Genomic DNA, 72,089 nt, shown 5'->3' with positions numbered 1-72,089 from the left:
GTTACATTTTAGTTTACACACTTGTTCTCCTGTGCGCCATTATGATGTCTTGATAGGAGATGAAGGGCATTGAAAGAGATGGAAAGGAAAGAGAGAAGAGAGAGGAGGTGTACACAGGAGAGGCTGATTTCGCGGTGGTTTCATCCCCTTCTGGGCTGTTTTCGATGGTGTTTTTTACAGACATCAGTTTTTCAGTGGAAATGGTTGTTTAATTTAATTTAATTTAATTGTGGGTTTATATAGCGCTAGGAATCGACTCCCGGAGGAGTATCTCCACGCTTCGACCGCTGGGGAACCCGTCCTGGCTCACCCTGAGAGATGGTCCCAGATGGGTATCTCTAAGGTGCGACCAAGCATCCCCGGCGATCTGGGGGGGCCGTTGTGAAGATGAGGCAAGCTGATGCCCAGAGTTGCCGCGTGTGGTCTCTGACTAGAGTAGGCACAGAGGCGAGAATTATCGAGTCCGCTGACCTTGGTCCCCGACCCTGCCGCGTCGGGAATCGAACCCTGGTCCCGGGCCATTCTCTGCTTACGGGTCTGCCGCCTCTAACCAGTGAGCCACACTTCTCCACACTGCACTCCACAGTCTTAAATTCATTGTTGTCTGTAGATGCCCGGTTACTCACCGGTAATCTTCATAACTTTGAGTCGTGGTCTTCCCGTCCCATTCATTAACATTGAGCTGCTCTAAAGAAACCTATTACCTCGCAAAGTTGAACAGGTCCACTAATTTGGCTGCGCCCACCTAGCCCGGCATGCATAAAGGGGGAAGTGCGTCATCCACACATTTTGAGAATACCAAAAAACCTCAAGAAGTAAAATACAAACCAATCACCATGAACAGAAACAGAGAGAGAGGGACAGGCTCAGGAATGGAACGGGAAGGCCATGACTAATGAAGAATACAGGTGAGTAACCAGGCATTACCTCCTCGTCCGTCTTTCCGTTCCATTTCTTAATAATGAGCCCATACCCAACCGCAGGGTGATTGAAACACAAAGACCAGAAGGAGGCAGCAAAAACCAACAGGTCAGTGTAATGACGAAAGTAGTACAAATCACAAAATGTGTACATCAGACAAAACATGAGCTCCAAAAGCAGCAGAAGCCACCATCCCCAACCAAAGACGGTAAGGGGAAACAAAAGCGTGGGGAGAGGCCCATGTAGCAGTAGGACAAACAGGGAAGAGGCATCCTGAAACATGGCCCAGTATGAGGAGAACACCCAACGAGTCAGACAAGAAAGGTACAAGACCCCACCCAGAGAGACCACAGGCGACACAGAAGGAAGTCACCGCCCACATACACAGGAATGGCCGAGGCACATGCGAAAAGCCCACAACACATCCAGGAAACGAAGAACCCCCATCTCCCTACAAGACGAGGCAGAAAAAAACACCAGAAGGACAAAAATCCTCAAGACCAACGGAAACCAGGGGTGCAAAGTAGGACCAGGCAACGCCAAAAACACCAATGTAAGACCCTGGGCGGGGACCGCAGACCAGGGGACAGGATCCAGAAGCAAAAGGACACCACAAAAAGCGAGCCACCACGATAACAGGAGACAGACACATCCCCCTACTCCAAGAGCCAAAGCACCACCTAGGACGACTGCACGAGGCCAGGGTCGAAGGTCCATGAGAGAACCGGATGGAGAGAGGCACTGCAAGCGAATAACCCTGAGCTTACAGAGACAACCATCCCGGCAACAAACCCACAGCCTGAGGCGCAGGAGAGAGGACAGGTTGAAAAAAGGAGCAAGTAGCAGAGATGGGTGCACATGAACCCACAAATGCAGACAAGCAGTCAAACCGACAAGAAAGGGAAATCACGATCTCAAGACCAGGACGGAACGAACAGAAGAACTGCTGGCAGAACCAACCAAATCCCCCCGGGGGAACCTGGAAAGCAAAGACCATGAAACGAAGAAAGCAGCGAACGCCCAGACCGAACCATGCCGCAAACAGAGGGAGAAGGGCCAACACCACCAATGCAAACAGACCCAGCCAGGGAAAGGCAGAACCTGGAAAGAAATGGCAGAAAGAGAAGGGGCATACCCAGTTCAAAAGAAACAGCAGGTCCATCACCATCCCCAGAAGAGAAACTACCTAGAGGGAGAGGAGACTCCTCAAGCGCCACAAATTGGCCAATCCTCTGGTGAAATCGGAAAACAGAGACCGCTTCATCACCCCCTGCCAGTTGACTGAGGCATGAACGACCAAACATAGACAGCATGGGCCCGAAGGAGGGGAGCGAAACAAAGACAGTACCCACCACAACTCCATCAACACCTACTAGGACGAAGACTGGATAGCCCACAAACTCAATCAGTAGGCCAGGAATCCTGCATTAGCGCCACTACCCAAGACGCACACATCGGTCACCAAGACCACTAAGGGAGAAGGAATGAGCCCCCGAGGGAGCGAGAAGCGACAACCACCACCACAGAAACCCCCAACCTCGATGAGCTCAGGAATTAATCCACTGATCCAGGAGAATTCTGAAAACAGGGAACAAATGGAGATCGACCCCGGAGAGCACAGGTAGTGCGGAGGTCATCTCCCCCAGACCTGGCAGTCAGAGATGGGCAGACACCCAAGGAAGGAGACAGTGGGGCCAAGAGGGCCGTAAAAAACCCATCAGGACAAGGGATGCGAGGAAGCCATAAACAGGAGCTGCTAGGACTGGACCTTAATGACAGGCGAGCGAGTGTAACCCATGTCCCCAAAACCGGAGCCACAGGAAGCAAGGGAAAAAGGAACTGTCCACCACATGCCACACATGTGACAGAACCCGTACAACATAACATGTATAAGTATAAAACGCACATACACCCAGAAGGGCATTGTGGTGCGAAAAACAGAAGCGTATCGCAACCCAACTCAAGAAGACCCAAATCAACCACCACAGAAAAAGTCCAAGGGGAACTGCTGGAATGAAGCAACAAACAACAAAAATCAGCCGCAGCAGACTGAGAGTTGCGCCATCAGTGGGGAGAAGAAATCTAAAAGATGACATACCCCATGCACCTTCTCTGCAAAGAGAAGGAAGGAAGGACAAACAGCCAGGCAACAAGGCAAGCGGCCAAAGTGCAAGAAGAGTGGAGACCAACAGTCACCAAGACACCTCATTAGTCCTGCCCAAGCAGAACCCTGCATACAAGGACACCTCTGGCACACCGCCCCATGACCCCCAACAGGCCAATCACAACCCTCAGTGCGACCCAAAGAGGTGAAACCCAGGGCCAAAATGTCACCTCCTCCGCAGCCTCTCCATGGCCCAATTAGAGTGCACAATCACCCCTCAGCCAGCTGCGGCCCTTGCAGGTAAGAGCGGTGGGGCCGGGTTGGGGGGGATTCGAAAGACCACCACGAGGGAAAATTAAATGAATAATACATTTTCCCTCGCCTTCGTCTGTCGAAATCCCCCCCATCCAGCCCCACGCCCCACAGCTCTTACCTGCATTGGCTGCAGCTTTGCTCTCGGGGTAAGGGGCACAGACTGATAGACATAGGGACACAGCACAAAGGAACTCAACTATCAAACCCCAGAAGATGGAAACAGCAAGAGGGCTTACAGATAGCCGAAGCGGTGGCCAAGAGGAGAAATGCTGGTCCCTGGAGCGGAAGCAAAAGGCCACAGAACCACCAAATTCCAGCCTCCGATGGCACCATCGAAGAAATGACCACAAATCAACAACCCCACAACATCAAGTGACCCGTAGGCCAAAAACATCAGGTAGCAAAGGCAACCTCCTGCGCCATACCACATGAAGACATCTGGAGAGATCAAACCAGGGGCAGAGCCAACCCAATGCAGCCCCCATATGAAAAGCAGGGGAAACAAATCAGGCCACAGCAAACCCAGCCCTCTCTCTGCAAAACTGCTGTGCAAGTCCTGGTAGGACGGAAACAGCCAACACGCCCATGATAGCAGGGCAAACAGTACGTGGAGACCCCCAAGCCCTACCCACAAATGCCAAGTTCATCGGGCGAGAATCATGAAGTAGCCAAATCTGGAGATCCCAAGCCATGCCCGTAAAATGCAGAGCAACATGTGCCGGGGACATCGAAAACAGACAACAACCCCCTGCAAGAATGCGTGCACGCCAGCCCCCGCCCGCCGAGGCAGGTCGCCATGGGTGGAAGCGATCAAGCAGAAGCGGCACGCAAAAAACGCATGCCCACAGAGGACTCCACCCAGCACACCCAGCCCTCTATAGCAGGGCGAAGGGCATAACCGTGGCAATGACCCAGCAGTGAGAGGCAACCAGGAGCCGTGGCAGGAAAGGAAGGGAGCTAGAAATCTCCACAGCGGCCGCAATAAGATTGCTGCTGACTCATTAAGTGGGATTAGAACCGTTGCCCATTAAGAGTCAGCAAGACCGCAATAAAAGTAGAAGACCACCAGCACACAAATTAATGCAGGTGGTGGGACTCGAACCCTTGCAGTGGAGGGGCCTGCCACACTGGCACAAGACGCTGCCCCTATGAGAACGGGCATCAGGACGCTCAGTGCCGCCACCAACTGGCAAGATCAAACGCCCGCTGAGCAGTGTGCACATGCCAAGCACGGCTGCTAAAGTAAGTCGCGAAAAATAAACAGGAAAAAAACGTACTAAGGTCAGCTAGCCAACCGGTCTGCAGCATACAAAAGAAAAAAGAACAGGATGTGTGGGTGACGCACTTTCTCCTTTATGCAGGCCTGGCCAAGTTACCGCCATATTAGGAGAAGTATACGACTTTGCTAGGTAATAGGTTTCTGTAGAGCAAGCAAGCTGCTCATTGTTAAGGAATGGAAAGGGAAGACAAGGAGGTAATGAAAAGTCATATACTTTCTTAGGATCCTTCAGATGTAATAATCCTGAATTCTCCCATGGACCTAGGAGTCAATGATCCCTTTCTTCCTCAGGTCTCCACTGGCCCTGTTGGCCCAACTTACCTGCTAAAAGAGACGGGTGATTATATAGGATGCCATGTACCCCTTCCTCTGTCCCTGGACAATATCCTCTCTTTGGGTTCTCATACCCCAATTACCTGCCAATAGAGACAGTAGATGCATGGGCAACTAGGAGGTCTGAGTGTCCCTTCAATGTTCTTCAGAGCACGGAGGTGGATGTAGGTGGACCGGCATGACTCGCGGTGGGGGGGCGGGTGTGGGGGGGTTGGTGGGTAACGCGTGGGAGACGGAAGGTTTAAATTAAAATTTTAAAAAATACTGTTGTATTGCTTTTCTTTCTTCTTGCCCTTTATGTCACGCTTGTAGAATCTTTAGAGCGTGCATTGTATGCCTCCTGTTCAGTGTTGGACCTGCTGTTCAGTGTTCTGGAACCACTGAACAGCAGTTTGTTGGACTGTTTCTACCTATTTGGTCGTACTGTGCTGATCCTGAATGAAACTTTTAAAAACGACTTACTATCTAGATCTTCTCATCTCTATAAATGGCGATGAGTGGAGAAGACACCCTGTACATCGAATTTCGCAGCACAGGTGCGGTGTTATCTTCTGGACCCTGCATGACGAGATTATCCTGGTAACAGTGATCTTCTGATCTCTATTTCTCCTTATGGTACAATTTCTTAAAGATCCCGTTTGTCCCTGTGTTTTCTGCTTGGTGTGGCATAATTTTATGCATTTCTGGCTTCACGATCTAACTGTGACTTTGCGCGACTGCCGTGTGCCCTGCGATGTTGACCCGTCCAGAGTCTCAGTAATTGTGATGACTTACGTGCCCATACGTCATCGATGACGCGCCCAACACTAGTTGCTCAAAATGTGCCCAACTCTACTTTGGAAAACAGAGCGTAAACCTATGTGCGGCAGCCATTTTCAACTCTGCACTTTATTTCTCCTGTATTTGCTTTCCAAGGTGCCCATGGTGAGGCACAGCGCTACTTACACAGAGCTAGTTACCTCATTTCTACTCTGCATTCGGCGCATGTTACAACGGTGACACGCACAGCGCTATTTACCTAATTTCTACCCGCCATTCGGAGCGTGTTACAACGGTGACACGCACACGTCATGTATCTAATTTACACGTGCAGCGCTTGTTCAGCTCATTTCGAATTCCACAGAATTGGAGCGTGTTGCAACGGTGACACGCACACCGCAGGTATTTTATTCTTGTACATTCTTTTGAAAACATTTCATTGACACGTACATTTTGTGTTTATTATAATTTTGGATTATTCTGTATTACAACCAATGTTCTTTTGCTCCAATCTGCAAGCTGGTTGCTTATGGCGATGGCACACCTCTCTTCAACTCCTATTATATTATTTAGTTTTCACATGCAGGTCTAATAACGTTACTTAAACCTGTTAATTGCAGTGACAGGCACACCCTGACTGTTTGCATCACCTATCTTGTTATTTACTTACAGTGACAGGCACGACTGGATGTTATGCACCATTTGCCCTGTTATTTTACGGTGACAGGCACACCTTGACTATGATACATGTTTGATACTTGTCCACCACTTTGTGTTCTTATTGGTGTGTTGGCATTATATTAGTCAACCATCCTATCACAGTTTACACTACTAATTGGAGCATTTTCCTGTATCTATTGGCCTATTTAAGTAATTTGTTTTTGAATCACATTGTTGGGTACCATACTCTAACATTATGCAGCCTGACCCACCCAGCATGTCCTTGCAGAACAAAGGGTAACCACCTATTCCATGGACTAGATGGAAAGAGGAATTTATCACTTATCTGAAACATTTTTCTGCATTGTTTAGGTTCAGAAGGTCAGGTTGTATATAGGACTTTGCCTCCTGTTGGATCTGGGGGGAGGTCACAATGCTTATGATGAAGCTCAATTGCGCATTGAGAACCGTTTTAAGCCAACTTCTAAGTCGTTCTTGATAGATTTAAATTTTATACTAGAACTCAAGAGGAAGGAGAAAGTTTTGATGAGTTTCTTACAGCTTTGCACGCAATGTCCATACATTGCAATTTTGGTATGATTACAGATGAAATTATAAGAGACCAGATTACAGTTCATGTTAAAAGTAAGAAAGTACAACTATGGATAATGGGTGATCCTAATTTGGGGTCTGCTATTAGTACTGCGAAAGCCTTAGAGCAATCGGAAAAGGGGATGAAGTCTCTAAACAAAGAGTCTCAGGAGATGTGAATAGTGTTACCCCTGGAAGCTCTAAAACTGTTTCTTGTTATAAGAATAGTAACACCAAGGGTTTTAATTGCTTCAGGTGTGGTAATCCTGGCCATATTGCTTCGTTTCCATGTTGTCCTGCCATTGAGAAAGTGTGCAGTAAGTGTGGACGCTTGGGACACTTCTCTAAGATGTGTAAGTATATGAAGATGGGTTTTTCTGTAAATTCCTCCTAAGGAGAGGTTTCCTTTGTGTCTGGTGAGTCTCAAGTTGATGGCGATACGCAATGGAATCCGGAAACTAGTATAGTTGTTTCTATTTGCAATGTTCCTGATGACTCTCTGGCTCCTAATATAGGTACCCCTAAATGTCTGGTGCACATATTGGGTAGAGAACTTGAGTTGATGGTGGATTATGGTTCGCCTCGGACCATATCACTAAGGAATATTGCATTCAATGTTTCTGTGATTTAGTAGATTTAGATTCTATTATGGAATCTGATATTATTGCGGAGAGTTTTGATTGATCCAAAATTGACATAATTGCTTTTAAAGAACTAGTAATTGAGTTTAAAGAGAGAACGACCCTCATTAAGTTGTAAGTGGCTGTTAAAGGCGTGAATGTGTTGGGTTGGTGGGATCAAGCCAAACTAGGTATTATTTTGAATCCCAGGCATAAAGAGCCTGTGTCCATTGTTGCTGAGTGTTCCTTCAATTAGCTTTATCCCAATGTTTTTTCGGAGAAACTTTGAAAATTGGTTGGTTTTCGCCATAAGATTAAAGTCAAGGAAGGTTCTGTTTCTGTCAACCAAAAACTTAGAGGGCTGCCCTTTATTGTGAGAGAAGGATTGAAAAATATGTTAGACGAGATGATTCAGGTGGGCATTATCGAAGAAGTTGAGTCATCAGAGTGGGTTTATCCCATTGTTTTTGCCCATAAACCTGATAAAAGTCTGAGACTTTGTGTGGACCTAAGGGCACTTAATGCTAATTTAGTCATTGATTGCCATCCTCTTCCCAACATCAATGAGATGGTGTGTATGTTAGAAGGAGCTTGTGTTTCCTCCACGTTGGATCTCCGTTCGGCATATCATCTGATTGAATTTTCGGAAGATTCCAAGAAATTCACTGCTTTCATAACACCACATGGTTTGTTTAAATTTAAACGGATGCCCTTTGGTTTAGCCTCAGTGGCATCTGTGTTTCAAAGAGCAATGTACCATATTTTGTAAGACGTGAGTGATTTTGTTAAGTGTTTTCAAGATGATATACTCATTTTTTCAAAAAACAATGAACAACATTTAAGTCATATCAAAATTATGTGTGAAAGGCTGGAAAGATTTGGTTTGACTCTCAAGGTGGAGAAATGCAAATTTTTATGTGAATCTGTTGAGTATCTTGGACATACCCTGTCAGGTAATGGGGTCATGCCTAAAAATTCCTTAGTTGATGCTATTGTCAAAGCGCCGTCACTTTCTAATAAGGAAAAGCTTTTGTCTTTTGCAGGTTTATGCGAATACTACAGCAAGTTTATACCTAATTTTGCTACCAAAATGAAACCTCTTAGAGAATTGACTAGAATGAATACTGAATTTGTCTGGTCAGAGAGACAAGAGTAGCATTTCAGCATTTGACACCAGACCGTATCCAGTTAATAGCGAGTCTTCCTCAGCCCAAGACCCAGAAGGAGGTACGTGCTTTTATCGGCCTTACTTCTTACTGCAGACAATGGATTCCTCAGTATGCATTTCTAGCCAAACCACTGATACAGTTAACGACACAGGAGGCAGCCGTATCGACTGTCCTCCCTTGGACATCTGAACATACACTTAGTTTCAATGAGTTAAAGAAAGCCCTATGCCAAGCTCCAGTTCTAGCAACACCGAACTACAGTAAGCCTTTTACACTTTTCGTCACTGAACGTGAAGGTACAGCATTATCTGTTCTCACACAAGATCAAGCAGGACAATACAAACCCTGTGCTTATTTTTCGAGCACATTAGATCCTGTAGCCCAGGCTTTGCCTGCGTGCCTCAAGTCAGTTGCAGCCACAGCACTAGCTATCAGACAAAGTGATTCCATAGTCTTAGGACATACCTTGACAGTACAAGTTCCACACTCTGTGGAAGTTCTTTTAAACCGAACACAAACTCAGCACTTGACAATTGCACGTTTAACAGGTTATGAATTGACACTGTTCCAGCCACACATAGAAATCAGACGCTGCAACATCCTTAATCCTGCTACACTGTTACCATCAGTTACTTCGAATCATGACCCACATGACTGTGTGGAAGTAGTTAACATTACGACAAAGCCAAGACAAGATCTGACAGATACTCCGTTACCAGATCCCGACCTGACACTTTATGTGGATGGTTCATGTATGAGAACAAGTACAGGAGAACTAGTCGCCGCGTATGCAGTGACTACTGATACTGAAGTTATTGAGACACACCGCATTGACACCCTGTCCGCTCAAGCAGCAGAGCTAGTTGCTCTGACACAAGCCTGCATACACGCCAAGAACTTGAAAGTTAATGTTTACACAGATTCACGTTACGCATTTGGAGTTGTACACGACTTCGGAGTGCTCTGGCAGGAGAGAGGTTTCATGACTTCTCATGGAACCAAGATTCAGCATGGTCTCCTTATTCAAGCTCTGTTAGATGCCATACATTTACCGACATCTATCGCTATCATGAAGTGCAAAGCACATACGAAAGTTACTGACACCATTTCTCAAGGCAAAGATCTAGCAGATCGCACAGCCAAGCTCACAGCACAGACTCTAGACATTCCAGTTAACATGACACACACTCCAGATCCGATTACATGCATGACAGTTAAGGACCCTACACAAGATGTCATAGATATCCAGTTACATGCTACTCCCGAAGAAATCAAGAAATGGTCCGAACAAGGAGGGGTCCAGACAGATCAAGGATGGTTAACAAAGGGTAGAGCCACATGGTTTCTCCCCGACTCTATGGTTCAAGTCATTATTAATACCGCACATAGTCCAGCACATTTAGGAGAAAAAGCTATGTTAGACAGTATCCAGAACATTTGGTTCAACAAGCATTTACGAGCTGCAGCCAAGCAGAAAGTCCGTACCTGTATGATATGTTGTCAGTTTAATCCAGGTAAAAGTGTCCCGGTGGAACAAGGTGGATTCCAGCCCCCTGACCACCCTTTTGAAGTCCTCCAGATGGATTATATTCAGATGGAGCGATGTCGAGGTTTCAAGTATGTTCTTGTAGTTGTATGCGCTTTGTCCAGGTGGACGGAGGCATATCCAGTTCCAGATTACACAGCCGCGACCACTGCCAAGCAGTTGGTTCGTGAGTTCTTCCCCCGTTATGGACTCCCTAGAGTCGTATATTCTGACAACGGCCAGCCATTCTCATCCGAGTTGATGAAGCATGTTTCCCTTTTGTTAGGGTACCAGTGGAAGTTTCATTGTGTACGCCATCCTGAAGCAGCCGGTCTCGTAGAGAGACATAACCAGACTCTGAAAATCCGAATCGCCAAAGTATGTAAAGAGAAAGGTGTGGACTGGCTAGTAGCTCTGCCAGTTGCCTTGTTCTATATGCGCATGGTCGCACATTCCAGATCAGGTCTGTCCCCGTACGAGGTCGTTTTCGGCCGCCCCCCAAATATGTGGGGTACTCCTAGACCCCGAAGTATTACCGATGTTTCAAGTAATATGCTGACAGATTACCTAGCTTCCTTGATGTCTGCCCTCAACTCATGTCGTTCACAGGTTGCCGCCGCATTTCCAGACAATACCGAGGTGGCACCGCATGAAATCGTTCCAGGATCCATGGTATTGGTGAGGAATTTCGACAGATCAAGTCCGCTGGAGCCTCGCTGGAAAGAGCCCCGACAGGTCCTCCTCACCACCCGTACAGCCGTGAAGTTGGAAGGTCGCAAAGGCTGGGTGCACCTTTCTCATGTAAAACAGTTTAATGGACTGAAACCCGTCTTAAAGAACATTTCCCAGGATTTGAAGGATTGCCAAAGCATTGTTCTCAAGGACTGTCCCGCAAAAGACATTGCTACAAACCCTCCCCTGTTAGAGAAAACTCCGCAACAGGAGTATAAACTCAAGTTAAGGTCTAGTAAAATAAGTCAGTCAGTTTGATTGTCTAAGTCCTCCCCTAGGTGAAACGGTTAGACTGTTTCTGACATGTATAAAATAGACCCCCATAGTGAGAGAGTTAGTCAAAACTCAATTCGATGTATCGTTTTTCTATGTTTCATATTGTTTCTCAGCATTATGATTTCCTGCACCAGTTATGCATTTTATCTGTATTTCCCAGTTCTTCATGTAAATAAGTCTGCTAATGCTACAGTAGAGCACACGTTTAGTGATCTGCCTCCTCATGAACTCTCTTACCGCCTCGCTATGCGAAATAACTCATTCATCCGCATGTTACATTACTCACATCAGACCAGCAATGCCACTAATTGTTGGGTGTGTGGTCGACTCCCCCCTTTCCAGACACCGAAGGGAGTTCTGCCACTTTTTCCTTATCCATTCTCACATAATGGTTCGTGTGGAGCATGGTCCACGTTAACGTCATCCTCAACAGATATGTCTTTTCTTAACAGTACATGTTTTCCAGACAAGCAAGGTCTCCCCCACAGAACCGTGTTAGATCTAGAAAATGAAGTGTATAATTTAGGTAACTATTCTTCGAATTTCATGGTCCTGAATGTTCAGTCTGATACTACTCCAGACTTACCTGCTATTTCAGTACTGCCAGTCAAAGGTGAATTATGTGTCCGAAATAATGGTTCCGTACATGTAGGACATAGTGATTGTACTACTATTGTCAAGTATAGTGACAGTGGGAAATCTATTTTCAAAGCTTCACGTCATTCCTATTTTATTTGTGGTCAAACTGCATATGTTCGTCTGCCCCTCGGTTGGGAGGGAACCTGTTACATTGCCTTCCTACTGCCACCTGTTTTCCTAGCCCCACCTGTATCCTCGACCCTTCACTTACTTCCTGCCTCGCAGTGCCCGGCTCACCCTGGCTCAGCCTCTGAGTCTGCCAAGAATATGTTATGATTCCAGTTATCAGTTCAGTCCTCCTTTTCTGCATTCCTAAGCTACTGAATCGCATCAATAGTTTCCGTCATTGTCTAGCCTTCACGTCTCCACGTTAGAGAAATACTGCATTTAATGGTCATTTAATATTCTTCATCACGTACTACATGTAGAATAATGCATGGTCCAGTCTTAGAATCAAGTCAGCCTTTCCTCTCCTGACTTCTAGTTTATATCAACATGTTCTCTAAACATCAGATACTAGATACTGTTTAGGTACATGTCGCCCTGACTCTCCAGACTTCAGTCTCTGCTCCTAGCACAGAGTTCATAGCCCCCAGCTTCTCCTAGTGATACGTCATTGCTAGTTTGCGCGCACCATCAGGTTAGAGGTCCCGGCTCCTCAGGTAGCCCCCTCCATGGTTTCCGCCCCATTCATGACATATTCTGTTACGTTTGCATCACATGTCTATGTATACGCCCTGTTACACCTCTTTTCACCCTTATCTTTCGCGACTGCTACGCGTCACACCTTCTGCTCCACCCACTGCTACGCCTATTGCAATGTAATGATATGTGTTTGCGTTATGTATATATGCTCATGCACTGTTATTAAAAAAGTCATCCTTTTCCTTGTCCCGATCCTGACACCAGCAGCGCTGCTGGGCCCTGCCATCCTATTCCTATGCAGGTTGTCCTGTTCCTGTCCTTTATGCTGTAATAAACCTGCGAAACTCCTACTACCTCGAATTTTGACTCTTATTTATTGAGCTATCTGTTATTCATTTATACATTCAAAAATAGGGTATTATTTATTTATTTACCACATAATGGCGCCCGAATAGGGACTTGCCCTTTCCCCACGCGTCGGTGAAGCCACGCCGACCCCCTGACCCTCTGCAGTCGTGACGGAACTCTTCTGCGCACCGGCAGATATTTCTGCTTCAAGTATCCCTCAGGCCCACGGAGGAGACGGAGGAGGCGGTCCGGCATCCAAACGAGACGGTGGAGGAACGCGGCGAGTCCCGACCAGAGCCCAAGCCGAGAGTTCAAGGTCCGAGGTATCCGGAGGCCCACCCGTAACAGAAGTCCGAAGTTCGTCCGTCCGACGTCGAGGCAGTCCAGTCCAGTCTGAGGCCTTCCGTTCTTGCTGCCCGGTGAGTACCGTTACTGGGGTGGCATCTAGACAGGGTCAATCTAATTGACTCTGGTCCGTGGGTTGGTGGTACACAGACCCACAAACGAAGTGTCCACTTCGGTGGATGCGGGTCCTGACGTGTCTCTTTATGAGACCGGTAAGTTTCGTACTGTTTCAGCAGTGCATCTAGTTCCTGTTCTAGTCAGTTCTGTTCTCGAGAAAATTCATGTATTCTGTGTTCCGTATTCCAGGTAGTATTCTGTTCGAACTGTTATTTTTAAATGTTCTTCATGTATTTTAATGTCGTGGTATGAATGGGGAATAAGTATCGTGTTTATTGTGTATTGTATTGTGTCTAGATTATAGTTCAGTCATGCCGCTCTTTTCGAAATTACGTCAGTTAAAAACCAGAAAGGGTCTGCTGGAAGCAGCAGTTCCAGTTCCGCCTAGGGACAGTCCAGGTCATTTTATGTATCAGAAGCATGGCATAAGCGCCGTACTGTATCTAGATTTATGGGTAGAGTATACCAAACAGTTAGAAGAAAAGTATAGATGGCCCGTATCGGGTACATGGGATGCCGAATGCATCATGCGAGTAGAAGAAGCATTATGGAAAAAGAAAGCCAGACAGTCACAGAAAGATGCCATCGAGTTATGGCGCAAAGAAGCTCATAAAAGAACTGAAAAGGAAATCAGAAAGTCAGAATTAAGTAGAGAATCCTTAGAACGAGCACAAGAAAAAGAACTAATCGAGATAGGTGAACAAGTCAGAGCCGAACAGTCAGACAGACAGAGGCATGCCCTTATTAGGGGTATGTATCCTCTCCTTGCCGAGGGCTTGCCAAAAGCGACCCCAGAGGCATCCAGTAATTTCCCGCCACCATTAGTTCCGACCAAACTACGTCACAAACAGACCGCAGCTGATATTTTTATTTCGTCCTATTTGGACGACACAGTCCCAGAATATGCAAATCCTGTTCGCGCTCCGCCAGTCCCTGTAAATCAGGCACTTCCCGCTCCTCCAGACACCGGAGTACCTGTTACGGTACCCCCGGTCCAGTCCGCCATACAAGTCCAGCCTACATTTCCATTTCCCACTCTGCCAGGACGAAGAGCCTCAGTAGACGACTCTAGTTTAGGGGCCGCAGGGGGAGGTACTCCTCAAACCCCGCCGCCACACAAGCGTTTAACGACAGCCGAATTACATGCACAAGCGTCACAGCGTACGCCCAGACATCAGACTGTAGCAGAAATAAGAAAATCCCTTGCCGAATGCGGCTATGATCCAGTCCCAGGCGAGGATAATATGGTTTTATATTCATTCCGCGTAAGAAAGGTGGCCGAGTATCTAGTCACCTTACCGAATATGAAAGAAGATCTAGACAGAATATATCGTTTCATCCGTACAGGGGATGATCCAGAAAGCATTAGCGAGGCCATGTCTCAAAGGAAAGCCGAGATCCAGCTCATGATATTAAAGTTTCTGATCAATTGTCTAATAAGAGAACAAGATTACCCGTCTAAAGATCCGGCTGAAATGAGAACCCTGACAAGGTGGAGTGATAATATAGCCGAGGGTAAGCACAAGACCGTCGGTGCTATGGAGAGTATGTACAAGAAAATCCGTAAAGAAATAATAAAATTACACGAACAGCGTAAAGCAGCACAAGTAAGCGAGAAAGAAAGTAACTCTGATACTGAAGAGGTAGAGGACGAGAATCCCGCCAGAATAGCGTATGTAGGAAAATCTAGATTTCCAGATCGCCATTTACGCCTAGAACACAAGTCTATTTTTCATTCTCCAGCACCAGAACAAGGTTCTCTAGAACAAGTATTCCAAGCTACCGATCACATTCTGAAATCACGAATCGGTTACAGTGAGTTAAGTACCATGCATGAACAAGAACTAGCCCGTTGAGCAGTCCGATGGATTACTGATTCTACCACTTTTCCAGACGAAATAGTGGCACAGATGTTTCTGAAAATGCCCCCAGCCGAACAACGACTGGCGGGTATGTATATGATTCAGCACCTCATTACATTGTATGAGGGTCAGCACTCTGATCCAGGCCCGTTACATGATGTCCTGAACGAGTTACTCCAGTATAGATGGAAAGGTCTAGGTACCGATTTAATTAGTGTCATTCTAGAACAGCGTCACAAATATAGAACGTTTTTGAATCCGCATTTTGTTCCTGCCTCACCCCCAGAAGGTAAACCATTTTACATGGAGAGACAGAATCCGTTACGAGAAGTCCACCCAGTCAGAGGAACGGGTGGCGAACTAGAACGAGTGTTTGTTTACACTCCGATTACAAAGATGGAACTCCTCGAGATGAAGAAATTAATTCCCTGTCATGACAAAGATCCAGCAGGGTTCCATAGAGAATTAAAAGACATGCTCCGTATGGGAGAATACACGTATCCAGATATAATTAAAATGTTAAAGGTTCTGCTGCCCGCAGGGGTGTATGAAAAGCTCAAGGAAAAAGAATGGGAGGTGGGGGAGAAAAAGATCGATTGGGCAGTTCTAGAAGCTGAAGATAAGGCACGAGTACCAGGTACCGGTCTCGGAGATAAATGTAAAGAATTACCGGAATTATTAATACAAGTTTTACCCAGATTATTGACAACTAGAAAAGAAGACTGGGATGCAATCTCAGCCTGTAAACAGAAACAAGACGAAGATATTAGTGATTTTTATTCTAGATTTGAAAAATGTTTTAGCATCAACAGTGGCCTCAAGACAAGTAGTGAGTCATACCCTCACCTTTTTGTTACTAAATTAGTCGAGAATTCAAGCCCACAAATTAAAAATCGAGTTTTGAAAGTCGAAAGTACCTGGCAAGCTAATACCCCGTCCCAGATGTTGCAGATGCTTCAATACCACCAGAATAGAATCAGGGAAGAACAAGAACACGAGAGAAAACGTATGAAAGACACGAAAATGAAAGTACTAGTTGCACAATCTGTTCCTCAAGACAGTCAGAAGAGGGGTCCGAATCAAGCCAGTCATCCTGCAGCTCCCGTTAAAGGGAATTGCAATTATTGTAAACAGCCAGGTCATTTTATAAATGAGTGTGCAGTTCTGAAACACAACATAGCTACTGGTAAGACTAAAGAAAGACCACGTCCGCCTAGACAAGAACAAGTTTCACAGATTCCTCAGCCACAGAATGCACCACAGACAGTTACCGCACCGCAGCCTATTGCTGCAACACAGCATGTTACACAGCAGATGTACCAGTATGCACAGTCTGAGTATCCAGAGTACCAGCAGTATTCATGAAACAGCCTAGAGAGGGAGGTAGGCTTGCCTCTCATCGAGATACCTGTAGATCAAGAAGGTCCCTATGTTCACAGTCAAGTATTAGGGAAAGACAGAAAGTTTTTGATTGATACAGGGGCAAGTAGGACCACAATTAGTCACGCCGAAGTTCCAGGGGCTCCGCTCTCAGGCTCAAGAAATGTTTCCCTTGGATTTTCAGGAAAACCCATTGTAAATGAAATATCAAAGCCAGTTACTCTAGAAGTAGGTCCATTGTCCCGCACTACTGATCTGTTACTTACTAAGTCATGTCCAGAAAACCTACTAGGCATTAAAACACTGAAAGAGTTAGGTGCAGTTATATGCTGTTCCCCAGAGGGAATACGATTGTTCCTACGTGACTTTAAGGGTCACTATGTATTACGAGATTTTGATTCAAGACTGTCTAATGTTCCACAGCATCTATGGGCGCAAGGTCCAACTGATGTAGGTTACATGCAAATCACACCCTATCGTGTGACTCTCAAGCCAGGTGTAGTGTTACCACGAATCAGACAGTACAGATTGCCACCTGAGGCTGTAGCAGCCTTATCCAAAATTATTGACGAGCTCATGGCTCAAGGAGTGGTTGTAGAAACTGACTCCAATGTATGTAATTCTCCGATCATTCCAGTCATGAAACGTACTGATCCAAATGCACCCCCAGTATATCGATTAGTGATTGACCTACGAGAGCTTAATAAATGTATTATTCCGCAGTACCCAGTTGTCCCAGACATCTCTTCCCTATTAACGGCCATTGATTCCGAAGCCACGTTCTTCACTGTCATAGACCTCAAGAACGCATTTTTCAGTGTTCCTATTCATCCAGACAGCCAGTTCCTTTTCGGATTTTGTTTAAATGGAAGGAGCTATATGTTCACACGCGCTCCTCAAGGTTTCACAGAAAGTCCTAGTATTTACAGTCAAGCACTCAAGAGACAACTAGACAACATTCACATGCCAACTGACACCGCCCTGCTCCAGTATGTCGATGATCTACTGATCACAGCCCGTTCTGAACGTGCTTGCGAGCAAGCATCCCTTACAGTCTTGTATTTCCTAGCCGATATGGGGCACAAGGTGTCCCCTTCTAAGCTTCAATTCTGTGTCCAGCAAGTGGTCTACTTAGGACACTTGCTGTCCAAGAGGGGTAGGCAGTTGACACCAGACCGTATCCAGTTAATAGTGAGTCTTCCTCAGCCCAAGACCCAGAAGGAGGTACGTGCTTTTATCGGCCTTACTTCTTACTGCAGACAATGGATTCCTCAGTATGCATTTCTAGCCAAACCACTGATACAGTTAACGACACAGGAGGCAGCCGTATCGACTGTCCTCCCTTGGACATCTGAACATACACTTAGTTTCAATGAGTTAAAGAAAGCCCTATGCCAAGCTCCAGTTCTAGCAACACCGAACTACAGTAAGCCTTTTACACTTTTCGTCACTGAACGTGAAGGTACAGCATTATCTGTTCTCACACAAGATCAAGCAGGACAATACAAACCCTGTGCTTATTTTTCGAGCACATTAGATCCTGTAGCCCAGGCTTTGCCTGCGTGCCTCAAGTCAGTTGCAGCCACAGCACTAGCTATCAGACAAAGTGATTCCATAGTCTTAGGACATACCTTGACAGTACAAGTTCCACACTCTGTGGAAGTTCTTTTAAACCGAACACAAACTCAGCACTTGACAATTGCACGTTTAACAGGTTATGAATTGACACTGTTCCAGCCACACATAGAAATCAGACGCTGCAACATCCTTAATCCTGCTACACTGTTACCATCAGTTACTTCGAATCCTGACCCACATGACTGTGTGGAAGTAGTTAACATTACGACAAAGCCAAGACAAGATCTGACAGATACTCCGTTACCAGATCCCGACCTGACACTTTATGTGGATGGTTCATGTATGAGAACAAGTACAGGAGAACTAGTCGCCGCGTATGCAGTGACTACTGATACTGAAGTTATTGAGACACACCGCATTGACACCCTGTCCGCTCAAGCAGCAGAGCTAGTTGCTCTGACACAAGCCTGCATACACGCCAAGAACTTGAAAGTTAATGTTTACACAGATTCACGTTACGCATTTGGAGTTGTACACGACTTCGGAGTGCTCTGGCAGGAGAGAGGTTTCATGACTTCTCATGGAACCAAGATTCAGCATGGTCTCCTTATTCAAGCTCTGTTAGATGCCATACATTTACCGACATCTATCGCTATCATGAAGTGCAAAGCACATACGAAAGTTACTGACACCATTTCTCAAGGCAACGATCTAGCAGATCGCACAGCCAAGCTCACAGCACAGACTCTAGACATTCCAGTTAACATGACACACACTCCAGATCCGATTACATGCATGACAGTTAAGGACCCTACACAAGATGTCATAGATATCCAGTTACATGCTACTCCCGAAGAAATCAAGAAATGGTCCGAACAAGGAGGGGTCCAGACAGATCAAGGATGGTTAACAAAGGGTAGAGCCACATGGTTTCTCCCCGACTCTATGGTTCAAGTCATTATTAATACCGCACATAGTCCAGCACATTTAGGAGAAAAAGCTATGTTAGACAGTATCCAGAACATTTGGTTCAACAAGCATTTACGAGCTGCAGCCAAGCAGAAAGTCCGTACCTGTATGATATGTTGTCAGTTTAATCCAGGTAAAAGTGTCCCGGTGGAACAAGGTGGATTCCAGCCCCCTGACCACCCTTTTGAAGTCCTCCAGATGGATTATATTCAGATGGAGCGATGTCGAGGTTTCAAGTATGTTCTTGTAGTTGTATGCGCTTTGTCCAGGTGGACGGAGGCATATCCAGTTCCAGATTACACAGCCGCGACCACTGCCAAGCAGTTGGTTCGTGAGTTCTTCCCCCGTTATGGACTCCCTAGAGTCGTATATTCTGACAACGGCCAGCCATTCTCATCCGAGTTGATGAAGCATGTTTCCCTTTTGTTAGGGTACCAGTGGAAGTTTCATTGTGTACGCCATCCTGAAGCAGCCGGTCTCGTAGAGAGACATAACCAGACTCTGAAAATCCGAATCGCCAAAGTATGTAAAGAGAAAGGTGTGGACTGGCTAGTAGCTCTGCCAGTTGCCTTGTTCTATATGCGCATGGTCGCACATTCCAGATCAGGTCTGTCCCCGTACGAGGTCGTTTTCGGCCGCCCCCCAAATATGTGGGGTACTCCTAGACCCCGAAGTATTACCGATGTTTCAAGTAATATGCTGACAGATTACCTAGCTTCCTTGATGTCTGCCCTCAACTCATGTCGTTCACAGGTTGCCGCCGCATTTCCAGACAATACCGAGGTGGCACCGCATGAAATCGTTCCAGGATCCATGGTATTGGTGAGGAATTTCGACAGATCAAGTCCGCTGGAGCCTCGCTGGAAAGAGCCCCGACAGGTCCTCCTCACCACCCGTACAGCCGTGAAGTTGGAAGGTCGCAAAGGCTGGGTGCACCTTTCTCATGTAAAACAGTTTAATGGACTGAAACCCGTCTTAAAGAACATTTCCCAGGATTTGAAGGATTGCCAAAGCATTGTTCTCAAGGACTGTCCCGCAAAAGACATTGCTACAAACCCTCCCCTGTTAGAGAAAACTCCGCAACAGGAGTATAAACTCAAGTTAAGGTCTAGTAAAATAAGTCAGTCAGTTTGATTGTCTAAGTCCTCCCCTAGGTGAAACGGTTAGACTGTTTCTGACATGTATAAAATAGACCCCCATAGTGAGAGAGTTAGTCAAAACTCAATTCGATGTATCGTTTTTCTATGTTTCATATTGTTTCTCAGCATTATGATTTCCTGCACCAGTTATGCATTTTATCTGTATTTCCCAGTTCTTCATGTAAATAAGTCTGCTAATGCTACAGTAGAGCACACGTTTAGTGATCTGCCTCCTCATGAACTCTCTTACCGCCTCGCTATGCGAAATAACTCATTCATCCGCATGTTACATTACTCACATCAGACCAGCAATGCCACTAATTGTTGGGTGTGTGGTCGACTCCCCCCTTTCCAGACACCGAAGGGAGTTCTGCCACTTTTTCCTTATCCATTCTCACATAATGGTTCGTGTGGAGCATGGTCCATGTTAACGTCATCCTCAACAGATATGTCTTTTCTTAACAGTACATGTTTTCCAGACAAGCAAGGTCTCCCCCACAGAACCGGGTTGGATCTAGAAAATGAAGTGTATAATTTAGGTAACTATTCTTCGAATTTCATGGTCCTGAATGTTCAGTCTGATACTACTCCAGACTTACCTGCTATTTCAGTACTGCCAGTCAAAGGTGAATTATGTGTCCGAAATAATGGTTCCGTACATGTAGGACATAGTGATTGTACTACTATTGTCAAGTATAGTGACAGTGGGAAATCTATTTTCAAAGCTTCACGTCATTCCTATTTTATTTGTGGTCAAACTGCATATGTTCGTCTGCCCCTCGGTTGGGAGGGAACCTGTTACATTGCCTTCCTACTGCCACCTGTTTTCCTAGCCCCACCTGTATCCTCGACCCTTCACTTACTTCCTGCCTCGCAGTGCCCGGCTCACCCTGGCTCAGCCTCTGAGTCTGCCAAGAATATGTTATGATTCCAGTTATCAGTTCAGTCCTCCTTTTCTGCATTCCTAAGCTACTGAATCGCATCAATAGTTTCCGTCATTGTCTAGCCTTCACGTCTCCACGTTAGAGAAATACTGCATTTAATGGTCATTTAATATTCTTCATCACGTACTACATGTAGAATAATGCATGGTCCAGTCTTAGAATCAAGTCAGCCTTTCCTCTCCTGACTTCTAGTTTATATCAACATGTTCTCTAAACATCAGATACTAGATACTGTTTAGGTACATGTCGCCCTGACTCTCCAGACTTCAGTCTCTGCTCCTAGCACAGAGTTCATAGCCCCCAGCTTCTCCTAGTGATACGTCATTGCTAGTTTGCGCGCACCATCAGGTTAGAGGTCCCGGCTCCTCAGGTAGCCCCCTCCATGGTTTCCGCCCCATTCATGACATATTCTGTTACGTTTGCATCACATGTCTATGTATACGCCCTGTTACACCTCTTTTCACCCTTATCTTTCGCGACTGCTACGCGTCACACCTTCTGCTCCACCCACTGCTACGCCTATTGCAATGTAATGATATGTGTTTGCGTTATGTATATATGCTCATGCACTGTTATTAAAAAAGTCATCCTTTTCCTTGTCCCGATCCTGACACCAGCAGCGCTGCTGGGCCCTGCCATCCTATTCCTATGCAGGTTGTCCTGTTCCTGTCCTTTATGCTGTAATAAACCTGCAAAACTCCTACTACCTCGAATTTTGACTCTTATTTATTGAGCTATCTGTTATTCATTTATACATTCAAAAATAGGGTGTTATTTATTTATTTACCACAGTTTGAACAAAATGTGTGTGATTACTATTGATGCACGTTTGTACGGCTTGGGCAGTGTTTTAAGTCAAAGGAGTGGTAAAGAAGAATGGTGTGTGGAATTCGCTTCCTGGACCCTCTCAGAAACTGAGAGAAGGTATGCTGTTATTGAAAAAGAACTTTTGGCATGCATCTGGGCCATTGAACACTTTAGAACTATGTCTGGGGTAGCAGGTTCCTTCTTAGGACTGAACACAAGCCTCTTGTAGGGATTTTATCCCGGTTGGGGGGGGGGGAATTACACTGCACGTATTGCCAGACTAACATTCAGGTTACAGGAATACAATGTTGAGGTTTAGTTTGTTCCGGGTAAGAGCAATGTCACAACAGATTGTCTGTCAAGGTTGCCTTGATCTGATAGCCGTGATTTTCAGATTTTCACAACAAGCATGATATGAACATGATAGCGAGTGTGAAGGATTTTGTCTCCACAGAATTTTTGGGGGTGTCTGAAATTGAATGGAGGAAAGAAATGAGTAGTGATCCTGTATGTCAGTTGATCATGAAGTATTTGAGATTGTGTTGGCCCAAGGAGAAATGTGCTACTTCAGAGATCTGTCCATTTTGTTAAGTTGCAAATGAGATTGAGGAGGAGGGAGATTTACTGCTTCAGGGTGGTAAGATCATTCCTCCAGTGGCCATACAAAATAATATTTTACAACTTGCTCACGTGGGACATTTGGGAATGTCTTCCATGAAACGTCTTATTAGGGCAAATATTTGGTGGTCTGGCCTTGATAGAATGGTGGATAGAACTGTTAGGCAGTGTTCTGAGTGTATTAACAGTGACAAAATGCTTAGGATTTTTTCTGCCCCTCTTAAACAGGTGATTTGCCCTGAGTCTCCATGGCAAAAAGTGGCTTTTGATATTTCTTGCCCCTAAAAGTGTTTACCATCTGATGCCTGTTTTGCTCTTGTTTTGGTAGACTACCACTCTAAATGGCCAGAGGTTACGTTTGTGGCCAACATTACTTCTCAAGTAGTTATTTCATTTTTCAAGGAAGTTTTTGCTAGGGAAGGATGCCCAGAAGTGTTAGTAATGGGCAATGGTGTGCAACTCATTTCTCAGTAGATGGAGGAATTTTTCACTAGATGCGGTATCAGACATGTCACCACTTCTCTTTATGAAACTAGAGAAAATGGTCAAGTTGAAAGTTTTAACCGTGTGCTTAAGGAGGGTACTGAGTTGGTTAACAAGTCCAGAGAACCATGGAGAGATGTTTGAGGAAAAAGTTGTGGATGTATCGTATTACTCCTCACTCTGTTACGGGGTGAGTCCATTTAGACTTTTGAAAGGAAGGGATCTTGTGTCTGACAGTTTTCCATGGTGGATAACGAAATTCATCAAGAATGTTGATGATGTTGAGTTGAATGTCATTGCTAGTAGGATGAGAGAGAAGCAAAATAAAATGAAGGATGATTTGGATGAAAAATGGAAGGTGAGAGTTCCTGATTTCGCCATTGGTGATTTTGTTAGAATGAAGAAACCTGGTCTCTTGATGAAAGGAAGTTCCAGATTTGGACATCCCATTAAAGTGAAGGTTTGCAAAAATAGTGTTGTTACTCAGGATGGCAAAGTGTCCTTTGTTTGAATTTAAGAACATTGTTTGACATCCTGTTCTTGTGTAATTTGGGCTGGGGATGTTTTCAACCATTTATCTCCCTGGCTGCATGTCTTCTTTGCAGGCGAGATGGACCAGGAAGGGGTAATCTTTGTAAATGTAAGTGTGAATTAGAAAGTGCCACACATCTGTTTACAAATGTTGACATTTTGAGTGATTACGAAATTTGGTGTACATAAAGTGTAATGCAACTCAGGAGTGTTCTGCGTGCTGTTCTTTGAGATCATATTTTTGTTTATGTAAAGTGTACACGGTGTCACGAGGCCGCACAAGAGCGCTGATAAAGTGTAAATTTAATTTATAAGTATTTTAGTAAAACTAAAATAAACCATCTGCTGGCAATTCACTGTGATTTAATTATTGTTGTGTTTGCAAAGCGCATAAGCAGTTAAGAGGCTTCACAGCGCTGATAAAGTGTAAATGCCATTTGTGAAAAGTAAAACTGAAATCCCAAAAATGTTCTTACATTTCTCTGTGATTTAATGGTTGTAATCTATTTAAAGTCCATAGGTAATTAGGAAGGCACTTCACATATATACATGTCATTTTTAAAAAGTAAAATTGAAATCCACAATTTGCAGTTGCCATTTGTCTGTGATTTCATTTTTTTGCTTTTCTGAAGCTTATAATCCGTCATGCAGCCACTTCAAAGCTGTGATTAATTCTACACTTGGCCACACACCTCATTCACCTAGTGACTTTTTAATGTATGATACAGCCTTGCATTTTACTTAATATGCCATTAAGTGTAAAATTTCTGTTGTAATTTGTCTTTTCTGTATAAAAAAGTCTCATGTTTGAGATGCTCGTCTACTGGGCTTGTACCAGATTGATGGGCCAACGCAGGGCATTCCTTCTTGGTGCTTTCAGTTTCTAAACATTGCTACATTAATCGAGGTGCCAAGATAATCGGCTTGATGTACAGCAGCAAAGTACATCCTTTGGTATTTGAGGGGCGGCCGGTGGCAGAGGTGTCATGAGGAAGACTGCCAGGTGTGGCGCTCCTTTTTTCATTTAATTTAGGTTTTGAAATAGAGAAATAAAGCCATCCATCAACACCAAAATTCACAGTAGGGCCTCTCAATACCTGCTCCTGTCTTGTATGCCCACACGCTCGCAATGCACCTTTTGTATGGAGATGGTGTGGTCACCCTTTTACATGCTAAGAAGGTAGCCAGGGAACTCACTCCCAAGATACATTCATCTCTCTACCTTTTGAAAAGATCGTACTGAGACAAAAACAGTATTCTTGCTACCCTATCCCCATTGATCATGCCGGACTCAGCTATTCCACATGAAACTCTATTACATATGGTCATGGTTTCATAGTTTATGGATTTATATGCGTCAATCTTAATGCATAATGCATGCAAATGTAAACATTGCTGTGTCCTTCACTAATCTAAGGGACAAACTGGGGCTTCCAGGTACTTGTCCTAGTTTGCCAGTTTCATAACAGGATAATGGTTCGGACCTTTGCACCCATGAGAGGACAGCCTGGCATGACTTGGATCATGTGGCCATTCCAATGTCTCGTTTATTTCCCTGGAAGGTACGTAGTCAGAGTGACCCCAAACTTTGGAAGTGGATCCCATGTTAGCTAGCCTGGTGATCAGGTTCCCTTTCACTCCAGAAAGCGCTTCTCCTGCTGATCTGGTGGCTTGCAGGATGGACACAGCATTAAGACACACGTGTGCTGCTTAAATCTATCTATCCGAGCTGGCATCCATCCGACATACATTTTCTCCGGTACTGGTAGAAGACTTTCAAGGACACTCAGTTTCCATCAAGGATGTCAATCGTTATATAAAAATGGAAATTCATGGTACATTTTTATCAGGTACTTCTTCTGATGGGCTTCATTGATCTTCCTTAGCTTTGGTGCCTATGTGGCTGTCAGGCACCAGGTTTGACACAGAGATTGGAAAATGGAGGGAGTCCACCATTAAACTCCTTTCCTCGGCTCGAAACCTTTTGGTTAGACAGTTGACAATTTTGCACTATCCTTTATAATTTACAGACATCTCTTTCTCTGGTTTCCTGCGATTTATTTTTGGAAGGCAACTATTTTATTTGTCTATTCATGAACAAGGCTGCATTTGGGGATAGTATTTCATCACATCCTTAAGCACTGAAATCCTGAAAGTCATCTAATTTATGTTTCAATTCTATTACTGTCCCAGGCCTGAACGTACTGTCCCAGGCCTGAACGTATCCTCAGAATCGAACCGATGCTCTATGGGGTCCACCTCTCAACAGCCCCAAGTCTGGATACATATACACACAGACTAAAGGGTGGTTAAGCGGGGGAAGGAAAGGATGAGGACCGCAGGGAGGGAGACCTGTAACAAGACACAAAAAAGAGAATTGTAATTACTACTTGATCCTATAGCTTGTCTCTATCTCATTTACTGTGGTCACCCATACTTTCACTAACCTGTAAAGAAAAATACGCAGTCCAGCAATACAGGGGGTGTTGAGCTTGTACCTCTTAATATCATACACTACTCTGTAATCATGAGGTACCAACTTTGGCTTAATCAGACACACGGCCTAGACACCCCTGTGGATGAATATAAGAAAAGCAACAGAGCCATGAATGTGCAGCAGTAATGAATGTCCATATACATCTGGGATATGCATACAAGGAATCAACTCCGATTATCAGCAATTTCCAAATGCAGAATGTACAATTAATATCCAGAAAAAGAGAAGAGTTATGTCACTCTCCCCACTTTATAAAGTTCACCAAAACAGCAATAAATAGGATCCCCTATTTCAGTACTTAAATAACTTAGGTAAAGATTTTACCCCGCAAGAACTTGAATGAAGCAAGTTCGCCAACACAAGGAAATCTATACCCTTAGGTTCTGCCAAAAATGAGTACAAAGATTGTCAGGCCAAGGATATGATCCGCAACTTCTTTTGCATACACTCTGTGACAGAAATGATGATTTTCAGCCCAAAACGAAAGAGAAACAATGCTCCGGTACTTCAGGCCCCCCCCCAGGGAGCTTGCACCCACTCTAAGAACTCCAGACAGAATAACAGAACAATGGTGCACACGGCACCCTTACCCGACGAAGAGGAATTGGATCAGCGGCTCAAGGTAACACGGACCAAAGGAATAATCGGCAGCGTTTGTCTCCCACCTCCCCGTTAAGTCTGCACATCTGCATCACGTGTGACGCGCTGCGTCAGACGTGATGCGCCGCGACTAGACTGACGGGAATTGCAGTCCCCACGGAGATCAGCGCGTGCCTGTGCGCATGCGAGTATCGTGACCCTTAACAATTACCCGCACACTGCACTAGTAGTTGGAGAGGGAATTCTGTGACAAATTAACCCCTCTGGTGGTACCTGAGGCTCTCATACCGAACATAGAAGGCTTAAGTCTCGGATGGTGAGCAACATTGGGATCACTCTCAACACAGGGACTTTGGTCATACCAGAAGCCAGGCATGACCATAAATCTAAAGGAACTATCTATCAGCCCTTTTTCATTTCCTTCCCTATTTCACTTTCTCTAGAGGGTCAATCTTTGGTGGTCTGTATGTCCAACATGGTGTTCAAAGCATACGTAAATTGAAAGGAAGGGGCTAGGTCCTGTTCTCCAGTAGCAAATGCAGTACAGACATGTTCCTGGGCAGAACACCATCTTCTGTCCCTTTCATCAAGGATCTGGTAAATGGCTTAGAAGACTCTCATCAAAGTATTTGCTTCCTCCCAGGGTGTCTGTCTCACTCCAGAGATATTTTTGAAATTGTCATTGATTCTAGAAGTAGTTACTTCTTCCCCGGTCCTGTAGTCGCTATCTGGAACCAGGCACATGGAGGAGTGTGTGAGCGCCTGTGCCGTTCGCCATCACATCTCCTATAGGCCTTTTCTCAATTTTTCCCGTTCCTCGATCCCTCTCTCAGATTAGGAAACAGAAGGCTGTTGTCCTGCTGGTGGATCCAACTTGAAGAAGGAATAGGATGGGTGTTTCCTCTCCTTTAACAGTTGTCGGATCACGGGTAATGGATTCTCTCATTGTCTCCTCATCCCCTCCGGTTTCCAGTTCTTCCTCCGTAAGGGCATTAAGAGGCAAAGGTTACAGCAGAAAGCACTTTCCTGATGGGTAGCTGTAAGAAATTGGATTATTTGGGGTGTGTGTGACTACATAAAAAAGACTTCATCCTGAGAACTCAAGGTAAACCATGCATTTGAAAACGAAATGGAGAAGAAACACTTGAGTTTAAAGTGACCGCTAATGTGTATAAGAACCCGTTGTACAGAGCAATAAACATAAGTAAACGGTGAAGTACAACAAAAAAAATGATGATGTATGTTTAATGCACCTGGTTTCGGTTCATAGTTAAGGTCTAAACAATGTGGTGTTTCCTGAGCATATTCTCCCATACATTCGTATTGTGCTACACTGTTTGAGTGATAATTTACCATGGTGTCTGTGACAATTTATAATGACTTCTGCTTAAGCTATCATAGCTGAGGGAATACTGGTGTCTGTTGATTTTGGGTGATATGTAATTTATGCATATAATTGGTTGTATTTGACTTTATTAGGAGATAGCGTGGTCCACCATATTTCATCCCTCATTTAATGTTTGACATATAGGTCGTTGCAGCTCCTTTCTTCCTGAAGAAGGGCAAATCATCACCCGAAAGTCATTAGATTGGAGTATTGAGCATTTCAATGATCATGCCAGGAACAATGATGTTATCATTTCATGAAAACGTGCATTAATATTGTTTACTTCCTTCCACACATGTTTAATAGATTTAATCATGTTTGGATGAAGATTTTTGTTAAAATCAATCAATAAAAACTCAAATTCAAAGAAAAATACAGTGAATAAAGTAGAGTTTTGGGGATTTCTTCCTAGATGTGTGTGCAGTAAGTCTGCATACCAAGGTGGATACAGCATCATTTGCAATCCTAGTGTCCTCCCATAGAACTCACAACTCTTTCTCTTCCCCATGGACAAGACACCCAGTACCCGGATCAAGTTCAGTGCCTGCCTTAGTGAAATTGTCCACTTGATGAAGATCAGCTGTCTATTGCTGAACACCAACAAGACCGAAATTGTGAACATTGGGTAGAGCACATCACTGTGAGGTTCCGTGGTTTTCGGGACCGGACTCCATTTTGTTTTGCGTTGTTCGAGACGCCATTTTGTGTTGCCCTCACGTAGGCCGTGGAAGTAAACGAACGAACAAAGTTGCATGGGCTTCGTTGTTCATGTACATATTAACTTGGCCCTTTTCGACTTGTGAGTGAACTGCAAGATGCTGACCCCGTCACCTGAAACTGACCCTTCCACGAAGCCAATTTCTTTAGTAGATCGTTGTCTGGTTTTCCAATAATTGTTCAGGATATCGTTAGCGTTTAGTTTCTTGCACATATCTTATCCTACTCTACATCGGAATTACTCTTTTCCTTATGTCTTTTCATTACATGGGTAGTGCTTTCAATTATGGGTTTGTCCGGCTTTTGGTAATCGAATTTGGGACAGTCCTAATAATTAACTTGTGGGTTGGTACGATGTAAAGTGAGCTCCTTGGAATGTAATAATGTGTGTAAAATGTACTTGATTGGTCAGAATTTGCCACAATGGGAATGCATTTATAATGGGTTGAAACTGTGCATAAAAGAAGATGTCTTGCTCTACGAAAATTGAGCAGTTTCCTGAGTTGTACACCGTGTTGTATTGCTTGGTTTACTGTTACTAGCTGCAGCTAATAAATTTGATCTCTGACGCCACCTAGAAGTATTCTGTGTCTCTGTTTGCCAAGACAGGTGAATCCGAAGACATCGGGTGTGTCCCTGGCACCGCTGGGTTTTAAGAAAACCCGGTTCTTCAACTGAGGACCTCCACCTGGTGTCCAACAGACTTAGGACTGATACTCACCCTCACCACACACACCAAAAACATCTGTGATCATCATCAACAGCAAACTCGACATGACCACCCAAGTCAATGTCATTACCACCTCATGCTTCCATACCTGAAGACTCTGAGGAAGGTTTTCAAATGGCTCCCAATCAGCACCCAATGGCACAAGGAAGCTGGACTATGGGACCGCCCTCCTTGCCTGGATTTACAAAGAAATCACCAGAAGGCTGCAGACCATACAGAACTCGGCAGCCAGAATCACTCTCAAACTCCCATGCGGCACTCACATTACACCACATCTGAAGGAGCTCCACTGGCTCTCCATTCACAAAGGATTACAATTCAAACTACCCACCCACATGTTCAAGGCACTACATAACATTGGCTCAGCAGACCTCAACAGTCACATCTGCTTTCACAAACCTTCAAAGCAACTCTGCTCTTCTGGACTCCCACACATACAGAAAACCAGATCTGGAGGTCAAACCTTCTCCTACATTGCTCCTAAAGTGTGAAATAGCCTCCCTCTGCACTTCTTGAATTCCACAAGAAACGAATGACTTGGCATTTTGAGTAGTCCCACTAGACCTTGGGTGTGTCTAGACTCATACCTGCTGAGTGCCACGGCACCCTCACGGCTGATAGTCAGTTCTACAAATCTGATAACATAACTTCCTGTGATGTCACTCCAAGTGAGGACATTTAAAAGTGCAGTTGTTAAAGTGGAGTCTGCAGACCCACGGGGGGCTTGGCCCCTATCTAAGGGGTCCATGACTATTTAGAAAATAAATAACATTAGAAGATTATTTTAAAAACATTGAAATGGTCTGTAAATATGTACAAATTTCAAATTAGAGGCAAACAAATTAAGAAGTTGTCTTAGTTTGATTTGTATAGAATACAGAATCTAGTATGGACAATGGGTGGCCTCAATGAAGCACTTGTATTCACTGATCAAAATACAGAATGCATTAGGAGCAAAAAAGACAAAGTTATATGCTAGAATGTAGCATATTGCTTTGTATTTCAGAAATAAAATCACTTTATCATTTCCCATTAAAATTTCGATTTTTTAAATAAAATGTTTGTCAATCTGATAAAAAATTACGTAATTTGTTTTTTTATTCAATGTATACTTGTTTCTGTATTTATGTATATTGGTTTGAGATTCAGATCATAGACATTGCTTCAGTTGGGGTTCCGATCTTCCATTAGTGATTCAAAGGGGGGGTCTGCAGAAGCCAAAGAAGAATTGGTGTTCTAGGCTACTCAGTGGCCCCACTATTTATTTTAGCACGTGTCCTGCATACAGGTACAAGAAAGTACAGATATACATTAGTACATTTTATAATAATTTAAGTAACCCTTCTAGACTGATACTTCTCCTTATACAGCAGCTGCCCTAGTGTAAGGAGGGAGAATTAGTTGTAGCCAGGCCTAGTACTTAAAACATAGTACCAGTATACATTTGAATCCTACGCAGTAGGCTCTGTATTAATTTGTACAATCTCTCATTTCCCAAACCCAGTGGCTGAAACTACAAGCCCCAAAAATGTGGATCTTACAGACCATTTATGGCTTGATGGGCCGAGAACTCTGCCTGGGACCATGATTGGAGTGAAGTTCTGCTGGTTTCCCAGCTGGGTGAAGACACATCATCCGGGAAAATCAATACCACCTGCTCTGAAGCACCAGCACCTGCCTGTGTGCCAAGACCAGTGGGCACTGTGAGGAAGAGGAGAGCGTTGGAGAGAGCGAGTTCCAGAGGGGAATCCTGTTGAGTGGACTCCATTTGCGAGGTGTAAGGAGACTGGTGCTGCACTGATCAGGTCACTGCCCCTGTCCAGGAAAAGTCAGCGACCCCTGTATAGCAGAGGAGGGCTACAGTGAAGTGAGCTGTGATCATTGCTGTGCCAAACTGGCTACACAATTTTCGTTGTTTACTTTGGAATAATCCATGTATATGTAGCTTTCATCCGGCCAGGTCAGTCAAGGCCTTACCCTGAAATTAGCCCTTAAAACAGGATGGGCAGTTTTCTTGAGTATAGTGCATGGGCATTGTAAATGACTTCTCGTGCACAAGGCTGGACCTTTTCTATTGGACATGTGATAAGCCTCAGAAGCTTTGAGAACAAAGGGTTGCTTTTTTGGCCTGGATAGCCCTAAAAGTAGGCCAAACGGGCAGCACACAATTTTCTGATGGGTGCATAACGTTTTGAATGTGGGAGAGTATTATTTACTCCTGAAGCATTGGTGGAAGGAATTGGATTATTATTTTGGGTGGGTGACTACCCACCGCAGAGAATAATCACAGCCCTTGTCAGGGTGAACCCATGAATTTTACCTCAACCCACTCGTAACTATGGCAAAGAGCAGACCGGGTTAACTTAAGGCAATGTATAAAATATGCAGTACCAAAACAGTAATGAAGTTAAGATGCACAACAATAAAAATCCTAAACCAAATTATAAAACTTTAGTAAACAAAATGAAACCAAATGTCTAACAAGGGGATCCAGAAATATGAATGTTTAAAGTTTTAACTAGAAATACCACCAAGATATACTAAGTGCCAATGGGAGTTTATGGTCAGGTAGACTGGAACTTAGGCGCTTTTTCAAACTGACCATAATGGAGAACAGGTCAGATGCATCAACCAGTTTCGTTAAGCTCCAATCTACTACTGAAGTACACTTCTAAATCCGCCCCTGGACCTCAGGGGAGGCACTTGGAGACTCACAACATGTCAGACAGAGGCCAACAGCAGGGTAGGATCCGGGTTAAATTGACACTCGTCAGTTGGGTTCTTACAGGAAAAGTCCTCTTGCAGCTTGTGTTGTCCTTGTAACCACATAGAAGGTCAGCCAACTGAAGCTTGGAGTCCACTTCTTTGTTCTGCGTATAGGAGGGAGCAGGTCCAGTCTTTCTGGGCTCCTCTCAGGTCACAAACAGCAGGTCCAATCATCTTATGATCTTCCGCCGGTTCAGAAAGTGTTCTGATGTGGGTGTCTGAAGGTGCCATATGTAGGCCTGGCACTAGCTAGTAGATAGAGGTGTTCCCTGGGCACGCAATAACCAATGGGGCAAAAAGTTCCCAGGGCCAACCCTACCCACTTTTTCAGTAGGTCCTGTTTGCCTTACTTCAAACAGGCCAAAATTGTTGTGTATCAGAGCATTTTCAACATGCTAAACTCTTCAGACTCACTAAACCTGGGCTCTGTGGGCTGGGGGTGTATGTGTGGGGGGTGTGAAATTGCAAACCTCAATGCAAGGGAACAAACAGCACTCAAGAACTTAGAGATGAGAGAGGACATAGTTATAAAACCAGCCGATAAGGGGGCGGGGCAATAGTGATCCAGACTAAAGAGGATTACCTGTTGGCTTGTACGAGCCAATTGACCAACCAAAGAAATTTCAAGATTTTAACATCAGGCCCTTCTAAAAAATAACAGGTTAAATTCTGAAGAACTATCACCAGAGCAGAGGATTAGGAGTGGATCACCAAATAAGAGGCAGATTTCTTGAGTACAGAGACCCATAAGTACCCATATTTTCATATACTGCCCAACATTCACAAACAGCTGACCCCTGTCCCAGGTTACCCCATTGTGTCTGGAATATGTTTGATACTTGAACCTTTATCTAAATTTTGTTGACTGATTCCTGCGTCCCCTGGTAACTGAAATATCCTCAAATGTGAAGGATAGGAAGCATCTGTTTAACACCATTCAAGGGATTCAGTTCAATCCTGAAACAGTCTAGATATTAGGGTTTGAAGTGGAAGCTTTTTATACCAGTATTCCACAAGATGAAAGCTTGAAAACAGTGGAGGAACTATTGCAGCAAAGACCATGGCATTGGACAACTCCTATAGAATTGATTATGAAACTTGCGACACTGGCACTCCCAAAAACTATTTTGAGTTTAAGGACACAATTTTTATGAACTATAGCATGGGCCATCGACAGTCAGCTTCTTTGCCCCAAGCCTGGCATGTTTGTATATAACAAGTTCGAATTGGAACACATTTAGGTCTAATAATCCCTACCAGGAAGCTATAAAATGATGGCACTGCTATATTGATGATGTTTTAATCATATGGCAGGGCTCAGAAGCAGAGGCAGGTAACTTTCTGACCTGGCTCGATGTACAGAACGTTTACTTGAACTTTACAGTGAGGATGCATAACCATGACTTAGCATTTCATAATCTACTGATAACAATAGAGGAGGGAACTTTAACGACTGAAGTGTACTCAAAGTCCACAGACTAAACCGGCCTACTTCACTTTAATAGTGGACACACAAGCGCCCACAGGGAGAATTTACCAGTGGGACGATCCCTATGGATCCCTATGGATTAGACGCTACTGCTCCGGCCTTACCGACTACAGAGCAGAGGCGAGGACACTGAGTAAACAAGCATTTGCAATGCAATAGGTCTCGCATTAGGAAAGTTTGAGCTATTGGTATTGTAAATGACACATTTTTTATTTATGTGTTGGTTTTCAAAATAGCGAAATTAATAGATTTGGCATTTACAATGCCAATAACTTTACCAAATGTGACACCTATAGCATTTGTAATTCAATATGTGTTGTATTTACGTGACTTAGATGTATTGATATTACAAATACCAATGGCTTTTGTTTCTTTAATAATTAATACTTAAATATAAGGTGTTTGTAATTTATAAAGGCAATAGCTTAAACTTTTGTAAATAACTTTTGTGAAGCTTATGTTCAGTATATTTTATTGTGATGTAAATCCAAGAACAGAAGTGAAATATTAACATTTTTTTGTGATATTTGTAATAAAGCTTGAAACATTGAGAGAACATATTTGAACCAGTTGTTGTTGAATGGTTGCACAGATTGATTCTGTGGTGACGTTGAGTGATGCTGTGGCGTTCAGTGATGTGGTAGCACATAGTGATGTTGTGGTGCCCCTGAGTGATGCTGTGGTGGTGCTGAGTGATGCTGTGGTGATGCGATAGATAGAGTGAGTGCAATAGATAGAGTGAGGGCGATAGATAGAGGGAGGGCGATAGTTAGATAGAGGGAGGGCGATAGATAGATAGATAGATAGATAGATAGATAGATAGATAGATAGATAGATAGATAGATAGATAGATAGATAGAGGGAGGGCGATAGATCGAGTGAGGGCGATAGATAGATAGATAGATAGAGTGAGGGTGATAGAGTGAGGGCGATAGATAGATAGACAGACTGAGGACAATAGATAGATAGAGGGAGGACGATAGAGTGAGGGCGATAGATAGAGAGATAGATAGAGTGAGTGCGATAGATAGATGGTTGTGTGTGTGGTTGTGGTTGTGTGTGTGGTCGTGGTTGTGTGTGTGGTTGTGTGAGATTGTGTGTGTGTGTGTGTGCGTGGTTGTGTGTGTGTGGGGCTGTGTGTGTGGGGTTGTGTGTGTTGTGTTTGGGGTTTTGTGTGTGTGTTTGTGGGTGTGTTGTGTTTGGGGTTGTGTGTGGGGTTGTGTGTGTGGTTGTGTATGCGCTTGTGGGTGTGTGTGGTTGTGTGTGTGGGGGGGTTGTGTGTGTGTGGGGGGGTTGTGTGTGTGGAGTTGTGTGGGGGGTTGTGTGTGTGGGGTTGTGTGTGTGGGGCTGTGTGTGTGGGTTTGTGTGTGTATGGGGTTGTGTTTGGGGTTGTATGTGTGGGGTTGTGTGTGTGGGGGGTTGTGTGTGTGTGTGTGGTTGTGTGTGTGGGGGGTTCTGTGTGTGTGGGGTTGTGTGTGATTGTGTGTGTGGGGGGGGTTCTGTGTGTGGTGTGTGTGGGGTTGTGTGGTGGGGTTGTGTGTGTGTGGAGGGGTTGTGTGTGTGTGGAGGGGTAGTGTGTGTGGAGTGGTTGTGTGTGGGGGGTTGTGTGTGTGTGGGGGGGTTGTGTGTGGAGTGGTTGTGTGGGGTGTGTGTGTGGGGGGGTTGTGTGTGTGGGGTTGTGTGTGTGTGGGGTTGTGTGTGTGTGTTGGGTTGTGTGTGTGAGGGGGCAGTGTGTGAGTGGTCTGTGTGAGGGGGCAGTGTGTGAGGGGCAATGTGTGAGGGGGCAGTGTGTGAGTGGTCTGTGAGGGGGCAGTGTGTGAGGGCACAGTGTAATGAGAGTGTGAGGGTGCGAGGTGTGTGAGAGTGCGGGGTGTGAGGGTGCAGTGTGTGTGGCCTAAAGTAGTGTGAAGGGGCAGTGTGTGAGGGGGAGGTGTGAGTGGTCTGTGTGTGAGGGCACAGTGTAATGAGAGTGTGTGAGGGTGCGAGGTGTGTAAGGTTGCGGGTGTGAGGGTGCAGTGTGTGTGGCCTAAAGTAATGTGAGTGAGCAATGTGTGAGTGTGCAGTGTGTGTGGGGTCACTGTTCGAGGGGGCAGTGTGTGAGAGGGTGCAGAGTGTGAGAGGGTGCAGGGATGCGGGGTGTGAGAGGGTGCAGGGTGTGTGAGGGTGCAGTGTGGGTGGCCTAAAGTAGTGTGAATGCGCAATGTGTGAGTGCGCAATGTGTGAGTGCGCAGTCTGTGAGTGCGCAGTCTGTGAGTGCCCAGTCTGTGTGAGTGGTCTGTGTGAGGGGGCAGTGTGTGAGGGGGCAGTGGGTGAGGGGGCAGTGTGAAGGGGCTAATGTGTGAAGGGGTAGTGTGTGAGGGCACAGTGTAATGAGAGTGTGTGAGGATGTGCGGAGTGTGAGGGTGCAGTGTGTGTGGCCTAAAGTAGTGTGAGTGAGCAATGTGTGAGTGCGCAGTGTGTGAGGGGTCACTGTATGAGTGTGCAGTGTGTGAGGGGGAAGTATGTGAGGGGGCAGTGTGTGAATGGTCTGTGTGAGGGGGCAGTGGGGCAGTATGTGAGGGGGCAGTGTGTGAGGGGTCTGTGTGAGGCAGTGTGTGAGGGGGTGGTGTGTGAAGGGGCATTGTGTGAGTGGGCAGTGTATGAGGACACAGTGTAATGAGAATGTGTGAGGGTGCGAGGTGTGTGAGGGTGCGAGGTGTGAGGGTGCAATGTGTGTCGCCTAAAGTAGTGTGAGTGCGCAATGTGTGAGGGGGCAGTGTGTGAGTGGGCAGTGTGTGAGGGGTCTGTGTGAGGGGGCAGTGTGTGAGGGGGCAGTGTGTGAGGGGGCAGTGTAATGAGAGTGCGTGAGGGTGCGATGTGTGCGGGGTGTGAGGGTGCAGTGTGTGTGGCCTAAAGTAGTGTGAGTGCGCAATGTGTGAGGGGGCAGTGTGTGTGGGTTACATTACTGTGAGTGAGCAATGTGTGATTGCGCAGTCACCAATACTGTGCAGCATGGCTTTTTAAAAAAACAAAAACTTGAGCGACCTGCATGTCATTTTGTAGCTGCGCCCACCAAAACAACATGCGCCTAAAAAATTACACAAGTGCCTTTTTTCTATTTTTGGATCCAAGTTGAATGGGATATCGAAAAATAGAAAAAAGTTAGCACAAATGGCGTGGGGTGCTTCTCTATCAATCTGTGCATTTTAATTATGTTATGAGGTGCAACAACTGCAAATATGCATTTTATCTTTGCTAATCAACATTGTTTTACTGTTACTAAGTGGCGGCAGAGACAGAGTGAGAAGGCTGCTTCCCCATGAAGAACTGGGGCTGTAACATGATCTGTGGGAGGGCCTGCTGCTCTGTGTCTGCTGTGAGGCCCTGTGTCTGCTGTGAGGCCCTGCTGCCCAGTGTCTGCTGTGAGGCCCTGCTATCCTGTGCCTGCTGTGAGGCCCTGCTGCCCTGTAACAGCTGTGAGGCCCTGCTGTCCTGTGCCTGCTGTAAGGCCCTGCTGCCCTCTGTCTGCTGTGAGGCCCTGTGTCTGCTGTGAGGACCTGCTGCCCTGTGTCTTCTGTGATACCCTGCTGCACCCTCTGTCTGCTGTGAGGCCCTGCTGCCCTGTGACTGTGCCTGCTGTGAGGCCCTGCTGCCCTCTGTCTGCTGTGAGGTCCTGCTGCCCTGTGCCTGCTGTTGGGCCCTGCTGCCCTGTGTCTGCTGTGAGGCCCTGTGCCTGCCTTGGGGCCCTGCTGCCCTGTGCCTGCTATGTGGCCTTGCTGCCCTGTGTCTGCTGCTGTTAGGCCCTGCTTCCCTCAGTCTGCTGTGAGGACCTGCTACCCTGTGCCTGCGGTGAGGCCCTGCTACTCTGTGCCTGCTGTGAGGCCCTGCTGCGCTGTGTCTGCTGTGAGGGCCTGCTGCCCTGTGCCGGCTGCGAGGCCCTGCTGTCCTCAGTGTCTGCTGGGAGGCCCTGCTATCCTGTGTCTGCTGTGTGGCCCTGATGCCCTGTGCCTGCTGTGGGGCTCTGCTGCCATGTGTCTGCTTTGAGGACCTGCTGCCCTGTGTCTGCTGTGACCCCTTTGCTTGCTGTGAGGCCCTGCTGTCCTCTGTCTGCTGTGAGGTCCTGCTGCCCTGTGCCTGCTGTTGGGCCCTGCTGCCCTGTGTCTGCTGTGAGGCCTTGTGCCTGCCTTGGGGCCCTGCTGCCCTGTGCCTGCTATGTGGCCTTGCTGCCCTGTGTCTGCTGTTAGGCCCTGCTGCCCTCAGTCTGCTGTGAGGACCTGCTACCCTGTGCCTCCTGTGAGACCCTGTGCCTGCTGTGAGGCCCTGCTACCCTGTGCCTGCTGTGAGGCCCTGCCACCCTGTGATTGCTGTGAGGACATGCCATCCTGTGCTTGCTGTGAGGCCCTGCTGCTCTGTGTCTGTTGTAAGTCCCTGCTGACCCCTGTGCCTGCTGTGAGGCCCTGCTGCCCTCTGTCTGCTGCCCTCTGTGACTGCTGCGAGGCCCTGCTGATCCCTGTGAGTGAGACCCTGCTGCTCTGTGTCTGTTGTGAGTTCCCGCTGACCTCTGTGCCTGTTGTGAGGCTCTGCTACCCTGTGCCTGCTGTGAGGCTCTGCTGCTGCCCTCTGTCTGCTGTGAGGACCTGCTGCCCTGTGTCTGCTGTGAGGACCTGCTGCCCTGTGCCTGCTGTGAGGCCCTGCTGCCCTGTGTCTGCTGTTAGACCCTGCCACCCCCTCTGCCTGCTGAGGGGCCCTGCTGCCCTGTGTCTGCTGTGAGGACCTGCTGCCCTGTGCCTGCTGTAAGGCCCCTCTGCCCTTTGTCTGCTGTGATGCCCTGCTGCCCTTTCCTGCTGTGAAGCCATGCTGCCCTGTATCTCCTGTGAGGCCCTGCTGCCCTCAGTGTCTGCTGTGAGGCCCTGCTATCCTGTGCCTGCTGTGTGGCCCTGCTGCCCTGTGCCTGCTCTGTGGCTCTGCTGCCATGTGTCTGCTTTGAGGACCTGCTGCCCTGTGTCTGCTGTGACCTCTTTGCTTGCTGTGAGGCCCTGCTGTCCTCTGTCTGCTGTGAGGTCCTGCTGCCCTGTGCCTGCTGTTGGGCCCTGTTTCCCTGTGTCTGCTGTGAGGCCTTGTGCCTGCATTGGGGCCCTGCTGCCCTGTGCCTGCTATGTGGCCTTGCTGCCCTGTATCTGCTGTTAGGCCCTGCTGCCCTCAGTCTGCTGTGAGGACCTGCTACCCTGTGCCTGCTGTGAGACCCTGTGCCTTCTGTGAGGCCCTGCTACCCTGTGCCTGCTGTGAGGCCCTGCCACCCTGTGATTGCTGTGAGGACATGCCATCCTGTGCTTGCTGTGAGGCCCTGCTGCTCTGTGTCTGTTGTAAGTCCTTGCTGACCCCTGTGCCTGCTGTGAGGCCCTGCTGCCCTCTGTCTGCTGCCCTCTGTGACTGCTGTGAGGCCCTGCTGACCCCTGTGAGTGAGACCCTGCTGCCCTGTATCTCCTGTGAGGCCCTGCTGCCCTCAGTGTCTGCTGTGAGGCCCTGCTATCCTGTGCCTGCTGTGTGGCCCTGCTGCCCTGTGCCTGCTCTGTGGCTCTGCTGCCATGTGTCTGCTTTGAGGACCTGCTGCCCTGTGTCTGCTGTGACCCCTTTGCTTGCCGTGAGGCCCTGCTGTCCTCTGTCTGCTGTGAGGTCCTGCTGCCCTGTGCCTGCTGTTGGGCCCTGTTTCCCTGTGTCTGCTGTGAGGCCTTGTGCCTGCATTGGGGCCCTGCTGCCCTGTGCCTGCTATGTGGCCTTGCTGCCCTGTGTCTGCTGTTAGGCCCTGCTGCCCTCAGTCTGCTGTGAGGACCTGCTACCCTGTGCCTGCTGTGAGTCCCTGTGCCTGCTGTGAGGCCCTGCTACCCTGTGCCTGCTGTGAGGCCCTGCCACCCTGTGATTGCTGTGAGGACATGCCATCCTGTGCTTGCTGTGAGGCCCTGCTGCTCTGTGTCTGTTGTAAGTCCTTGCTGACCCCTGTGCCTGCTGTGAGGCCCTGCTGCCCTCTGTCTGCTGCCCTCTGTGACTGCTGTGAGGCCCTGCTGACCCCTGTGAGTGAGACCCTGCTGCCCTGTGTCTGTTGTGAGTTCCCGCTGACCTCTGTGCATGTTGTGAGGCTCTGCTACCCGGTGCCTGCTGTGAGGCCCTGCTGCTGCCCTCTGTCTGCTGTGAGGACCTGCTGTCCTGTGTCTGCTGTGAGGCCCTGCTATCCTTTGTCTGCTGTGTGGCCCTGCTGCCTGTTGCCTGCTGTGTGGTCCTGCTGCCTGTTGCCTGCTGTGTTGCTCTGCTGGCCTGTGCCTGCTGTGGGGCCCTGCTGCCCCCTCTGTCTACTGTGAGGTCTGCTGCCATGTGCCTGCTGTGAGGCCCCTCTGCCCTGTGCCTGCTGTGAGGCCCCTCTGCACTGTCTCCGCTGTGAGGCCCATCTGCCCTGTGTCTGCTGTGAGGCCCCTCTGCCCTGTGTCTGCTGTGAGGCCCTGCTATCCCCTGTGAATGAGGAGCTCGAGTGAGGCTGGGGTGCTGTAGCATCTGCCTATTAAGACTGAGAAGTACCGTGAAGCATCTGAGGTTGCCCAGGAAACAGCTGTTGATACCGCTTGCCTTGACACCTGAGATGCACTTCCTCCCCTTGGGCCACATGCTGGATCCTCATGGCCACTGCCATCTTGTGAGGGCCACCACCCGAGACTTCAGAAAATGCGACACCCTTGTGGAAGAATGACCTTTCCAAGTGAAAAGTCAGCTGGCTGCTGTCTGTGTAAAAGAATTTTCTAGAAATCAGGTTTGGCGCCACCTATATTCCTGCGCCGTTTCCTGATATGGGAGCCTCCTGCTGACACTTACACCTCGAAGTACGGTACAGGTCTGACTCCTGCATAAAGTGCAGAAGAATGGAAGAACCTTGTGGCCACCACCAATGGCCACTTCAGGATGCAAGGGCCTCACAACAGAGCATGGAAGACAACATTGCACTGAAGCGGCTCTCTGCCTCTGCAGGCTCGCGCGCCGCCTGACGCGTGCTTGTTTGGTACTGACGTTTGCTTCATAGAGCAGCACTGGCGAGCGCCACTGGAGTTACATGAATGTCAGGAGACCCGTGCAGTGCGGAACGTATTTATTTATTTATAAAGTTTTATATAGCGCGAACTTGATCCCGAAGGATATCAGAGCGCGTTACAATTTGAGGCAAAGGTAACAAATCGGAACATTAGTCTAACATGGGGAACCTAATAGATAGAGGGAGGGTGATAGAGAGATAAATAGGTAGATAAAGTGAGGAAGATAGATAGATGGTTGTATCATTGGCCACTGCCTCGTTGGCTTTGTTTTCATCCTATTTTCCCTTAAGGATGTAGCACTGAATCGGCCCTCCAATGATTGTCGTTATTCGCGTGTTAAGTGCACCTGAGTTTGCAAACCTTCACAACCTTGCAAGAGTAAACCTTGAGTGCTCCACCTGTACCAGCCTGTGCCAGAGGCGACAGTCACTCTTTGTCACAAGGGTCACCCGGTATTGAGGTTCTGTGAATTCTGAACCCCTGGGTTCCATTTTGTGTATGGCAGCCATTTTGTGGTTGCCCTCACATAGGCCGATGATTGTGGCTGAACTAGTCTTTTAAGGACATGTACACCTTAGCTCGAGTTCGTGCTGACTCCTGTTTGACCTGAGTGAACTGACTCTGTTGCCTGAAGCTGACCTTGTTAAACCTGTTCCTGCCCTTTAGCTGATCAAGATTAAGGATCAGAGCACAGGACATCATAAAGTTTTACTGCACACAAACATGCCTTATCCTACTTCTATCTGTTTCTGTTTCTTCTTTTATGGTCTATTTACGATATGGGTTGTGGTCCTTTTTATTATGGGTTTGTCCGGTTTGTCTAAAGAAGAATGTTGGGTTTGTTCAGTGATTGATTATGGGCCGGACAACTGTAAAATGGGTTTGTCGTCATGCGATACCTTGCGTAATAATACCTATGATTGGACAATTGTAAATACTGGGTGTTTATCCTATTGGATAATGTTTGGCAGACCTTGCATGTCCATGTTAGGTATTTTGCATGCTTGCAAAAGCTAGGACTGCCCCTTACTTGTATGCTGAAGTTTGTAACCCTAAGCATATAAAAGGCCTCTGTTCTCTCTACTCTTCAGACTGCCTCATTCAGTTGCTACGGCTCCTGTGTGATGTAGTTTCACTTAATAAAGATGTCTTTTCATATTGCAGCTTCTGTGCCAAGTTCTTCTTTCTATTAGTAAGTATTCCCTGAGAATGAAGATTACATTTCTTCAAATGGCGCGGCCAACGTGGGCTTCATCAGAGAAGTGACTTTCTGTGGGAGTGATCTTGTCAGAAGACTGAAATCTACTGAGGAGAACAGGACGGGACTCTACTACTCTGTGCACAGGAATTCTGGAGATTCTCTGTTTCTGCAGCCCAGTATATTTCTGCTCTTCCTGATTTTGATCCTCCACATGATGTCACTCCTGCCTGAGAACCTTTTTGGTGTGAGTATTCTAAAAAAGACCGTTAGGTCATGTAGAACTTGACAGTTAGAATTTGGATAACCTTTTGATTAGTAAAAATAAGAAGTACAAGTGGGTCGCTCCCACGACTTTGTTTGGTTTCTTGGTTTTGATTTGGTTATTGCAATTACCAAAGGCGAGGGGTGGGTTTCTTGGTTTTGATTTGGTTATTGCAATTACCAAAGCCGAGGGTCTCGTATATTTGCGAGTATATCGTTTTTGATAACCCCTTGAAGTTTGAAGCTAGATTAGTGAGCTATAAGATGCCTGGTTTTAGCAAATTTAGGACTGTAACTTTGGAATTTTGGAATTTGTGTTGGCCAACTTTTGATTTGTATAGGTTTGTATATGCAAATTGCAATTTGTGTAGGCAGGTAATGAGGAGATTTTTCTCTATTTGGTTTAGTTGAACGGTGCACGTACGAAAAGTACCTTAAGCATTACTTTGATTATAATATTGTATATTCTGCAATATTTTTGGCATGCCTGTTTCTAAGCTCACATGAGAATGTGTTGCTTTATTTTGAAGGTACCATAGTGTGATGTGAAGTAAATTAGCCGGCTTCCCTAGAGGGAATATCCAAATAGGTTTAGATTTACAAACATATTTCTTCCTTGGTGATTTTGTATCTCCAGGGAATTAAAATATGACATGATACATATAAGGATCCTTTGTTCTGCGCAATGTTATGAAGGAAGCTATGCAGAGCGATTTTTTGGTATTCTGCTAGCCAAAGCTAGTGAATTGAGTGTATTTTCGCTTCTTGGACATACATCAGTCTGTTGGGCTGTTTTTGCAGTCTTTTGAAACACAATTGAGAAGCGTTTCTTGTAAATATGACTTACAACTAGTATTTACAAATGGTTTGGTTTAAGTACAGTCTGTGGGCTGTCCTTTGTTTTTGTTCTGAGTATTGGTTTGTGGGTTAAATGTGTGTTTAAATGTCTATGTGGTTTTCCCATTTGTGCAATTTCTGTAAGTGAATAGCGTTGGCGCTATTTATGAAATGCATGGCTAAAGCGCGCCGTATTGTGTGTCCTGAGTGTTTCACCCCTTTCTGTTTATGTCTGAAATAAGGGATACAGCTTGCTTTTATATGTGGTATTATCAAAAATGATTGGGTTTATTAAAAATAATTACTAAATTATGAAAAATAATTATTAAAAATAAGTGCTACAAAATTCGTTTTTTACTATTCATGAAGCTTAATGCTCATACTATGACCTCCTAGCATTATAATTTAATTTGAGTTGTGTTGCACTGCATAATGAGGACATTAGCATATGACATCTCACTTAGCGCAGGCGTAAAAAACTCATGTTTCTAAGGATTTACATGAGATATGTCTAATGTCTAATATCTGTAATGTGTAAAGAACATTCTGAGGATGATTAATATGTAACATACTTATAGGATATTTATTTTTAAGTGCCCCAAATATCAAAGTCGAATTTGGGTATTTTTGCCATTTATAATAGCTTTAAAGTGCTTTTAGGCTTCAGTGAATGCATACATTTAGGTATAATACAAATTTGCAGGCTGTCCCCATTTGGGGTTTGCTTTTAAATGACTCAGTGAGATCCATTTAAGGTTGATGAAATAAGTACCATTGCAACAAGCATTTGTTCTAAAAACTGGTATGTGTGTTATTAGGTTCTGTGAATTATTCACAGTAAATGTTGTTTAATAATCTGGAAACAGAGATAATTATTTTAGCGCCTAAAAAGGAGACATTATTTTTCAAAATAGAGTGAATTATTGCATGTTAGGAGGAATTAGGAAGGCCTTTTGCCTTTGTCAGCCTCAGAATGAGCAGAGGGTGGGGGCTAGTAGAGCTGCAGAGGCTTGCTCAAGACCCGCTGAGGTATTATCTTTAGTTTCCCTGTAAACAATGGAAACAGGCTGTCATGTTGACATTTGTGACCTTTTAAATTAGGGCCTTGTCTCTGTGGAATGCAGAATGACCTTGCTAGACGGGCCTCTAAAAGAGGGGGGTTTTCTGGTTTCTCCATAAGAACATCAATAAAATTAAAGAACTGAATTCCAAAGGGACAATATAAAAAAGGGTTTCTTTGGAGGTTCCAATATCCTGCTAAATGCTCTGCAGAACTGATACATTTGTATTTCTGCTCTAAAAAATAATGTCTGCTAGTTGCTTTTATTTGACCGAAAATGAAGCATTGCATTAAGTCTTAGACAGAAAATAAGACAAAGCTTTTTATTGAACTTTTGAAGGCTACATGCCTAAGTGAGAACGATTTTCCAATTAAGAATTATTTTTTACAGTGGAAATTGTGGCCCAAAGATAACATGGAGTGTCAGTGAAAGAATTTTACTTTTGGAAAGTTAAAATGGCTTAATGTTGCAAGCTGACTGACAAGATGGTAACAGTTAAGTAATGGAAATTTATGTTTGTGTCTGTTCATGTGTATTATGTTTTGTCTTCTGATTAAAAGTTATAATTGATGTATGTTTGTTATGAGAAATGTCTCTCTTTTGGGTGTTGTGTATTTTTTTTTTGCTTCTGCCCACAGATCATTCATGGATTGTTCTGGATGATTTTAAGGCTGACAAGACACGCGAGTTTGGTTGGTTAAAAAGGGATGTGTTTTTGCGTAGCCTTTGGGAAGAAATGTTCATGTTTTTTTTTTAAATGTTTGTGTATTTGGTCCTATCATGAATTGTTCCTGCGGGTCCTGTGTGTCAGAAGAGACATAGTGGGTTGTATTTGACAGCCAAATGTCCACTAAATGGTGATTTGCTGTCAAAAGGAGGGTGAGGATTTTAAACCTGACAAATTAAGCAAGCCCAAATATTGAGTTTTGGGCTGCAGGTTCACAGTGCATAAAGTAAAGGACTTGAAGTGTGTGCGTCGCCGCTCATTTACATATGCTATTGTCTTGTCTACGTTTTTTTGTGCTTGATATACAGCAAGTATATCTGATGGCTTGACATGTCCGTTTTGTGCGTTTTTTTTGCATGTTTTTTGTTTTATGTTGTTGTTTTTGATACTATTACAAGTTTACCTGTGTTGTGAAAGAATATACATGACGATGTGTATCCTGCAAACAGTTGGGTAGATTTGCTTTGACACTAAATTTCACAGAAAGACAGACAACACTTCATCAGTGTATGTCAAATTTGACTTTAATGGTATTTGAAGGAAAATAAAAAAGCGATATACAGAATCAAAGTGTGTCACATGCTGTTAGTCACGTACTGCCCCTCCCCTTAAGGAAAGGCAGCCCTACATTTATGTATCCTGATTGGACGTAAGGATACAATTATAGATTTGTGACTCTTGTACATGGTGACCTAATTTCTATATTACATTAGTCAGTTTTGTTCGGTTTCCTAAGTAGTGTATGGCTTTGTACCATAAAGGAAACAAGGTTTCATTTTTCCCTGAAGAAAGGAACTGGAACATTAGCTGAGATTACCGTATATGGTTTAGCGGCCAGCGGTAGAGCTAACATTTCTGAACTATTTTAGATTTTTTGTTCACTCAAGTAATTTCTTGTTCTTCCTATAAATTTTTCTTTTTCTCCCCAGACCGATGTCACATCGTGCCTAGCGTTTGGGGATTTTAACTGTGACCTAGTCCCATTTCTCTTTTCCATATTCCTTTCACTAGTCAGCCTTTATTATTGTAGGTGTATTGTTCAGGTTCACACTTCCAGATTGCAGTAATGTACTAGGAACCCCCTATATTATGTATAATTCCCTTTTATATGACCAGACTGGTTTTTAAGAATATTCTTTAGGCCTACCTTGATGTTTTCCAGTCTGACCGTCATGGTAATGATGGACTGGTTAACTGACTCAATGCTATTATAAGACAAGTTTCCACATTTTGATCATTACTGTGTATTGCATAGTGCACTTGATGCACAGTTATTAAAAGGGAGGTATCTACATGTCCCTGATAATCTGTATCATGTGATTTCTTTTTTTAGATGTTCTAGATAAGGGATTTAGGAACACCTAGACTTAATCATTGAGAGAAAAAATGTGTTTACCCCATTAGACGATGTCACTATGTGTGAGGACATCCATTTAGATAAAATTCTCATATAGTTATCTACCCTTAGATGGTAGAGGATATGCTCTCACATGGAAACCCAATTGAAGAAAATTAGAGGCACTGTTTTGCTTATTGCCTTTGTCTTTGTATTCTATGAGAATGACAGTGTGTTCTAGACCAGAATTGTCTCATGGCGTATGGCCACTCCCTCGCAGATTGCAGGCCACCTGCTTGCAATCCTCTTGTTAAAAACAAACTGCTTTTGTACTAAATTGAAGGAAAATAACAAATGTGTCCCATTTCCTACGTCACTAGGTTCTGCGGGATTAAGTCATAATAACCTGCGGACCTTTGATGAAAAGCTAATTCCCATCAGTGACAGTCTCAGCACCCAGAAAAGCAGCAAGGCTGGACAGTGATCACCAGAGCGCCATCCATGGTATCTCCAAAGAATCGTACTTGCTTTATCAGACGGCATTGGACATCACAGAACCAGTTTCAGTGCAAAAGAGCGAAAGAGAAGGATTCCAGTTATTTTAAGGTTTTAGTTTTTCACCTGTCATGTGCTGGTAACCTCTGACAGTAGGCATTCCATTGAGCCCCTTGGCCTGAGTTTTGGCCACACACCCCTTTTCTTTGCTCCAACGGAAAGGCAGTGCACCGGAGGATCCAAGACCGGCAAAAGGCACTACATTGTGGTACCTATGATTAAATAAAAGAGCAGCCGGAGCATCCTCTGATACTGAAAAGCGAGTGTTGGAGTCTGAAAGTGTTGCTGCGTATGAAAGCCTGTTGCTCTTTCCTGATTAATAGTACTTGGGTCTGCATTAGATGATCTGTGCCCATGATCAATGGAGAGCACACTATCTGTAGTGCCTGCCGCAGAGGAGAGATATTGGTGCACTGCCTTGAGACATTGAGACTTTCAAATAAGCTGCGAGTGTTTACCAGGAGGGCACTCCAACGGATACTGAGAAGGACCATTTTCATGAAAGGCCTGAATGAAGAGGCCCATGCGGAAGAAAACAACAGAAGAGGATTTGATGAACAATAGAAGCCTGCCGGAGAGGCTTGGACGGACTCTGGGTATTTCCCGTGCGATTGCATAAAATGGGTGTTAGGAGACTGATTTTTGCTGTTTTGCTGGCATTGTTTTAAAGTAGTATTCTGCTTAGTAAAAGCAGAATAAAGTCCGTTCCCTGTGGCAGAGTATCCCTTTTCACCTCAGAGCATTGATGAGGATCACCACTGTTTCACCTGAACATATAATAAGTTACTGAAATGCATAGGAGCCATAAAAATGTTACTAGATAATTTTAGGATTTGCTTTCTGCTTAGAGTTATGAAAAATGATAATTTTGTTTGTAATAGTGGTCATTACTTTCTCCTGTTTTCTATATGTTATTAATAACGTGTTTTCTAGTATTTTTAAGCATGACGTTGTCTTTTGTGGGTTGGATTGTTTTTGCTACCCAATTGACATCTGTACCCACCTCCCAACCTATGTCTCTTCCTACTACTACTTCTTTGCATTCTTTCCATACTTTACCTGAACATGAACTGGTTAGGAGGTCAGAGTTTACTAATAATTCCTTTGTACAGTTTCAGCATCAACACCAGTTAGTAATGAACACCACTAATTGTTGGGTGTGTGGTCTTATGCCACATACTACAGCTAGAGGTATTCCCTATTTGGTTCTGCCATTTAGTTACAATGGGTCTGTATTGGCATATCAGACAATGTTTATTTATGCCAACAAAGTCTATCCCTTGCGTTCCATGAAAGATAACTCGAGTAATAATGCCTTAGTGAAGGGAATAACGGATAATATTGATATCGATTCAGATACAGACTGAATGATTGCCTATGTAAGGGCAAAAGGAGGGTCTGAGGTTCTGTGAATTCTGAACCCGTGGGTTCTATTTTGTGTATGGCAGCCATTTTGTGGTTGCCCTCACATAGGCCGATGATTTTGGCTGAACTAGTCTTTTATGGACATGTACACCTTAGCTCGAGTTCGTGCTGACTCCTGTTTGACCTGAGTGAACTGACCCTGTTGCCTGAAGCTGACCTTGTTAAACCAGTTCCTGCCCTTTAGCTGATCAAGATTAAGGATCAGAGCACAGGACATCATAAAGTTTTACTGCACACAAACAAGCCTTATCCTACTTCTATCTGTTTCTGTTTCTTCTTTTATGGTCTATTTGTGATATGGGTTGTGGTCCTTTTTATTATGGGTTTGTCCGGTTTGTCTAAAGAAGAATGTTGGGTTTGTTCAATGATTGATTATGGGCCGGACAACTGTAAAATGGGTTTGTCGTCATGCGATACCTTGTGTAATAATACCTATGATTGGACAATTGTAAATAGTGGGTGTTTGTCCTATTGGCTAATGTTTGGCAGACCATGCATGTCCATGTTAGGTATTTTGCATGCTTGCAAAAGCTAGGACTGCCCCTTACTTGTATGCTGACGTTTGTAACCCTAAGCATAGAAAAGGCCTCTGTTCTCTGTACTCTTCAGACTGCCTCATTCAGTTGCTACGGCTTCTGTGTGACGTAGTTTCACTTAATAAAGATGTCTTTTCATATTGCAGCTTCTGTGCCAAGTTCTTCTTTCTATTAGTAAGTATTCCCTGAGAATGAAGATTACATTTCTTCAGTATTTCTGCATTTGCTACAAGCTGGAGCATTGGCCTGGAATGATGTGTTCCGGCACTAACTCTCAGGGAAGGGGTCGGGCTATATTTTGTGAGATCGCCAGTTTTGTTTACCTTAAAATAAAAATATATGTGTACATAAAGAATAATGTGTTCATGTTCTGCCCTCTGAGGAAGGCATAGCAAGAGGCCAGCTCAGGCACTGGGGGACATCACCTGTTTGTAGACGTACGTTGCCCCAACCCCGCCTGCTCCTGTAGGGATAGGCAGCCTCGCATTACCCTGTGATGTGCATTGTTAATAAAAGGCCCCGTGCACTGCAACGTCTTCGTAAAGTGTTTTTCTTGTCATTTATTTTAATGCATCACTCAAAAATCGAAAAGATGAATTGGCCACATTGGTTACTGTTTTTTAAAGTATACTTTTAATTCTGTAAATGCTTTTATGGTTGTTTCAACAAACCGAATAAAGTATATTGAATCAAATCGAATTGACCAATAATACCAATAAGATTTGGCTGCATATCAGATGAGTCTGCTTGGTGGGCATTTATAAAATATTAAAGAAAGCAAAATAGGTATAAAGTAAAAAATAAAAAAACACCTCCTTTTAAATATGAACTACGGTTGTGTAGCTTTTGCTACAACTCAAGGAACAGGACTTATTCACAGGAACGAATACAGACGCAGACCGGGCCACAAACTCCAAAAACAGAAAGACTTTTCCTCGCAAATGACCGTGCAGAGGTGACCCGATCCAGCGGTGTTGTGTCTAGACAGGACTAACCCTGGACGTAGTGGGCGTAGTGGGGTTACGCGAAGCACCACGAAATGGGGGGGAATCTACGTACACCCACACACTTCGCGTACCCCACTATGCGCCTCCGCCTCCCTCCCGCCCTCTTCTAAATGCCCTTAATATCATTTAAAAACATTCTACAACTAGAAAACGATCTACCTGCGATGCGGCGTCCCGGGGCTCCCTCTTCCTGGTATCTCGTGAATTTCTCGAAATAAATGCGCCCGCACATTTGTGAAGAAGAAGTCGGCAAAGACAAAGAAGAACACATATACTTGGCCCCAGTGCTTAATTTGTAAAATATTAAGTGCCAGGGCTCTGAGGGGCATAACAAGCACCCCCGCAGCACCCGCGGTGTGGGGGGGGGCCCTACTCTCTTCAGTAAATGAAGGGGGCCCCTCAGCTCTTCGGTGAGAGCTGTTGGAGAGAGGCTTGCTGAAAGCCTCCCTCTAAATCAGGTGCAGGCTCTCTGCAGCCTGCGCTGAGCCCCTTGCGCTGACTGAAGAGAAACAAAGTATCAACATACATTGTTTCTCTTCAGTCAGAGCCCGGAAAAGGGAGGGGGGTGGGGGACCCAGAGAGAGCTTTCATCACAGGGCTCTGCCTCAGACAAGGGAGAGGCTAAATATCTTACAAATATCTTATGAATTTTTGTCAAATAATATCATATTTATAGCACATGAACATATTTTGACCCCCCCCACCCTTTAATAGTGCCCCCATTCATTTACTCGCACGCATTTAAAAATACAGGAAGTAACTAAACGTGCTAGCTATCTGCTAAATGTCGTGTTATTGTGTCAAGCAGTCCCTACGTTTTGGCCAAATAAAAAATACAGCTTTCCAAATGTTACGATATTTCATGGCCAACTAAGCACCACTTTTAAATGCTAATTTTTCAAAAACTACTGGCCGGGTTTACACTAAGCCAATAACAGCACAATCCTTGAGAAAACTTCCTAATATGTGGCAATGATGTTCCGATGTGTTTTTCTGTATCGAAGAGCAAAGAGTCCTATGAGAATTAAAAGGAAAAATCAGATTGTGCCGCCCCCCCCCCCCCCCCCCCTTCCCCTCGCCTCCTTCTTGTCCTGCGTTTCACGGATCTGCACGAAATAAGCCATAAAAGACCCAAAGTGTATGAATATTTCTTGGGAAAATGTCTCGCAAATTCTTCGAACAGCACCAGATGAAAGTGTGAGATCTGAGGGGCGGAGGGAATGATGCTCATGAGAGGTGAGGGGCTCAGAGGACAGTGTGAGATGGATGGATGTATGTCATGACAACGCGGGCTTTTACCCCGCGCTGCCATTACGACGCATCCATTACAACGCAAGTCTCGCTGTAAGCGCTGGATTGTGGAATAGTTTAATTTTCTATTCCAACTCCATCCCACGTAACAGTAGGGAAGGTGTTGGAGTAGAAAATAAAACTATTCCTTTACCAAGAGCGCCCTCCAGCGCAAGTTGTTGTAACGACTTGCGTTGTGATGGCAGCGTCGTAATGGCAGCGCGGTGTAAAGCCTGCGTTGTCATGGCTGTCTCCCGTGTGGGATCTGAGGGGCGGAGGGAATGATGCCCATGAGAAGTGAGGGGGTAACAGGACAGTGTGAGATCTGAGGGGCGGAGGGAATGATGCCCATGAGAGGTGAGGGGGTAACAGGACAGTGTGAGATCTGAGGGGCAGAGGGAATGATGCCCATGAGAGGTGAAGTGGTAACAGGACAGTGTGAGATCTGAGGGGCGGAGGGAATGATGCCCACGAGAGGTGAGGGGCTCTGAGGACAGTGTGAGATCTGAGGGGCGGAGGGAATGATGCCCATGAGAGGTGAGGGGCTCACAGGACAGTGTGAGATCTGAGGGACAGAGGGAATGATGACCATGAGAGGTGAGGGGCTCACAGGACAGTGTGAGATCTGAGGGGCAGAGGGAATGATGCCCACGAGAGGTGAGGGGCTCAGAGGACAGTGTGAGATCTGAGGGGCAGAGGGAATGATGCCCATGAGAGGTGAGGAGGTAACAGGACAGTGTGAGATCTGAGGGGCGGGAGGGAATGATGCCCATGAGAGGTGAGGTGGTAACAGGACAGTGTGAGATCTGATGGGCGGAGGGAATGATGCCCTTGAGAGGTGAGGGGGTAACAGGACAGTGTGAGATCTGAGGGGCGGAGGGAATGATGCCCATGAGAGGAGAGGGGCTCACAGGACAGTGTTAGATCTGAGGGGCGGAGGGAATGGTGCCCATGAGAGGTGAGGGGGTAACAGGACAGTGTGAGATCTGAGGGGTGGAGGGAATGATGCCCATGAGAGGTGAGGGGGTAACAGGACAGTGTTAGATCTGAGGGGCGGAGGGAATGATGCCCATGAGAGGTGAGGGGCTCACAGGACAGTGTGAGATATGAGGGGCGGAGGGAATGATGCCCATGAGAGGTGAGGGTGTAACAGGACAGTGTGAGATCTGAGGGGTGGAGGGAATGATGCCCATGACAGGAGAGGGACTCACAGGACAGTGTGAGATCTGAGGGGCAGAGGGAATGATGCCCATGAGAGGTGAGGGGGCAACAGGACAGTGTGAGATCTGAGGGGCGGAGGGAATGATGCCCATGAGAGGTGAGGGGCTCACAGGACAGTGTGAGATCTGAGGGGCGGAGGGAATGATGCCCATGAGAGGTGAGGGGGTAACAGGACAGTGTGAGATCTGAGGGGCGGAGGGAATGATGACCAGGAGAGGTGAGGGGCTCACAGGACAGTGTGAGATCTGAGGGGCGGAGGGAATGATGCCCATGAGAGGAGAGGGGCTCACAGGACAGTGTGAGATCTGAGGGGCGGAGGGAATGATGCCCATCTCAATCTATGCCCGCCTTTCCCTCTCTAATGAGCGAGATTTTGGCCAACCTGATAGTAAATAATTCTCGTATAGTGATCTTAGGTGACTTTAATTACTGGCCTGGCGACCCCATGGAGGACTCTCATTCTAAGGAGTTTTCTGATCTGCTTACTCATCTGAATCTGATACAATTGGTACATTCACCTACCCACAAGTTTGGCCACATTTTGGACCAAATTTGGTCGCCTAATTTGGATATCTCTTTACTCTCAGTCTCTCCCTGTTTGTGGTCCGATCATTATTTGGTCTCATTTTCTTTGCTACTAAAACCCACGATTAGTACCCCTTTACTTACCAACATAAAAGTGAGAAACTTGGGGCGAGTTAATATTAATTCTCTTTGTTCCTCACTTTCCACCTCCAGTCCAACTAATGCTGATACTCGAGACTCTTCTCTCCATGACCAGGCCTCGGCCATTAACTCGTGGCTCATCTCATCTTGAGATGAACTGGTCCATTGGAGATCGATTCGACTTAAACGCCCACATGATGGGCAGAGCTGGTTTTCCCCCTCTCTACAAGCTAAGAAACTGCAGCTTAGACAGGCAGAACGAAAGTGGCGTCGGCATTACGACCCCTCTGACAAAACGATTTGTTCCACCATTCTTAGCAAATATAAAAACGACATCCTCACTGCAAAAACTCAATATTTTTCTGCATTGATTCTATCATCTCCTAATAAGCCCAAGGAAATTTTGTCCGTCCTCAATAGTCTTTCCAAACTTGATCGAGTAACTGCTAAACCTCTCCCCTCTCAGGGCCTGTGCGATTCCCTATACAAGTATTTCTTCACAAAAATGTCCACTATTAAACTCTATATGGGCCCGATTCACAGAATGAACTTAAGACTAAATCCTAAACTTACTACTATTTAGTATTCACAGAATGCACTTACTACTTTCGGGATTCACAGAATAAATTTACTACTTTCGGTATTCACAGAATAGATTTAAGACTACTAACTTTACGTCCGCACTTGGGCCGGAAATTCCGGCCCGGAGGCGGAGTTTCTGGCTTGAGGGCGGAGCTTGATTCCCAGAGGTGGAGCTTCCGGCCCGGAGGCGGAGCTTGCGGCCCAGAGGTGGAGATTTCAGCCATGGCTAAATCCCCACCTCTGAGCCGGAAGCTCCACCTCCGGGCCGTAAGCTCCGCCCCCCAAGCCAGAAGCTCCGCCTCCAGGCCGGAATTTCCGCCCGAGTGCGGACGTAAAGTTAATAGTCTTAAATCTATTCTGTGAATACCGAAAGTAGTAAGTTCATTCTGTGAATCCCGAAAGTAGTAAGTTCATTCTGTGAATCCCGAAAGTAGTAAGTGCATTCTGTGAATAAATAATAGTAGTAAGTTTAGGATCTGGGGCCAGATGTAGGTAATTCGTATTTACCGATTCATAAATACCGAAATTTACCGATTCAGTATTTATGAATCGGTAAACATGAAGGAGGGAGATTTAGGTAGATTCGGTAATTGAATTACAGAATCTGTAAAAATCGGTATTTACCGAATCAGTAAATACCGATTCGGTATTGCCCATTGATTCCTATGGGCCTTGAAGCCCATAGGAATCAATGGGCAATACCGATTCGGTAAATACCAATTTCAGCAAGGGTGCAGGGGGTGTCACTTTGACACCCTCTAGCACCCCAAATACAGGCATGTGTGCCATGTGGCACACAGACATGCCCTAAGGGCAAGTCTGTCTGTCACATGGCATAAGTGTGCATGCACACATGTGCATGCACACCTGGATTCGGTATTTTACTACCCAATTGGATTGGGTGGTAAAATACCGAATCTGTAAGGCCTTTGGGACTCTGAAGAGTCCCACCTACATCTGCCAATCACCGAATCGGTAAAAATACCGATTCGGTATTTTACCGATTCGGTAAATTTACCGAATCGGTAAAATTGGCCCCCTACATGCCAATTCTTAAATACCGGCCGGTATTTGGGCTCCTACATCTGGCCCCTAGTCTTAAGTTTATTCTATGAATCGGGCCCTATATATCTTCTCCATCTCCCTTTTTCGTTCCTTTTTCACCCCCCTCCTAGTATGTTGAAAATGGCAATGTATGTGTACATAAGCGGCATTCATTTGTGTTCACTGTACCCCTTGTTGTAAGCAGAACAAATAATTACGAAACACTGACTGTGTTATCCCGCCAGCATAAGACCCATGCACACATGTACACGACAGCTATTTTAGGCACCGTGGCCTCTCTGACCGTTTGCTAAACCCCCGACACCCCTCCCCGCGCGCACTGCTCATGCATCGACCACAAGACCCTCTCCCTCTGCGTGACCCTTCTCTAAAAGTAGCACTCCTGCTTGACCCACACCCCCCATTTCCTCCCAAAGAACACCCTTCCCCTCAGCTGACAAACCCCCCCGGCTGCACTTGACCTATCGACCCGGTCCCAAGTCCTAAGACCAAGCCTCGTGGATATACATCCCTCTTTTCCCTGCCCAGCATAACAAAACCCGTGATACACCAACCGAAGTGTCCGACCTTACCACCTGACCAACCTTTGACCTGATCATCCCCTCCTGCCCTCGTGTCCTGTAGGAATGTCCAGCTGAGAGATCAGAATCTCTTGTTACATTCAGGAGGGGAGGATGACATCTGAGCGATTGGTATGGGAATAGGCCTGAAGCGGGGATTCCAAGCATGTTTTTCCTACTTCAAAGCGTCTTTATTATAATAAGGAATGTTTGTGAATCGTAAACCTGTGTATAAAAGACGAAGCCTCAGAGAAACTTGTTAGAGCACCTCCTGAAGACACTATGCGAGTGTCCGAAATGACAGGCTCTCCTCATGAGAAATAAAACTCTATTCTTGTCTTCCTGCTTCCAGCGCCCGTCTCTTTATTTGGTAATTGTTCAAGATGGGAACTAAGAGGCGTCCTGCGCCAGCAGCCTGGGCATCAGGTGTGTTATGGGCTGACTTTTCCACAATTGGCGTCCCAACGCGGGGCCCATCAGCGACATAAGGTCCGGTAAGAGAGGTCCAGACGATGGGGTGAACATCTAAACGATTGGAGTATACCTGCCTTGAGAGGGCCCTCGTCCGGCTGCCGATTGAACGAACTTCACCGATTCTGAACGGACCTCTCTCAAGTGACCTACTGTCCTGACTGGAACCCCACAGGAATGCTGCGATAAAAACATGGAGAAATGAGGCGCTGGAGGAAGGAAGGCGAAGAATTGCCCACATGGTCCGGTCCGGGTAAGGTTAAGTAAGACGTCTTTACGTCTGATTGGTAGGATGGCTTATCCATCTGATTGATTGATTGATTGTTTTGAAATCAGTATTTAAAATACTGGTATTGTTCATTGATTGGTTCATTTAGCCTCGGTTGCTACTTGAAGTATTGGTTCTCTTGGAGACATTCTCTGTTTGCAAACAGCGACGAATAGGAACGTTCCTCTCTCTTTGCAAATAGTGAAGGATAGGTAATGCGGACTTTTGTCCCCCGTTGTAATCCGTCATGCCTATTTTTCTCCCTACTGATTGATTGGTTGCTCTGTTGCTCTTTGAGACATTCGCTGTCTGCAAACGGGGAAGAATAGGAATATTCTGTCTCCCTTTGCCGATAGTGAAGGGTAGGTAATGCAGACTTTTGTCCCCGTTGTAATCCGTCATGCCTATCTTTCTCCCCATTGATTGTTTGTTATCGTTTTTTATCGATTATTGCTCTTTGAGATATTCCCTGTCTACAAACGGGGAAGAATAGGAATATTCTGCCTCCCTTTGCAGATAGTGAAGGATAGGTAATGCAGACTTTTGTCCCCGTTGTAATCCGTCATGCCTGTTTTTTTCTCCCCACTGATTGATTGATTGTCTGAACATTTATTGTTCAAGGAATAGTTCTTTTGAGGCATTCTCTGATTGCAAATAACGTGGACTAGAAATGTTCTGTCTAGTCTTTGCAAGTAAGGAAGGGTAGGTAATGCGGACCTTTGTCCCCCGTTGTAATCTGTCATGCCTATCTACTCCCCACTGATTGGTAAACCAGTTCCACCCGGACCATTTATTGGAGGTAGGTCATCTGGCTCGGCCAGGAGGGTACCCCTAATACAAAAGGACAAATATAAAAATGCGGATTAGCCGCTGTATCATGCTAGCAAATAAAAGAGAAAAATATATATATAAAAATCGTTAGGGAAAAGAAAAGGAATAGAGTGAAATCAGTAGGCCGCTGATGAGATCTCTTTTCAACCTCGCTGAAATGGAAACATAGGGAACAACCCCTCAGGAAATATGAAACTAGTGAGGAAAGCCGAACTTAACGCTATGACTTCGAGACAGCTTGGCTCCACCACCCACCCCGCCCAATTAACGACAAAACTTAGGCGAATAATAGGAAAATATATAACACTCTAGCGAAGTAACAGGTGAACACGTTTTATTTTTTTTAACAAACAAAAAAAAAACATTCAAGCAACTATTTACATGACGAACTGCTGCAACGACAAACGAAACCCACAATGCATTTCGCCGTCTGCCTGAAGCCGTTCCAGCCCTTCCTTCCCCAAAGTAGCAATGTTGGGCTACTTTGGGCTACTTTCTAGTAGTTTTTGGGCGTATTAAAGTCTACAAAAACCGTTAAGGCGGTGGGGTGGAAGGACCACTACGCGAATAGCCTGAAGGCGGCGCCACATGCCAAGGCCTGTCCCCCGGTAGAACCAAGGGACCCGTTCCTGGGGCCGTGGCGAAGAGCGTCCGGCCGCCATCAACCGGAGGCCCGGCCCGAAACGTACTAGGCGCCACTTCTTCAATAATGGATGCGACAACACTGGGGGGGGGGGATGTCTTGCACATGCCTCCGACCCCCCCCCCCTCGTCCTCATCACCTGGTCCGGCCATAACAAATGTCAAGCGAGACGCCGTGAGGTGCACCGGGAGGGAGAGGCGGCGCGAACGAGCCTCTCCCACCTCCCCAGGTGAAGGCTCCCCAGCTGCACCCCCAACGCTCCTCGCACCCGGCAAAGGGTTCGTCCACTGTGGCGATGCTGCGACACCTCGCCCGGCAGGTTGGAGCCCGTCTGCTCATTTGACCCCGCGATTGCCGGTAGCTGCCGAACTCTCAAAATGGCGGTCGACCTTGTAAGAGCGGGCCCAGCATGAAGGAATGGCCCGGTTGCTTGTTGATTCCACCATCATAAAAGTTCTCCTCGACCTTGAAGATTCTATAGGAGCCGCGGGAGTCCCCGACTCCCGCAGATACCCCCGATGGGGAATGACTGCCATAACTGCCCGCGGAACGATGAAAATGTAGCCGCGGGACGTCGGCGCTCCCATGCTGACGCCAGCCTCAATTTGAATGACTAAAATCCTGCAGACTACAGTTCGGATCAGTTCCGGTGAAAACGCAGTATGACCCGGTAGAAAAATGTTGCTTCCCTCCCCCTTTTGACTGATGGTTCATACTGCCGATCCTTTCTGTTGCCCTTTAACGGAACCTTTTGGACTGCCGAAAGAGGCTCTGGGCCGTGGAAATTTAGACTATGCCTGGATCTGCCTGGTCGCACCCAAAATGGCGCCGGTACAAATGAAACTTTCAACTCCTTGTTGTACTCCGATTGCTCAGCCTTGGTGTCATGGGATATGTATGTAGTTTTTAAACATATGGATTGATATAGGATGTGTACTGATTATATGTTCGGACAATGGATTGATATAGGATGTATACTGTCAGTTCGGACAATGAATTGATATAGGATGGGTACTGATTATGTGTTCGAACAATGAAGGACAATGAATTGGCATGAGATGGGTACCGATTGAACATTCGGACAATGAATTGTTGTTAAGTTTTGGCGCCTCATGATTATTGCAAGTTCGAATTGTAACACTTATGATACTCGCCCACACTGAATTCTCGACATGTTTTTATTGCACTAGTCGTACTTTTTATTATAAAATAAACAACCCCCGACTCCATTAGGTTTTTCACTAATAAAGTATCCCCACATCTACAGTTCCAGCCTGCTCCGTGGCCGGCCCACGGGGTTATAGACCCGTATTTGTGCACCGACATTCTTATTAAAGATTTTTTGGAAAAAACTTACGTAGTTGTCACGTGTAAATTGGTACGTTTCGAATAAATGCCCACTGTTTCCGATATAACTGAATTACAGGTGAAATGGCTCAGCTCGATTAGTTAAGGGTTAAAAAGTATAATACGCAGAAATATTGCAAATATGAATGGTCCAGGTTTTTGTTGTATGTACTTTGCACATTTTTGTACGGCCTAAAGCAATTGCTAAAAGACCCTGGAATCCAGTCTATACTTTATATGCTACCTGTATCAGGAAAATTGTGCTAAAAATGCCCCTAAGTCGCCCCGAAGGAGTGCCACCTGGCCTCCCTACATACGGTCCGTAATACCACACTTGGGTGACCTATGCTATCCACCGGCTTCCGATAATCATCTCTCCCACACTAAAAGGTTCATCTGGGCTTAAATGCCGAGTTGGCAAGAACTGCGTTCAGTGGAGATAGACCGAGTATGTAGTAAGTAAAAGCCTTTTCGGGTTTATGCGCGCTGATGTATTTTTAAAATGCTGCCCCCGCCCCACTTCTTTTTCCCCTCTTTCTGCAGGTCACTTTGGAACATCGATTAAAAATACGAAAAAGAAAAAGGTGATCTAACGGACGAAGAGACAGGAAAAAGGCGTTCGATTATGGTGCCTACGCACCCCGAATAATACAACCAAAAATAATGTGCACTCATAATTAAGCACTCTACACTTAACTAAATAGGGAAAGGTTTAAAGAATATTCTGAGGTGAGGTTTAAACTCTAGTACTCTCCGTTTGGAGGACTAGGAATGTTGTCAGTGTTTAGAAATTACTACATCCTTTCCACACCCTCATGAACCGGAAACTCAGAGCTGCCCTATTGTTCTCCCAACTGACACCCACTGTTGCCTCCGCCTGGAAACGCATTTAGCCCGACCAGGTTAGTTCTTGACCGGTTGCCAAAGGCGTAAGTGTGTAAAACACCAAAGACCAGTAAAGACAGCCGACAATAAAAGGAAAGAAAAGGGTAAAAAGAGCCTAGGATGCTAAGATACGCAGTATACAGGAAGAGATCATTATGGCCAATAACAGTTATATGTCTTGTCTTGGATTTTTGTATATAATACATGTACTGTCTCCCTCACCTGAGTATGTGTGTACGTAATATGTGGAGCTACGTCATCCCTCTGCCTGTGTTTCCGTATTACTTAACCCCTGTTGTTCTGTGTTGTGCGCGCACTGAATGACCCATTATTGTACACGTCTCTCTCTCTCTCTCTTTCTCTCTCCATGTTTTACGTGTACCGAATGGACCATTAAGAGTGCTCTCTCTCTCTCTCTCTCTCTCTCTCTCTCTCTCACTCTCTTTTTCTCTCTCTCTCTCTCCAAAAGCCCCCTGTTCCCTCTTTCCTTGTATGGTGACGTTGTGCCCCCCCGGCACAAAACTTAATTGGGTCTCCTCGAACACAAAAGTGTTCGGCAAAATTGACAGGAACTAAAACGATTGTGACTTGCCATATTACTACCTCTCCTTTCTGCAAAACGATAGAACCTGAGTTGGTAATGAAGGAAAGGACAGGTAAGACGACGGATGTCCCCTAATCTGGCCTTTTTATAGGGGGACTATAACGTCAATGGCCTTCTGTTTTTCGGTTCGCTAAAAATGCAATTCCCAATGCACAGATTACTTCGCTCCTCTGCACTTAAGTGCGGATGTCCAGAGTACCCCACTTCTCCCGATCGACCCCAGCTCCCTGTCCAAAGCGTCCCCGTTTCCCCCTATCAACCCCAGCTTCATGTCAGCTACCCTCGAAGCGTAATTGATGACCTTGATTAACGGTCGCTCCCCAAGAAAAGCATGTTTAACATCTGCCCCCTCCCCCTTCTTCATGACGATAACGCCCCTGCTTACAAGAGTTAGCCGACCCCGAAGGGAAATGTAAGATTGTTGATACTTGGGTTAAAGGGAAGGGCGAGTCTCTACATAAGGACTTGATTTTGAGTTTTGATATAATACACTGTGTATAAAGGTCCAATTTCTCTCCACATACGTCACGAATGACCGCCAAACAGGTTTTATGAATTCAATGGTAATGCCCTCCTACATACTCCATAAGTGATGACTTCTGACTGTGACCGATGAACTTATCCCCCACCTACATAGGATTGGGGACGGAATTGAGATGTATAAATGTCTTCTCCGGCCAGTTTTTCTAAAACTTATTTTTTACCCATTCAAAGATACAATCACCGGAGGAGAGGAGCTGGACGTGACGCACAGCCTGGCCACAGATCATGAAGCACGTGTGACCGCGACCAAAGGTGGAGCCACCGAGCAACGAGACGCGGGACGAGGCACCACTCTCAAACTCGGCAGATTAAGGAATAAAGGGCCGCCTTGAAGCCCTCGATTTGCTGCCCCACTCGTGCCTGAAGTCCCCGTCCTCCTTGAGCCCGACCGATGGGCCTGCCTGCTCGTTATCCTTTGCTCCTTTTGGTCCCTTGATGTGCTCAAAGATCTGATCCCACTCCGCCCTCTCTTCCCTTGATTATTCAACAACATCACCCTTTCGCATAAACTTTTGACTATGGAATAAGGTTTTGCCACGGAAAAAGAAAAACACGCAGGTGCCCAGCATGAGGCACCCCTAAGACAATGAGTTAAGAAACAGGACTGTGATCTAACAGCAGAGGACTGATCGCACCCTGCAGCGTGTAAGGATGAATCCGAGCTGGACCTATAGCTCCACCGCCGGTGCTCAACAGCGCCAACAAAAGAAGACGGACTCCGTTAAAAAGACATTGTGACGAAAAACCCCCTTCCTGAACTTTCTACTCACCCCCTTGACCAAATTGCTTGTATCAACTTGAACTCCTCCCTCAGCCATTTTGTATTGCTTTCTAAAATGTTTCATCGGTCACCCATGTATCTAGTTTTCCAAAGCACTGATAAGACCCGAAGGTATCAGATTACTCTTACTGTATGTTGATGTCACCGAAGAGAAAGTCTGAACTTGATTCTATAATGTTTCGAAACCTCTTTTCTTGATTGACTCCGACTAAAGTATTATGCCGATCTCTAGACTTGTATGAAGAACCCAACCAATGTAAATGAACATGTATTGCATTCTGCCTATCGCATCGATTATATAATAATAAATAATAATAAAAAAGCTTGTAAAGCGCTCAGTAATGCCATCGCGGCATGTCCCCGCGCTGAAGCTAACAATGGATCAGCAAGAGAGAGATCCGATGGTCTATGTAGTGTATAAGTGAGTTTTCAGCAAGGCCCTAAACCGAGCTTCACTGCTCTCCAGTCTCATGGCCAAGGGAAGTTTGTTCCATTGTTGAGCTGCGTGGAGAGCAAAAGAACGTCCACCAACTCTGGCCTTCCTCGTCCTGGGGACTGTCAGCAGTCCGGTCCCCTCCGACCGGAGGGTCCTGGAAGGTTCATACCGGCTGACTAGGTCCTTTAAATATGCGGGCGACCTATCCCAGACAATCCGATGACAGAAGAGGAGGCACTTGAACCGCACCCGTTTCTTCACAGGCAACCAGTGCAGCGCATCCAGCGCCTTCTGCGAATTGGCTCTCCTAGGTCTTCTCAACACCAGCCTGGCGGCGGAGTTCTGGATGACTTGGAGGCGACCTAGGCTGCCCTCGGTTGCCCCCAGGAACAGTACATTTCCATAGTCCAACCGCGAGGTCACCAGTGCCTGTGTTAAAGTCCTTCTGGCCGCTAAGGGCAGTAGGTCTAAAGTTTTATTTAGGGTCTTTAGAACTCCAAAACATTTGCCCACAAGACGCCTAATGTGGCCATCATACGAGAGGGAGGGATTCATCCAAATTCCCAAGTTCTTCGCTTCCTCGCAGGGGGTAGGAGTGGGACCCAGGCATGAAGGCCACCACTCAGCTGACCAATTATCGCTTTTTCCCCCCACCACCAGCACCTCTGTTTTAGAGCCATTGAGTTTTAAGCAGTGGGAGTCCATCCACTCTCCCAGTGCCTGCATGCAGGATTTGAAGTTGGTAGGAGTGTTGGAGGTGTTCTGCGATAGGGAGATCAGCAGCTGGGTGTCGTCAGCGTACGACACCAATTCCACCCCAAATGATTGTACCACTTTTGCCAGAGAAGCCATATAAAGATTAAAAAGAGTGGGGCTCAGAGCAGAGCCCTGAGGCACTCCCTGATCTAATGGCATTTCCACTGAGCGACATGCCCCTTGCTGAACCTGAAAGCATCTCTCTGAGAGGAATGACTGTAGCCAGCACAGCGCATGACCAGTGACCCCAGCTTCCTTCAGACACCGCAGCAAGATGGAGTGTGCTACGGTGTCGAAAGCTGCACTAAGGTCGAGCATGATCAGGGCCATTGTGTGACCTGCATCAGCCCCTGCTCTTAGAGTCTCAATGGCTCGGAGGAGAGCTGTCTCCGTGGAATAGCCCACCCTAAACCCTGACTGAGATGGATGAAGTAAATTCCACCTCTCCAGGTGTTCCGTGAGCTGAGCATTAACCACTTTCTCTGCCACCTTCGCCACGTACGGCAGTAAGGAAACGGGCCTGAGGTTTTCCAGCACCTCCACGCTGACATTGGGTTTTTTCCTTATTGGCAGTACTATGGCCTTTTTCCACTCTCTGGGGACTTGTTGAGTGCAAAAGGAGGTTTTTAGGACCTGCCTAATATGAGGTTCCAGGGCTGACACTCCCTCTGAGATGACCCAGGCCGGGGCCGGATCATTGGGGGAGCCGGACTTCACACTTCGGCAAATTTTTATAAGATTGTCCACTATGGGAACCCTGAAAGTTTGTAGTGAGGACTCCGAGGATACCGGTGAGCAGCCTACTTCAAAATCTGTGCCTTTATCTGGGACTTGAGAAAAGGAGGCATAAATCGCTTTCACTTTATTTGAAAAAAAATTCGCGACTTTATTGCATCCCTCCACAGAGACCTTTGCGGGGGTACTAGAGCCCGAGACTGAGGATATTTCTTTATATATTTTGTACAATTCACGCGAGGAGCTCTCAGCTGCCTCAATGCGTGTCTGAAAATATTTGGCTTTGGCTCTACGTACCGCATACTAATAGCTTCGATGAGAAGAGCTGTAAATGTTCTTAGCTAGTAGAGTCGGGTTCTTCCTCCAGCTCCTTTCCAGTTTTTTGCAATTAGACTTGATTTGCTGTAGTTCAGGGGTGAACCACAGGGCCGTGCGTTGCCGGCCTTCTCTAGCTTTACCCTTACTCAAGGGGGCTATCTCATCCAAGGTGGCAGTCACAAGTAGGTTAAATTCCTTGTTCGCCTGATCACTATCCGTCGCACACCACGGTTGTGCTTTCCGGATGGCGCTTATGAATTTTTCCTGAGAGTATTGCCTCCATTTGCGTCTCATAATGTTTCCCATCCCCTTCTCAATAGCCCTACCATGCTGGTAAAGACATTGGAAAGGGACCAAGAAGTGATCGGTCCAAGGGAGCTGACAGGGGGTAAGTACTTTAATCGTGTCCCAGCTAGCAAAAATAGGGTCCAGACAATGACCCCTTTGATGTGTAGCTGCAGCACTTAACAAACTGAGCTGAAGTTCTTGTAGGACAAGGCGAACATCCTCTGCCTCCTTCTGTAAGGGATCCTCTAGGTGGAGGTTCAGATCACCCAGCACTAACACTTTGTTGTGTTTAATCGCAGTCTGAGCAACCCCTTCTAGTAGACTACTACGGAAGTTGCCCAGAGAACCAGGAGGTCGATATATAAGGATGCCCGAGATTGCTTCATGTTTAGTCAGTTTGATAGTAAATTCGCCAGCTTCGCAGTCTTCAATTTTAACTGGCTTTAGGACACACTCAAAAGGGTATTTAACAATGATGGCGATGCCACCTCCCCTTCCTTTCCCTCTATCAAGTCTGTGAAGTGTATAACCCGGCGGGATGGTCACCACTATATCTGGGTCCGAATGATCTCCCAACCAGGTTTCAGTTAGGAATAGTATATGCATGTCCTCATCCTGTAGGAGATCCCACAGCTGGAGGGCATGTTTGCTGATGGATCTACAATTTAAAAGACCCCCTTTAGCAATAATCGCTTCCGGGTCAGGGACATCGGGTACTAAACATCTGCCTCTAAATGAACAATGAGGACACGGACCTAGGTCCAGTGGCTCCATCGTGTGGAGACATACGGTGCAAGCAGGGGGACAGAGGTCATACAGCCTCTTACTTGTGTAGGACTGACTGCAGCCCGCTCGAGATGCAGGGGTCAGGGCCCCTGGCCCCGGTCGGCCGCGGACGGGCGCAGACGGGCTTGGCTTAGGCGCGGCTTCGGCCCGCATCCGGCGCGCCCGCTGCGCCAGCCCGCTGCGCCGTCTGGACCCTACACACATGTTATAGGAGGAGAGGAGGGCGTGAGGCCGGCGCGACTAGAGCGCAGCCCCTGCCCACACCCAAGATGGCGCCCGCCGCCGCCTCAACCGGTGAGTAAAACGGCTGGGCGAGGCTGAGAGCGCAGATTAAAGCGTGTGTAGGGGTGTCAGAGTGCCTGATCTTAATTCCCACGTTATTCTGAGATTAAAATCCCCCCCAGCCTAAAAACGAACAGATTTAAAAACACGATCTAAAATCAAATATTCACCACACAGGTTCAACAGAAGCTCACTGCTGCTGATAGCTAGCTCGCAGCCCTAGTCCTCCCTCTAGGGAGAGCTCTAACATTTTCTAATATAGAAAATGAACTTGCTTATGAAAAAAAGCGGCGACTGTTGAAAATGTCAATGTATGTGTACATAAGCGGCGTTCATTTGTGTTCACTGTACCCCTTGTTGTAAGCAGAACAAATAATTACGAAACACTGACTGTGTTATCCCGCCAGCATAAGACCCATGCACACATGTACACGACAGCTATTTTAGGCACCGTGGCCTCTCTGACCGTTTGCTAAACCCCCGACACCCCTCCCCGCGCGCACTGCTCATGCATCGACCACAAGACCCTCTCCCTCTGCGTGACCCTTCTCTAAAAGTAGCACTCCTGCTTGACCCACACCCCCATTTCCTCCCAAAGAACACCCTTCCCCTCAGCTGACAAACCCCCCCGGCTGCACTTGACCTATCGACCCGGTCCCAAGTCCTAAGACCAAGCCTCGTGGATATACATCCCTCTTTTCCCTGCCCAGCATAACAAAACCCGTGATACACCAACCGAAGTGTCCGACCTTACCACCTGACCAACCTTTGACCTGATCATCCCCTCCTGCCCTCGTGTCCTGTAGGAATGTCCAGCTGAGAGATCACAATCTCTTGTTACATTCAGGAGGGGAGGATGACATCTGAGCGATTGGTATGGGAATAGGCCTGAAGCGGGGATTCCAAGCATGTTTTTCCTACTTCAAAGCGTCTTTATTATAATAAGGAATGTTTGTGAATCGTAAACCTGTGTATAAAAGACGAAGCCTCAGAGAAACTTGTTAGAGCACCTCCTGAAGGCACTATGCGAGTGTCCGAAATGACAGGCTCTCCTCATGAGAAATAAAACTCTATTCTTGTCTTCCTGCTTCCAGCGCCCGTCTCTTTATTTGGTAATTGTTCAAGATGGGAACTAAGAGGCGTCCTGCGCCAGCAGCCTGGGCATCAGGTGTGTTATGGGCTGACTTTTCCACAATTGGCGTCCCAACGTGGGGCCCATCAGCGACATAAGGTCCGGTAAGAGAGGTCCAGACGATGGGGTGAACATCTAAACGATTGGAGTATACCTGCCTTGAGAGGGCCCTCGTCCGGCTGCCGATTGAACGAACTTCACCGATTCTGAACGGACCTCTCTCAAGTGACCTACTGTCCTGACTGGAACCCCACAGGAATGCTGCGATAAAAACATGGAGAAATGAGGCGCTGGAGGAAGGAGGGCGAAGAATTGCCCACATGGTCCGGTCCGGGTAAGGTTAAGTAGGACGTCTTTACGTCTGATTGGTAGGATGGCTTATCCATCTGATTGATTGATTGATTGTTTTGAAATCAGTATTTAAAATACTGGTATTGTTCATTGATTGGTTCATTTAGCCTCGGTTGCTACTTGAAGTATTGGTTCTCTTGGAGACATTCTCTGTTTGCAAACAGCGACGAATAGGAACGTTCCTCTCTCTTTGCAAATAGTGAAGGATAGGTAATGCGGACTTTTGTCCCCCGTTGTAATCCGTCATGCCTATTTTTCTCCCTACTGATGGATTGGTTGCTCTGTTGCTCTTTGAGACATTCGCTGTCTGCAAACGGGGAAGAATAGGAATATTCTGTCTCCCTTTGCAGATAGTGAAGGGTAGGTAATGCAGACTTTTGTCCCCGTTGTAATCCGTCATGCCTATCTGTCTCCCCATTGATTGTTTGTTATCGGTTTTTATCGATTATTGCTCTTTGAGATATTCCCTGTCTACAAACGGGGAAGAATAGGAATATTCTGCCTCCCTTTGCAGATAGTGAAGGATAGGTAATGCAGACGTTTGTCCCCGTTGTAATCCGTCATGCCTGTTTTTTTCTCCCCACTGATTGATTGATTGTCTGAACATTTATTGTTCAAGGAATAGTTCTTTTGAGGCATTCTCTGTTTGCAAATAACGTGGAATAGAAATGTTCTGTCTAGTCTTTGCAAGTAAGGAAGGGTAGGTAATGCGGACCTTTGTCCCCCGTTGTAATCTGTCATGCCTATCTACTCCCCACTGATTGGTAAACCAGTTCCACCCGGACCATTTATTGGAGGTAGGTCATCTGGCTCGGCCAGGAGGGTACCCCTAATACAAAAGGACAAATATAAAAATGCGGATTAGCCGCTGTATCATGCTATCAAATAAAAGAGAAAAATATATATATAAAAATCGTTAGGGAAAAGAAAAGGAATAGAGTGAAATCAGTAGGCCGCTGATGAGATCTCTTTTCAACCTCGCTGAAATGGAAACATAGGGAACAACCCCTCAGGAAATATGAAACTGGTGAGGAAAGCCGAACTTAACGCTATGACTTCGAGACAGCTTGGCTCCACCACCCACCCCGCCCAATTAACGACAAAACTTAGGCGAATAATAGGAAAATATATAACACTCTAGCGAAGTAACAGGTGAACACGTTTTATTTTTTTTAACAAACAAAAAAAAAACATTCAAGCAACTATTTACATGACGAACTGCTGCAACGACAAACGAAACCCACAATGCATTTCGCCGTCTGCCTGACGCCGTTCCAGCCCTTCCTTCCCCAAAGTAGCAATGTTGGGCTACTTTGGGCTACTTTCTAGTAGTTTTTGGGCGTTTTAAAGTCTACAAAAACCGTTGAGGGCGGTGGGGTGGAAGGACCACTACGTGAATAGCCCGAAGGCGGCGCCACATGCCAAGGCCTGTCCCCCGGTAGAACCAAGGGACCCGTTCCTGGGGCCGTGGCGAAGAGCGTCCGGCCGCCATCAACCGGAGGCCCGGCCCGAAACGTACTAGGCGCCACTTCTTCAATAATGGCTGCGACAACACTGGGGGGGGGGATGTCTTGCACATGCCTCCGACCCCCCCCCCCCTCGTCCTCATCACCTGGTCCGGCCATAACAAATGTCAAGCGAGACGCCGTGGGGTGCACCGGGAGGGAGAGGCGGCGCGAACGAGCCTCTCCCACCTCCCCAGGTGAAGGCTCCCCAGCTGCACCCCCAACGCTCCTCGCACCCGGCAAAGGGTTCGTCCACTGTGGCGATGCTGCGACACCTCGCCCGGCAGGTTGGAGCCCGTCTGCTCATTTGACCCCGCGATTGCCGGTAGCTGCCGAACTCTCAAAATGGCGGTCGACCTTGTAAGACCGGGCCCAGCATGAAGGAATGGCCCGGTTGCTTGTTGATTCCACCATCATAAAAGTTCTCCTCGACCTTGAAGATTCTATAGGAGCCGCGGGAGTCCCCGACTCCCGCAGATACCCCCGATGGGGAATGACTGCCATAACTGCCCGCGGAACGATGAAAATGTAGCCGCGGGACGTCGGCGCTCCCATGCTGACGCCAGCCTCAATTTGAATGACTAAAATCCTGCAGACTACAGTTCGGATCAGTTCCGGTGAAAACGCAGTATGACCCGGTAGAAAAATGTTGCTTCCCTCCCCCTTTTGACTGATGGTTCATACTGCCGATCCTTTCTGTTGCCCTTTAACGGAACCTTTTGGACTGCCGAAAGAGGCTCTGGGCCGTGGAAATTTAGACTATGCCTGGATCTGCCTGGTCGCACCCAAAATGGCGCCGGTACAAATGAAACTTTCAACTCCTTGTTGTACTCCGATTGCTCAGCCTTGGTGTCATGGGATATGTATGTAGTTTTTAAACATATGGATTGATATAGTATGTGTACTGATTATATGTTCGGACAATGGATTGATATAGGATGTATACTGTCAGTTCGGACAATGAATTTATATAGGATGGGTACTGATTATGTGTTCGAACAATGAAGGGCAATGAATTGGCATGAGATGGGTACCGATTGAACATTCGGACAATGAATTGTTGTTAGGTTTTGGCGCCTCATGATTATTGCAAGTTCGAATTGTAACACTTATGATACTCGCCCACACTGAATTCTCGACATGTTTTTATTGCACTAGTCGTACTTTTTATTATAAAATAAACAACCCCCGACTCCATTAGGTTTTTTACTAATAAAGTATCCCCACATCTACAGTTCCAGCCTGCTCCGTGGCCGGCCCACGGGGTTATAGACCCGAATTTGTGCACCGACATTCTTATTAAAGATTTTTTGGAAAAAACGTACGTAGTTGTCACGTGTAAATTGGTACGTTTCGAATAAATGACCACTGTTTCCGATATAACCGAATTACAGGTGAAATGGCTCAGCTCGATTAGTTAAGGGTTAAAAAGTATAATACGCAGAAATATTGCAAATATGAATGGTCCAGGTTTTTGTTGTATGTACTTTGCACATTTTTGTACGGCCTAAAGCAATTGCTAAAAGACCCTGGAATCCAGTCTATACTTTATATGCTACCTGTATCAGGAAAATTGTGCTAAAAATGCCCCTAAGTCGCCCCGAAGGAGTGCCACCTGGCCTCCCTACATACGGTCCGTAATACCACACTTGGGTGACCTATGCTATCCACCGGCTTCCGATAATCATCTCTCCCACACTAAAAGGTTCATCTGGGCTTAAATGCCGAGTTGGCAAGAACTGCGTTCAGTGGAGATAGACCGAGTATGTAGTAAGTAAAAGCCTTTTCGGGTTTATGCGCGCTGATGTATTTTTAAAATGCTGCCCCCGCCCCACTTCTTTTTCCCCTCTTTCTGCAGGTCACTTTGGAACATCGATTAAAAATACGAAAAAGAAAAAGGTGATCTAACGGACGAAGAGACGGGAAAAAGGCGTTCGATTATGGTGCCTACGCACCCCGAATAATACAACCAAAAATAATGTGCACTCATGATTAAGCACTCTACACTTAACTAAATAGGGAAAGGTTTAAAGAATATTCTGAGGTGAGGTTTAAACTCTAGTACCCTCCGTTTGGAGGACTAGGAATGTTGTCAGTGTTTAGAAATTACTACATCCTTTCCACACCCTCATGAACCGGAAACTCAGAGCTGCCCTATTGTTCTCCCAACTGACACCCACTGTTGCCTCCGCCTGGAAACGCATTTAGCCCGACCAGGTTAGTTCTTGACCGGTTGCCAAAGGCGTAAGTGTGTAAAACAACAAAGACCAGTAAAGACAGCCGACAATAAAAGGAAAGAAAAGGGTAAAAAGAGCCTAGGATGCTAAGATACGCAGTATACAGGAAGAGATCATTATGGCCAATAACGGTTATATGTCTTGTCTTGGATTTTTGTATATAATACATGTACTGTCTCCCTCACCTGAGTATGTGTGTACGTAATATGTGGAGCTACGTCATCCCTCTGCCTGTGTTTCCGTATTACTTAACCCCTGTTGTTCTGTGTTGTGCACGCACTGAATGACCCATTATTGTACACGTCTCTCTCTCTCTCTCTCTCTTTCTCTCTCCATGTTTTACGTGTACCGAATGGACCATTAAGAGTGCTCTCTCTCTCTCTCTCTCTCTCTCTCTCTCACTCTCTTTTTCTCTCTCTCTCTCTCCAAAAGCCCCCTGTTCCCTCTTTCCTTGTATGGTGACGTTGTGCCCCCCCGGCACAAAACTTAATTGGGTCTCCTCGAACACAAAAGTGTTCGGCAAAATTGACAGGAACTAAAACGATTGTGACTTGCCATATTACTACCTCTCCTTTCTGCAAAACGATAGAACCCGAGTTGGTAATGAAGGAAAGGACAGGTAAGACGACGGATGTCCCCTAATCTGGCCTTTTTATAGGGGGACTATAACGTCAATGGCCTTCTGTTTTTCGGTTCGCTAAAAATGCAATTCCCAATGCACAGATTACTTCGCTCCTCTGCACTTAAGTGCGGAAGTCCAGAGTACCCCACTTCTCCCGATCGACCCCAGCTCCCTGTCCAAAGCGTCCCCGTTTCCCCCTATCAACCCCAGCTTCATGTCAGCTACCCTCGAAGCGTAATTGATGACCTTGATTAACGGTCGCTCCCCAAGAAAAGCATGTTTAACATCTGCCCCCTCCCCCTTCTTCATGACGATAACGCCCCTGCTTACAAGAGTTAGCCGACCCCGAAGGGAAATGTAAGATTGTTGATACTTGGGTTAAAGGGAAGGGCGAGTCTCTACATAAGGACTTGATTTTGAGTTTTGATATAATACACTGTGTATAAAGGTCCAATTTCTCACCACATACGTCACGAATGACCGCCAAACAGGTTTTATGAATTCAATGGTAATGCCCTCCTACATACTCCATAAGTGATGACTTCTGACTTTGACCGATGAACTTATCCCCCACCTACATAGGATTGGGGACGGAATTGAGATGTATAAATGTCTTCTCCGGCCAGTTTTTCTAAAACTTATTTTTTACCCATTCAAAGATACAATCACCGGAGGAGAGGAGCTGGACGTGACGCACAGCCTGGCCACAGATCATGAAGCACGTGTGACCGCGACCAAAGGTGGAGCCACCGAGCAACGAGACGCGGGACGAGGCACCACTCTCAAACTCGGCAGATTAAGGAATAAAGGGCCGCCTTGAAGCCCTCGATTTGCTGCCCCACTCGTGCCTGAAGTCCCCGTCCTCCTTGAGCCCGACCGATGGGCCTGCCTGCTCGTTATCCTTTGCTCCTTTTGGTCCCTTGATGTGCTCAAAGATCTGATCCCACTCCGCCCTCTCTTCCCTTGATTATTCAACAACATCAACCTTTCGCATAAACTTTTGACTATGGA

Source organism: Lissotriton helveticus, chromosome 4_1 (genome assembly GCF_964261635.1).
Source record: "Lissotriton helveticus chromosome 4_1, aLisHel1.1, whole genome shotgun sequence".
Classification (NCBI taxonomy): Eukaryota; Metazoa; Chordata; class Amphibia; order Caudata; family Salamandridae; genus Lissotriton; species Lissotriton helveticus.
The sequence above is the reverse complement of the archived record's forward strand: the minus strand, read 5'-3'. Positions refer to the sequence as shown.